This window comes from Salvia miltiorrhiza, chromosome 7, assembly GCF_028751815.1.
Source record: "Salvia miltiorrhiza cultivar Shanhuang (shh) chromosome 7, IMPLAD_Smil_shh, whole genome shotgun sequence".
NCBI classification, from domain to species: Eukaryota; Viridiplantae; Streptophyta; class Magnoliopsida; order Lamiales; family Lamiaceae; genus Salvia; species Salvia miltiorrhiza.
In genome coordinates, this window is record NC_080393.1 from 22,594,019 (window position 1) to 22,664,858 (window position 70,840).

The window sequence follows — 70,840 nt, forward strand, 5'->3', positions numbered from 1 at the left end:
GCCGCCGCTGCCGCTCGCCTCCCCCTCATCCCTCTCTCGCGTTTCCGGCAACGGATCTGTCATCCCACTCTCTCTCGCATCTCTGACAGCCGACGACCAAGGATGGAGCGCCGCCGCCGCTCGCCTCCCCCTCATCTCTTTCTCGCGTTTCCGGCAACGGATCTGTCCTCCCTTTCTCTCTCGCATCTCCGACAGCGCCGGACGGCCAAGGATGGAGTGTCGCCGCCATCGCTCGCCTGCCCCTCATCCCTCTCTCGTGTTTTTGGCAACAAATCTATTTTCTCTCTCTCTTTCTCTCTCGTATCTCCGACAATGGACTACCAAGGATGGAGCGCCGCCGCCGCCGCTCACCTCCCCTTCATCCCTCTCTCGCGTTTTCGGCAGCGGACGACCAAGGAGGAGCCGGCGCTGCAAATCTGCTCCGATTGCGCCTCGCATTTGGTTGGGGTGGGGCGCTCGTCGAAGAAGAAATGGCACCGACAAGATTTCTCCTTTCGACAGATGAATGTTGCCGGAAAATTGAAGGAATCTAGCCGGAGAAGATGACCAAATTTTTTTTAAAAAAATGTTTAACGGCGTTAAACCGCCGTTAAACTCGTGGGTTTAGTTGCACCTTTTTCTCTGGAGTGTCGCCGCCATCGCTCGCCTGCCCCTCATCCCTCTCTCGTGTTTTCGGCAACAAATCTATTTTCTCTCTCTCTTTCTCTCTCGCATCTCCGACAATGGACTACCAAGGATGGAGCGCCGCCGCCGCCGCTCACCTCCCCTTCATCCCTCTCTCGCATTTTCGGCAGCGGACGACCAAGGAGGAGCCGGCGCTGCAAATCTGCTCCGATTGCGCCTCGCATTTGGTTGGGGTGGGGCGCTCGTCGAAGAAGAAATGGCGCCGACAAGATTTCTCCTTTCGACAGATGAATGTTGCCGAAAAATTGAAGGAATCTAGCCGGAGAAGATGACCAATTTTTTTTTAAAAAAATGTTTAACGGCGTTAAACTGCCGTTAAACTCGTGGGTTTAGTTGCACCTTTTTCTCGGGAGTTCAGGGAGGTCAACGCGCCTTGATCGAGTATGGGGGGCTCAACGCTCTAGGGGGGTCGAGTTCAGGGACCAATCTGTACCTTTGCTTTTTTTTTTTTACTTGGGGGAGTTGGGGAGGCGGAGCAGTGAGGTTTGAACTCGAGACCTCACTGATTACAGACAGGAGGTCGCACAACTTGGTGTCCCCTTGGGGACATTGCGCCACCGTTTTCTACAAAGAAAAAGTAACGAAAACCTTAATTAACAAACTTAATAGCCCACAAAACTAAATAACACAGCCTACTAAAAGACAAAAAGCTTCAGCCCACAATTTCTCCACGTCAACTTCACATTCGGACATCCCAGATGGTATGGGCATACCGTCCAGCCTTCACGCTCATAAGCTTTTCTTCACAAACTTTCATTACTTCAAACATCTTCCAAATTTGAGCTTCCTTCTCCAGAAAATATCAAAACCATTAAAAGGGCTCATCAGTTCCATTCCATAATTAACTCTAAAAGATAATAATCAGGAACTATGCATTAATCCATTAAAAACTCTCAAAATATGCTCATAAATATGCCCAGTCAATGATATTGTTGTTTATAGTAGGCACAAAATATACAGTGATTGAATCAAAAGACAAATAAACACATGTTCTTAGTTGTTACTCTCATGTATATCATTATGAATTAGATAGACAATCATCATAAATCTGGCAAGAAACACCAAACATACAGTTCAGTTTCTTTTTCCATTGACCTAAACATCGTTAGTCTTTCAGATAACTTGTATGAGAGCAAACATATTAGACATTTCCAAACTATGAAAGCCAAATAATAAAGTAAAAAAACAAATAATAAAGCAAAACGAAACTATATAGTTCATTCCAATGTATATGAATCATAAATTTCACTTGATAACTGTTGGATTACAAAGTGAAAAATTCTTAGGTAAATATTAGGATAAAAGCCTTTGTAAACATTCAAAACGGAAAATTCTTGAGCAAACATTAGGAGAAGAGTTGATTTAACCATTCAAAATGGATAGCATTAAACAGCAGAAGAAAAACAGAGGACACAACAAAACCATTGCTCACTTCTAACAACACAAAAAATCATTGTCGACTTCAAGAAAATTCACGAAAACAGAAGTTCTTCAGTGTATTGCAATTCATTAAACACCACAAAACCATTGTTCACTTTTACAAACATTCAAAAGCATTGTTGACTTTAATAAAATAAAATAAAAAACAAAACACAAATCCATAGTTTGATCCTTAAAACAAGGCAAACAAACTCCAAATCCATACGGCTAAGAATGATTACATTGAAACGACTACACAAGATAGCACGTTCATCAATAACAAGAATTTCTACCATGGAAACATATATAGACTGACAAATAAGCATAAAAACTACAATATAAACATATATAGATTAACAAATAAGCTTAAAAAAGGGTTGCATACCATAACTCCCCCGATCTTTGACCGTGCCACAACCCTCAAGTCTAGATCTCGAAGGCAGATATCCCAAACGCGTGGACCTAAATTCCTCATCACTAAGATCGACAAATATAGTGAGTGAGAATTCCTCAACAAACTTATAGTTGTGTTCAAACTGTTTGAGCCTTTGTTGTTTCTCTTCTTTGGAAGCGTATGTCTTTCCATATTTCTTGCACTAATAGTCAAACAGATCAGAAATAGATGAACAAGATGAAGAAAACTTATAGTTGTGTTCAAACTCTTTGAGCCTTAGTTGTTTCTCTTCTTCGGATGCGAATGTCTTTCCATATTTCTTGCACCAATCGTCAAACAGATCAGAAATAGATGAAGAAGATGAAGAATTGCATATGGGTCTGAATTTCTTGACTTCCTTTTGTAACCCTAATAAACGATTCTGTAACCCTAACAACCGACTCATTGGTCTAAATTTCATGGCTTCCTTCTGTGAATTTTCGGTTGCAGTTGGACTTTGTTATTTCCTTAAAAGAGTGCTGAGCCAAATAGTTTGAGAAACATAAGGATCTTCGATTGGAAGAGGCAGATTTTGTTGAAAGAACAATGCAGAACGTATAAGAATAAGAGTAGTCAAATTGGATTGGATGTCTACGCGTTCTTGAATATTATCCCTTGAATCTCGGGATTTTACGGTTAGGGTTTGCTTTTATTATTACTAGTTTTACCCACAGTTTATAAATGTGTAAAATTTTATACACACGAATAATCTATAAATATAAAAGGAAAAAAATAAATATCAAAAAATCGTTTATAAATGTGTAAAATTTTATATACACAAATAATCAATATAAAATATAAGTGGAAGAAAATAAACGTAAAAAAATGGTAATGATATAAGAAGATAATAATAATAATAATAATAATAATAATAATAATAATAATAATAATAATAATAATAATAATAATAATAATAATAATAATAATAATAATAATAATAATAATAATAATACATTAAAAATATACCTACATCAAATATCCTGGAAAATTTCTTTATAAAGTATGGGTAACATCTTCAGATGGTCTTCATATATCAAAATTTTCATACCTCAACCATTAGTAACACTTAATACAAATTGACCTGACTTTTATTAATCGACATCACATAAGATACAATTAATGGAAATTATTGAGCTTGAAACTTGAATGGTAATCTTAGTTCCGACGGCGTTAACGAAATTTAAGATATTAAAACTTTATGTTTAACTTTATATCCACTCAACAATACTAATCGATCTAGTTTCATTATGAGATCCATTTCAATTATCAATGTTTCACATGAGCATAATTAAATTCTAACTTTAAAAAATAATTGATGATTAAGTATAACCGAACACCTAATTTCATTTTAAAACTCATCCAACAAATTGCTACTTAAGTCAAATTTACATGCACTATTTGAACTCAAATAATTAATTTACATGCGCTATTTGAACTCAAATAATTCTGACCATTGGATTTATCGAGATTGATCATATATTTATTTATCATATCAACCACATCCAACGTAAGAACAAACTCTATTATGTAAATAAAAACCATCAATATTATTATCAGTATACAATGAATAAGTGCTTGACTATATCTCATGTAACAAATCTCCATAGTTCTAAAAGAAAATATTGCTTGATGTTTTCAGAACATTGTGACATATTTTAAATCTCCTTACCAACAGTTTTATCTAACACTTACTCATTCAGACATTCACTAATGAAATCCATATAATTTTTATACACGTATTATATTATAATGTTATAGCTTAATCCAAAAAAAAAAACAATATCAAGAAATTTTGCTTATAAAAGTATTAATCATATAAGAAATAAGTACATTATCTAAATATACTTTCATCATATGCAGTTTCGCTTAATGGAATTAAAAATGTCAAATTGAAATTACAATCAGGTTAAGATTGAGAGACTGCATTACTCAACGTATTTGCACTGAAAATGCATAACCTTTTATATAAAGTTATGGAAGGAAGATTGTTGAGTGGAGATAAAGTTGAACATAAGGTTTTAATACCTGATCAATTGTTATTAACGCTGTTGGATTCAAGATTACAATTCAAGTTTCAACCTCAGTAATTTAATTTTCATTAGTTGTGTCTTATGTGATGACGATCGTGCATGCCTTCCTCCTAAACAAACAAAAAAAAAGAAGGGTTAAGGTGCAGATAGACCCTTTTAGGATAGGTCCTTATAGCGTATATTGCTCCCCATACTCACTATATGTGCAAATTAGCCCCTAAAGTTCAAAAAATCGTACACTTAAACCCCTCTGACCAAACGCCGTTAGTCAACGTTAGTGAATTTTTTTTATTTTTTTTAAAATTCGAATTGGGTTTCAATTGGGCGGTGATCGCCGGCGGAGGAAAAGGAGGTCTCGTAGAAGATCTCCTGCATTTCCTTGGACACGACGGGAGTAATCTCGGCGCCGCCGGAGAGCTTCCCCGGCTGGCTGCCTTTACCCTTGTCGCTACTGCGGCGGCGCGAGGCGGTGATGCAGAGAGGTCTTCTTCGACATCTCCATGTTCACAAATGTCGCATCGTACACCGACATTTTTCTCCGCGAATCGAGCACTGTGCCTTTTTCAGTTTGTGTAGTGTGAGAGTAGTGAGAGAAGTGGCATTCCTTACATCAACACTTTTGATGGAATGACCATTCGCTACCCAGACCCTCTTATCAAGGCTAATGACACTATCAAGCTAGATCTTGATAGCAACAAAATTGTTGATTTCATCAAATACGATGTGGGCAATGTTGTCATGGTGATTGGTGGTAGGAACAGGGGACGTGTTGGTGTGATCAAGAACCGTGAGAAACATAAGGGAAGCTTCGAGACTCTTCACATTGAGGATGCTTCTGGCCATGAGTTTGCCACCAGATCGGGGAATGTGTTTACAATTGGTAAGGGTACTAAGCCCTGGATATCTCTTCCAAAGGGCAAAGGCATTAAGTTGACCATCATTGAGGAGGCGAGGAAGAGGATCCAGCTCAGTCTGTTGCTATAGCTTAGTAGATAAATGAAATTCTCGTTCTAAATTATTTGGAAGTAGTACAATGAGATGCCATCATTGTGCTATTATATGATGTTTTGTGGCAAATTTATGTGTTTTCCAACCTAAGTTTGACCTTGATATTCTATTTCATCTTATCTTGGATTTTTGCTTACAATTATGATGAGTAGTGAGAGAAGTGGAGAAATTGACATGCAAATCGAAATTGAAGCGGGAGTGCGAAAATCTCGACCTGCTGGGTTTAAGCGCATATGAGTGTTCATATACGCCTGTGTGTATCTGTTGAGAATGATTTTGAATTGAATTCTTCTCTCGTGTAGAGATTTGGCGGAAATGATAATGAATTGAACCTGGAAAACCTCCCACTGGTGAAAATTATTCACCGGCGAGCTTCTCTCTATTTGTGTGTGTGTGAGTGTGTGAGAGAGGGAGAGAGAATCTAGAGCTCTACTGTACGTGAAGAATCTGAAGCCCAAGTACTCCTTGGCCATCTCGGTTTTGCCCACGCCGGTGTCACCATTTCTTTGCCGAGGATCTGCTGAGGAAGATGACCGCTAAGGAAGAAGAAGAAGAAAAAAAAGTTGCAGGTGGGCCCCACAATTAGAATTTCAAAAATTAAAATAAAAACCACTAACACTGACTGACGGCGTTTGGTCAGAGGGGTTTAAGTGTACGATTTTTTGAACTTTAGGGGTTAATTTGCACACATAGTGAGTATGGGGAGCAATACGCTATAGGGGCCTATACTACAGGGGTCTATCTGCACCTTAACCCAAAAAAGAATGAAGAAGAACGTGCATTATTTTTCCCTTTCACTCTTGAATGTCATACAAAAATCCTATATATCGTTGTACTATATTTAGTAGAACTCTTGAAATCTTGAATTTCATAGAAAAATAATGCATCCCTTATAAATTTATGAATTATTGTTCTCAAATTCATATATAATGAGTGAAAGTACAATTAAATCGGACTGTGAGAGGGAAGAGGAACAGTCGCAACAACAACCAATTCGTCAGAATACTTCGAAGAGGAATGAACAATAGCTGGCGATGCATTCGGTGAGAAACACACTTTTTAGCGATGATATTTAATTTTAAAAGTTGAATTTTGAACCAACCATTAGTTCGTCGGTGCACGGTTTCACATGACCTCATTTTTTAGGTACACGATTATATATATTTGTATGCTTCATGTGATGTTTTATATGCACAATTGTATAACCTAAACAAAATCAACCTAACAGAGATGCATGACTTATCTAATCAAGCCATACATAAGTAGAATAAATTGATATAGAAATACATGAGTTATATATGTACGTATTTGAGAATTTGGTCAAAAACTCATGCAAATTGCAACATAGCACACAAATCACATTTTGCACCAAACAAATGAAGCCCATATAGCAAGCTATAAGAAGCTAGCAATATGGCCCCGTTTCTATTTCAATCCAATCCAATCCAATAAAGAAAAGAAAAAGATGGTGATTATGCAATTGAGGGCGTTTGCAGTGGTGATAGTGTTATGGGCATTCCCGGCGGGTTCGTCGATGGAGTGCAGCACGGTGACGGCATTGGTGTCGTCGTGCTCGAGTTTCGTGACACACGGGTCACCGGATCCGATGCCGGGATCCCCCTGCTGCACGGCCATGACAACCCTCAACAACGTCGCTGACTCAGGCGACAACCGCCGCAGAGTCTGCCGCTGCTTGATGGACTTGATTACCTCTTACAACCCTAACGCCACCGCAATCGCCACCTTGCCTGGCTTCTGCGGAGTTTCTCTTGGATTCACCATTGATCCTAACACCGACTGCGAATAGTACCCTCTCTCTCTCTCTCTCTACATTTCGATTACATATATGATTGAGTAATAATTTATTTGGTGCAGCGTCGACCAATTTTCTGAGCTTGGAGGACGAAGGTGATGGCCATGCAGATGCGGTACCACAAAGTTCTCTCATTTTCTTCCTTGCAAAAATGGTCTGAATTTGAAGATCGATCGATCGAGTTTTTCAATTTTTAGTGAATTTAATGTGAGTACCAATTCAAGTGTTTGCAATAAAATAATGGGCTACAAGTAAGCTGAATATTTGGGCCATCTTTCACCACATGAAATTCAACGCTTCAAACCAAGCCACACAAAATCATGTACATATTAGTATATTTCAATCTCTTCAATCCTCTAGGACTTATAATTTCAACAATCATGGCTTCTATTTGAATTCATAAATATGTAGTTTAAGTTTTTAATAACAATTTTTTTGAGCTTCTTATGATAGGCATGATTTCATTTATATATATATATCAAAATATGTATATATATCATTCTCCGAATTTTGATATGTGAGATCATCTTAACATTAGATTTTATAAATAATATTTTCTTCGTTCCAATATTGATAGCATATAGTATTTCTTATTGAGTTATACCAAATATAATGGCTTGTTTCATTTTCAGGCTATAATTAAAAACTTATTTAAGTTACATATTTAAACCTAAATCTTACCCTATCTCTCATTCATCAACTTCCCCCTTTCTCTTTATTTTCTTTTGCCGCATTCACCCCTCTTATCCACTATTTATCGCCACCTTCCCCTCTTCTGCATCACTCCCACTGCCGCATCAGTAGTCAAGTGCCGCCCTACAGCTCGCACCACCTTATCCGTTGTTTGTCGCGACTCTACTCAGTCGTTTAAGGACCACCTCCTCTGCCGCTTCTTTTACTTTAAATCCTCATTTTGCTATGTCGTCTACCCCCTCGAAACCATCGAAAATCAGCTTTGGCGAGCGACACGACTCTTTCCTCGCTATTGCTAGATCCAGGAATGAGAATTGGGTGAGGGCGGCGATGATCTTCTGATGCAGCGGTGTGACAGACATATAGTACCAATAAATTACTTAAGATGGCTTTTCAAAACATACAATACTTTTTTCTTTTTCTTATTGACACAAAATAATTTACCTTTGAAACAAATCTATTAAACCTATATATTGAAAGTACTACAATAATCCATAATCCTATGTGACATTCTTCTACCTTTATTTTGTGGGCAAAGGTGCAAATTAGTCCCTGAACTAGACCCCTAGAGCGTTTAGCCCCCCATACTCGGTACTTAACGGCCAATAAACGCCGTTTCTTCATTTTTTTTCAATCTTCAAGGCTTTGAAATAAACTTGTTTGGGCCGGCAGCAGCTCCGCCCTTCCCTCGGCCCCTTCTGCCGTCGTGATCTCCGACGAGGAGCGGCATCACCTTCTCAAAAAATAACATCGCCGGTTCAGTCTGTCTCGACCGGAAACAACAGCAGCAGCAACTTATAATCTGATCATCATCTCTAGCCTTACTCGCCAGAGCTACGCTCGCTTTCAAGGTCAACGCTGCCATGTCCTTGTCGAATTCCATCTCGTCGGAGCTGAATACACAGTCAAATATTTTCCATTAAAATACTTGAAATTGGAAAATGTGATAAATATCAGTCGTGGGGTTTCACACGTTGCTTTTGCTATTCATCTCATTTTTATAATTTGTGTGGTTTTGGATAGCTATATACATAATATTCATAAATCATATGGGTTGAGTTTCTCTTTTTATTAAATTAATATAAATCAAGATAAACTTCACATATAAATTAAAATCTTCACATATCTTACCTGAATGGCGCCACTGTTGTGGGTGGCTGGAGGAGGTTGCCAGCAAGGCAGAGCGATTCAGCAACAGCAACGGCTTCAGCCTTGAGCTACTATTGCGCTGCGGCGGACGACGGCACGCTGCTCCGGTGCGGCTCAAGGGAGTCAGAGTGCGTAAACGTGTTATGTTGTGTGCAGCATGAATTAGGGATAGAACTAGAATCGAAAATTAGAAATTACAATTAAAATAAAAAATAAAAAATGAAGAAACAACGTTTATCGGTCGTTAAGTGTGTGGTTTAGTTGCACCTTTTCTAAGGAGTTCAGGGAGGTCAACGCGTCTTGACCGAGTATGGGGGCTAAACGCTCTAGGGGGGTCGAGTTTAGGGACTAATCTGCACCTTTGCCCTATTTTTATCTATCTCAATTCTCATTCACACATCTAATTCATATTAAATTTCAACTTAAATAAAAGGGTCAATCCTTATTTCCACATCTAACCAATTACTACTTAAATAAAAGAGTCAACATTGTATATATTTCATAAATTTCAAGCTAATACTCTGAAATATAGTTTGAAAAGATACGGTTCAGAACCGTGAACCGGCAGTTCAGAGTTGCCTATTTCGATTCAGAATCATGAACCATGTAACCTATCATCCGGGCTGATTTCAGTTCCATAAGTTTGGAACCATAAACTAGCAAGTTTGGGCCGGTTCAAACCGGAACAAGAACCGTAAACACCTCAATATTTTTTTTTGAAACAGAAGTTGTATTGACGCTCAAATCATGTCGTCAATTACAAAAGACCCTATCCATCTAGGGAGACTCTCCGTCCAACAGCACGGACCATCAACAGTTCTTACAAACTGAGCAAGACAATGTGCGGCTCTATATTACTCCCTCCGTCCCATGAAGCAAGACCTAGTTCTTTTCGTCACGTGAATTAGGAAATTGGTACTTTTTGTGTTAAGTGTGGTAGATGAAAATGTGAAAAAGTGAATAAAGAGTAAATTTTTTACTATTTTTAGAAACTGGTCTTGCTTTGTGGGACAGATCAAAAAGGAAACTTGGTCTTGCTTCATGGGACGGAGGAAGTAATATACTGGGTAATAATTCAATGAAAGTTTGCGTGCACATGGGAAACAGACATACTAGTAATTAAGCTTCACCATACCGTTTAGATTGCTGGCACAGTAACACAATAAGTCAATCATTAGCTTACGGCTTGTTTGGCTATCAATCATTTCGAATTGGTGGTCTCATATTTCATTTCATTCATATTCAACATCTGAGACTTAATTTGACAAGAGGTCATAAATATCATCTTACACCTGTGGGCTAGGAATGCAGCTCTTTTATTTTAATATTTGTTGGTTATATTTTCTGCAAAATGTTCACACAATTGTTCTTTTGGCCAAAAAGTAAATTAACCAATTTTATTTAAGAATGCAAATTAGTAAATCAATATGCTTATGCTCTATCATTTTCACTGTTTCATTCTTTAAGGATTAAAATTGAAGAAAATAATTTACTTTGAAGAATTACATGCAATACTAATTGTTTCATTCATATTTATAGAAGGGCAAATAGTGTCAAAATCCCTGAAGTTTGGTGCGATTTTCGTTTTTCCCCTGATCGACCTAAAAATCTCGCGTTAAAATCCATTATCGTTGTTCCGATTCTTGTTTTTCCCTTAGTGACGTTTTTCGACAATTAATTAGATGACGTGTCACCAACGTGGCACACTTATGCTAAGTACATTAATTAGAAGCTAAACAGCGTCGTTTTGCGTCTGAATTAAATAACCTAATAGCATCAAAATACCTAATGTTTGGCGCGATTCTCATTTTTCCCTTGACCTTAAAATCTCGCGTGAAGGAACTACAGAGCAACACCAACATATTCTTCGACGCCGGACTGGACGTCCGTTGGGTTGGAAACGAGAACAAATTCGCCGAAAACTCTGCAACAATTTAGAGCAGCGATGAACACTATCTTATACGTCTTCCATATTGTATAAAAACCCTAGTATAAAAAATAGAGAGAGAAAGACTAGTGATGGGTCAATTGTCCTCAACACGCTGCCCTCTCTTTCCACTCATCTCTCAGCCGTCGGACTTGCACCGCTCCTCTTAACCCTACGATATGCTCATCTTCCGCCCCTCCGATTCCATTGCCAACGAACCTTCGGCTGTTCTCAGCTTCGAGGCAGAGTGTTTTAGCAATTTTTCGTATGCAAATTTGAGAGTGTTTTGAGTATCTTTTTTTGGTGAGGAACCCTAATTTGAAGAGGGATTTCAGTTCAATTTCATTTAATCCCCAAATAATATATAAAACGATGACGTTTAATGTTATGACTTAAACACAATAGTTCAATTCGCCGGAAAATTAAGCCTTCGTGGATTGCGATTGCCATGTCAGCATAAGTTTGGGGGAAAAATAATTTTATGAGAAAATTGATAATCGACATCAAGTTTATGGATTTTAAGTTTTTAACGCGAAATTTTTAGATCAAGGGAAAAATGAAAATCGCATCAAATGTTGACGCTATTTGCCTTTTTATAAAATTTGACTGCTGGGCGTTGGTATGTGCTAGTTAAGTTTATAATTCTGAAATCTTCATTTGACAGGATTAGAGAAATTAATAAACTTGTTTGGTAAGCATTCGATGATGGAAGTTTGTTATTATGCGATACAATGTGTCATGTGTGTGTGTGTGTGTGAGGGGGAGAGAGAGAGAGTAAATCGTAACACAGACTAAATAGGATGCCCACTTTTGGTATTTCTCCTTTTGACAGAATAAAAACAACCCGTGAGCTCATAATTCAAAACCTTTCACTTTCAAGGAATGACAAATCTCATCCCTTGAAAAAAAAGTAAAAGACAAAGGAATGAACGTCTTGTCTTATTGAAATTTGCCTCTATGTTATTGTTGTTTAATGAAAGGAAAATCGAAGTTTACGGCATAAACGATACTGCACTCTTCTTATTCTATATAATAAATTTTTCCAACCAAGCCTTAAAAAGCACCGGTAAATTTCTCAATTTAGGAAGTTCAAGAAAAACTCGTAAGTCGTAATACCCAAAAACTAATTGGTGGAATTTTGAATTCAAACTATTCAATTATCATTTTTTTTTTTTTATCAATTACCATTGTGACTGATATCATCATTAATTGTCGCTGGATTTCCTTGAGTGAAAAGTGAAATATTGCGTGATTGAAGTAAGTAGTAATCAAAGTGGCCTCAGCCTTTGTCTTACTCCATTTTATACCAATAAATAATCAAGTTTTAAATCCTTTTCAAACTTTTACTAGTTTTTAGTGTCTGCCAATTTAGCTTTCGAATTTAGTTTTTCTCTCCCTTTTACCAGAGATATAGAGAGAGAGAACATTCATCGGATATAATTAATAGCTCCAGCAAAGAAAGCAAATTATCAATCTTCTACAATGTTATAAACCACAGCAGAAAATACAAATCAAATATGTGCATGTGCAATATTGATTATTATGGTTGGAATTTGGAAATATCTCTAACACAAGAGCTCAATCTATCCTCACAAACAATTGCTAATCACACTTACAAAGCCAACTTGAAGAAACAAGAAAATCTTGGGCTCTTTTTCCTCCAAACTACTACTCCTTTTTTGTGCTTACCATAAGCTCTAGCAATAATCTCATGTACTGCAATATGAGAATCTTCTTCACACACCAACTTTTATGATGTAGCCCAGACAGTAGCCATGGCAAAGAAATTCATCTGAAGGCCCTACGGCTGTAGCCGCCATCGTTTCTTGGAGTCCCTTGCCTCTTTACAAGACCAGAGTATATATATGTGTTGCTCAATGCAGAACCCTTTTCTGAGATAGTGTCCATATTCCAAGGATCACAGCCATGCTTAGCGCTTGAGGCGAGCTCCTCGTACTGCGTTGTTCTCTGCTTTGGGGCGCTATGAGACCGGGCTTTAGCCCGGGACGATTCAGTATTCGCCATGTAACTGGGGTGACTCAGATAATCACCAAAAACACTTCTAGAGCACTCGCTCCTAGTAGGAGTGAACGGGCCCCTTAGGTTGCTGGTCGGTCTAGACGAAGCTGAGTGTACTCTTGGGCTGTTGTCAGCTGTCCTTGCTTCTTCGGATGAGATACTAGGATTCGGTTTTTGAAGCTTTGAGAAGACTCTCTTCGAATGGTCCTGTCCTAAGTCATTATTCTTCCATGCTGAGAAATAGTGGGAGTTAGGAATTGCTCGGTCGTCTCCACTGGTCTTCTGGCGAGGCTTCCATGTATCTATCTCCAATATCTTGTCGTTTCTATCATCATCAGCATGCCCACTCTCTAGGGAGGCCTCGTGGAGGTTGTTCCATGCGCTTTGTTCCATCCAGTGATTTAACCATCTGGAAGCTATATGTGACTTCTCCTTGATGGCATTGTTTCCAATGTGTGATCTTGAATGATGTTGCTGCATTTTCAGGAAGCCATGAGGCACGTTAAATGAATGGTACGTTGATACTAGGTGTTGGAGCAATAGATTCGGGATTATCATCAGTAAACTACCTTAAGAAGAGATCCACCATGTTTCAAAGTATTTGACCTCTCTGTGTTTTTACCGAGAGTTGCCATGCCCTGCAAGTAAATTGCACACACGAAGAGAATGTTAATGAACACACGTACACTCCAGTCGGTCTTCTGCAACTCACCATTTCTTGAACTGAAACAAAACACATTCATACTTAATTATGTCAAGGAAAAGTAGACTTACTGTATGATTGGAATTAGAGAAGAAGTTAATTCTGGCATCAGAAGACTCTGATGTGTAAGATCGATGTGCAGAAGCTCGAGCCTGGATCTTGGCCATTGTTTGCATGCGGTAGAGCATATCTGCACTTTGCTTTCTCACAATGTGGCCTCTCACCAGGGCTTGAAGCTTCACTAATCCCTTAAGAGCTCTCAAAGCTCTCTTAGCCTACAAACACGCATTACACATCATACCTTCTTCGCAACACATATGAAGCACATTTTTAGAATTGGTCTTAGACATGTTAATCAGAGAGTAATCAAAAGAAATACCAAAACGCAACAGAGTTAAGCCAAGTGCTTATGAATCGAGAATCAAGCATGATTACCAGATCAGTACAAGCAAGTCTTAAGCTTTTTAATATAAGATTCTTGAGATGTAAGCACTCATAGTCAATTCAATAAACAGCAGCAACTGCTTAGAACAAGTGATAGTCCATTATTCAATTACCAAGCACAAAGGTAATCAAACTTGTGATTCAAAAAAGTCAGCCGTTGATTGGTAGAATGCACAGGCAGAGAGAATGCTACCAAAACTGAAAAGTTGTTTCGGATGGGCAGAAAAACAGTTCAACTTCACATGTGATGATGCATCACATGGTACTTATCCTATAAACTGTGCTTCCATGTCTCACACTGTCCAAATAAAAAGACATTTACAAACTTTACCATCAAAGTAAAGCACATCAGCTCCTTTCACATTATAAAAGGATAAAATACAGATAATAGACAGGCATCTAAAACTCCCAAAAGTAAAAGGAAATATCCTTTACAACTTAGAGCACAGAACAAATTGCTGCAACATCTGTGTTAGAAGACAAAGGAACTAATACTAATTGATTGTGAGATATCACAGCCACTAGTTTTTCCCACTTCCCCTCTACCACTCCCTTCTTCATGACCTTTAACATCAACCAGTACTTCCCCAAAAATCTTATACAGTATCTTTTATATTAGAGGTGAAATTTGCAGAGCATCTAATAATATGGGCATCTTGTCTGAATGTGTGAATCAAACTAGTGATATATGATTTGCTGTCATTCATTCCCCACATAGTAGATATGTATGACAATTGACAAAGACTTCATCATATTCATATAATCCAAGAAAGGGAACTCATCCCAAACTTTCCGGCGACGAATTTAAGTCCAAAACTCATTAATGCTTCAAGACTTTTCGAAATCATTTTCATAATTATACAAACTACACATGTATTAACTAAAAGAAGAATACGAAAAACAGATATTGAGTTAAAGATGCAACTTTTATGGTTAGTGAAAAAAAAAATTACTTTTGCAAACTCAAACCAAAATTACCAACCAAATAAGCTCGGAAAGCCGACTGAATCTTGACGGCGGCCAATACAGACCTCCGATCAGCAAGGTAGGGCGCAGTTCTCCCACTCCCACCGCCGCTAGTCAATCGGACCACCTGCGCGGCGGCTTGGGCGGCAGCCAGCGCGGCCTCGGCGACAGCCGCGGTGGCGGCGGCGACCGCTATTGCATGCTTGTTGGCGTCGAGTCCCTCAATGTAGGGACTGGCCATGGGGTCTTGGACATAATTCTTGAACTTGAGCGAAGCATCGACGGAATCGGAGAGGGCCCACTTATTCTTCTTGTTGTCTTTCGCCGGCGAAGATGCCGGCGGCTTTTTGGAGCTGAAAAGCGAACGGAACCACTTGGCCGCCTTACCCATGGCGCATTATAGCAATTAGAGTTAAAGAGATGGATTGAAGTTGAGGCGGATTGAGCATTTTGATGGAGAGAGCATCTGATTATGACGAAAAGATCAGTCTCTGGTATTTATTGGAGTGGGGGAGCTTTAATTTTAAACTTTTTCACAGTGGGAGGGAGAGAGTGACCACCACGCGCGCTCCTGCCAAACTTGGGACATAATTTACAGGTAAAAGTTAAGGGATAACTCATTTTAAATTTGACACTCTCCTTTTTTTGCTGCTCTTTTTAGTTTTAACTATGAGAAATGGAGTAGTACATTTTCTTAGTTTTAATTTTTAACTCTTGTAATTGAAATTTATAACACTAACTTCTCCAGCTGCTACATGCATTAATTTTCTTTCGTTCTTGGTTTGGAGATCAACGGTTTTCTACATACGGACCAAGTTTTAGTGCAAGGGTTTAATAAATAGATATGAAAGTACTACCATTTTGGTGTAAAGTCAAAGTGAGAGTTAATGTCTATAAATAAAAGTTAGGGACAGAATTTAAAAGAACTTGAAATTGTGGAGATTCAGAGCTGCATTTTACGACAAATTAAAATACTTTACTTTAGCCCAGTGAATTTGAATTCTATTCGCATTTTTTTTTCAAGAAAACTAGAATATGTAAATAAATAGTATTTTAATAGTTTGACATGATTACCATAAACCTTTTATGAAAATGAAGTTCGTTTTGAGCTCTTGATCAAAGTTCAAATTTTTAGAATAAATAAATATTCTCTTAAACAAAAGCACCCAAACTATTGCTTTCTATATCCAAAAAGTAAACTTTACAGAAGTAATATCGTGGTTCTTAAAAAGATAAGTACTACTCCCTCCATCCCGGCTTTTGGTATCCAGTTGAAAACGGCACGAGTTTTAATAAAGTGATTGATGTGTTGTGAGTGGAATAAGGGTCTCACATTTTATGTGAGAGTTAAAATAATTAAAGTGAAGTAAGGGCTCCATCTACTTTTACTAAAAATAGAAATAGATACCAAAATGTGAGACGGTCAAAAAAGGAAAGTTAGATACTAAAAGCTGGGACGGAGAAAGTATTTTTATAGAGTTTAGTAACTTAGTTTCTTGCTCGAGTCTTTATGATAAATCCAATTAGCCGGCGTGAGGTTTTAGTTTCTATTTATTTATTTTAGTTTATTTGAGAGAGAGGTTTTAGTTGCTTCATTCTTTTTAAAGAAAAAATTGGAACTTGCAAAAGGGCTTGAATTGTCGATTTAAAAAAAGAAAAGTTGGGTTTACCAAAACAATCGGTGAAGTAAACTCATAATCAGATTGGTTGGCGAAAATCTTGCATTTGAAGAAGTACCAAGAGTGATGATTGGAAGAAATAAGAGGGATGATTATTTGGAATCAAGAAAACAATTTCACACGTTAAGAATTAGGTAATATTTTTGGTGCTCAAAATGATTCACACTCATATACAGTTATAAAAGGTAATGCACACAAAACAGGAGACGTGATCCAAGATGGGTAAAGCTAACAAGAGCCACAAGTCCTAGTAATCCATGGGCCCCACCTCCAGCCCCTTATGAAAGTGAAATAGCACACAATGAAACATTACTGCACCACCAAACCAAATCTTCCCCACTTCTATCTCCTCTAATATCAAATCCTTCAACACACAACAAAACAAAACAAGCATCTTCCATGTTATAAAAGGAGAGAGGTAACTACAAATTCAGAATCCATAGATTGAAGTGGTGAGACTTGATATTCCAAAAATCTACACCCATTCTCTAAGCTCGGGTGCTTATTTAGTATATACACTTACTTGCTGCTGTCATCAATTGCACAACTGTAAATTGCATATCATTTTTAATCCTTTCATAGTGATGTAGTACAATCTGGACCGCAGGAAAACTCCATCAGATAAACTAATCAGTATCGACTCCGGTTCCTTCATCATATTTGCTTAGTCAACCTACTCTGTATCATCAGAAACAGAGAAACTCAGGCTTTCAAATACAAAAGAAGGAAGAAAACTATATAGGGAGAAAATTAACCTTTAGTTCCACCCAGGAGTAGTAGAGGCGAGCTCCTCGATAAGGCATTTCCTTCTCTGATTCCTCTTAGCAGTATATCATCTTATGCCCCCTACCTCACTAGGGGAAGATTGACTTGATCTCAAGTATCAGTATGGAGTACTGAACTATGTATATAACAATACATTGAATCCTGCTACAGCATACAGATAATTTTATTTTTCGGGCAGCACCAAGGTGATGCCTCCCAATTTATATCCTAAACACCAGCAGCTCTGTATCTGTGATTATAATGCATGAACGAAGACGGATGTAGGTGCTGGCTGTCATCCATTACCTACGCATGCATCATGAGAAGCGAATCTTGTCAACAAAGCATCATTCCCATCATATACAAAAGTTCCATATCGTCAAAGCAACTATACCTACCTGCTTCAATTGATTACCATTTGACACAGGATCCTGAAACTGGCTATGAATCAATGACTCCTGAATGAAACAAGTACAAAGCAGATTACACAAACCATTTATGAAGAGTATGCAATAGATTTTCAAAGGCAGGCGTAAATGTACTTACCTGAAGGAATTGAGCATGGCTGGGAGAATGATGTTGGTTAGAGTAAAAACTTGAAGGTTCATACATGTTAGGATTAGCTTGCTGGTTAATGGTTAAATTAGATGCTTGATACATACTCTGCACCATATGACTGGATTCAATGGTGTATAAGCCCTTCAATAGAAATAAAAAACATAGTAAAACATTTGGGTTTTAAATAGGAAGGACATAGAAAAACAGCCAATCAGGAAGCTTTTCAAAATGTAACCAATCTACCTGTGTAAGTGGACTCAATGAAGGCGCAGGACTTGGAGAAGAAATATATGTGGGAGGAGCACATGCAACAGATAGAACTGTCTCAGGTGGAGACGGGCGAATATTTAGATTGCCACCCACACCAGGGATTTGCTCACCACAGTGATTCAGTTGATCTTTATCAGGTACTATACTACCTGCTTCAGTGGTTCCTTTCATCACATCAACATCCTGATCCTCAAAGTCATTTCTATCAATACCAACATCAGCTAGTTCATTATCTGAAGCACAAGGACCTTTAGCTTCCTCAAAAGTTTTAAAATTCAGGATTCTTTCAATTCCTCGTGTGACTTCATCAAGTTGCCTTGAAGCATATTCAAAAGCTGGGTCAGATTCAGCAGCCCTGGCAGATATTTTCATTACATTACGACAGAGGTCTTTGTAACGAGTGGCAATAATCTTTCTGTTGTCATCATCTGCACAACTATGACTTTCTCCAATTGGCAAAATCCTTGCATCTTTTGCCCATCTCTTCAAGATATAATAATGTGGAACAACCTTTATATTTTGATGATCAAGGACTTTTAGAGCATGGCCGCACAAAAACCCAACATGCTCAAACTTCATGCAGTTGCAAGAAACAGTGCCATCAAAAGAATTATATGCGACCAAGAAGTCTCTGGACTTTCCATATGTTTTGGCTTTGTAATCGGTTCTTGTATCACGCTCACCACACTTATCAATGATGACATTTAAACATTTCTCGTATTCTCTCTGAAATACTTCAAAAGCCTTAGGTGTATAAGTCTCACTAGGATGCTTAAGTAAGATTGCATTAGCCATTAAAACTGGAGCATGTCTTCCCATATCAAGGGTTGATTCTAATTCTCTGTACCTTTGTTCATTGACCACATTCTCAAAATGTTTAAAAAACTGAAGAACGTCAATATCCAGCCCTAAGCAGCTTCTGAGTTTATCAGACAAAAGCTCCACCAGATGTGTGCCATTTCTCTCAATGAAAAAAGTATTTCTACCATATGCTACAGCCCACTTCTCTTTCTCTCTATACATCCATCTCAACCATGCATTATTACACAAGCCATGTCTCTCCAACATAGAGTCCCATGCTTGGATGAAATCTTCCTCCTGCTCATGACCAAAGATGCAACTTCTAAGATCGATCACAAAAGAATCATATTCTTTAACCACATGGCGAAGATGTTTAAGGGCAATCAGATACATCTGCCAGGCACATATACAGTGGCTTGTTTCTGGTAATACTGCATGAATAGCTTGAACAACCGTTGCATCCTGATCTGACAGAATGAACTTAGGTTTCTTACCAGACATCGCTTCAACAAAAGTTCGAACTAGCCATTTGAAGGAATTAACACTGTCATCATATAAGAAGGCAGCACCAAAAATGACGACTTGCCTATGATTATTTAGTCCAACAAACTGAACAAGAGGACGGAAACTTTTGTTTCTTGTACACGACGTATCTAGACAGACAACATCCCCAAAATGGCCATATTCCATGATCATATTGTCATCAGCCCAAAATATATTGCTAACCTTATCATCGATGTCAAGCTGTAGTGAGTAAAAGAATGAAGGGTTTACAAAATGCTGTCTCTGGAAGTAATACATCAGGCGTGCAGCATCTCCTTCCTTCATATCTCTTGTTCGTCTGGAGCTCAAGAAAATCTCATCATCTATTTGAAGGTCATCGAAATTTTCTGGAGGGCAAAACCGTATACCTAACATCTGAAAGGACAGCTTTGACTGAATCTCTGAGTTCTTCAATGAGTCGGTTTCAGAAACTTCAGTAGAGTCCCCTTTACCTGATGGGGATTCCAGTAACCTCTCAGCTTTAGTCAGATTCACATCCTCATGATTGTGCTCTGCCTCAAATTGAGTAACAAGGTATTTTCCATCGGTTTGACGAGTTACTACCATGTAAGCCAAACAACCTGTTCTTGTTTCCTTGCGATGTTTCTTCACATTAACATCTCTCTTGTCTTTCTTCCTGTGACCTTGTCTGGAGCAGGTAAACTTTCTTGACATCACCCGTCCATGGACCTTGCTCCTATTGACCCAGTCCTTTCTTACACTGAACCCAACCAACTCAGCATACTTATGGTAAAATCTATATGCTTGCTCATCAGAATCAAACTCAGTTCCCAGTTTGAGTACCTCATGTTTCAAAGAACGACGAGAACGAACCCCATTGACATTGGATGATTTTGGACTACGACAGTCATGCTCCACATTCAAGTCCAAATTATTTGACATTCTGACATCTACATCATTCTCATGGTTCATAACTTCCTCGCCCTCATTTACATCCATGGCCCTCCTTCCAACTGCAAAGGCATACATGAGCAATCAAATTTTGTAAGTTTTTTTTTTTTAATCAAAAAGCTCCCTAGTAGTAATTCCTATTTATTTCTAAAAAGAAAAGGATAAAATCAATTAAATCAAAGTAAACCCAAAAAGCATACTAGTAAATAATAGGTGAGACAATGATAATGAGTACAAACACTATTTATCCCCGAAAAGAAGTTAAAGATCTCGTATTTTTTCCCTAGACCCCGACTTGTCTACAAACACGATATCTTAGGAGACTGACCAGAAATATGAAAGAAGACATGGAAACTTATGACCATAATTTATTTATATATGCAGTACATACTGGGACAGCCTTAGTTGTTAGGATTTTATCAACATGACACCGTGAGACAATGCAATATATAATGCCACCAACTGCGTGCATTCTTAATTGGAAAGAAACCACGATGAAGTGAACATATTATGACTGAACAGAAACTCAAGGATTTTTGTGAAGGGCTTTGGAAGAGATTGAAATAAGATGTTTCCAGCTGTGAGAAAAGGGTACATAATTCTTCTATAGTTTTATTCTACTATGTGCTTGTTAATATGTTAATTCTACACGAAATTATACCTCAGCAAGATTTACATTATGTAACCATATACCATGAGAACACAAATCTTGACACAACCAAATAAGTATGGGTTCTCTAACTTAGCACTTATGGAGTAGTTTAAATCTGAATATATTGCATAATATTTGGAAAAGATCAACACAAGACCATTCGAAGGTGAAGTTCTTATTTGGGGAAGTAATAACATACTAATAAGATCATATATATATACATACTATATGTATACCTTAAACTGGGAAAATTAGTTGAAGTGGTAGTTGAAGCAATACACAGAGATGAGAAACTGACAAATGGAGTCGAGCTCGGAAACTTCACTTAATGCATAAGGAATAAACAATCAAGCAGAGAAGCACCGATGGATCGCAAGTCGCTCGCCGATAGAGAAGCCGCGAGAATTATGCTAACCGTCGGCGACGTCTGGAAGTTTAATCTGAACTGTCGGCGGAGAATTACGGAGAAAGGCGAGGATCGAGACGGCGGCGGCGGATGGATGATTTGGGCGGGCGGGCGGTGGCGGAGATGGTCACCGGAAAAGGAGTGAGAAATAAATTAATTAGTGGAATTTCTTCGGGGATAGGGGGATGGGGTAAATCAGATTCGGATAATTTAAGTCCGTTCGATCTGAAAAAATCCAACCGTCCATAATTTTAGTGTTTGTTTGGATCCGACCCTGATAGCCCATTGGGCCATTTCATTCTATTTTGATATGCTTGCCCAAAATAAACATCAGTGAATTCACATTCAGGTCACTGCTAATTTGGTAGAGTACTTGATAGGTGTAAATTTTCGATTATTTTACTCCTCAATTCGATCGATTTTTTTATTTTTTATTTTTTATTTTTAAATTCGAATTGATTAATAGTCTCTCAAACGTAGATTAATATAACTCGCAGGATACATTGTTTCGCATGGAAGTAGGCATTATAATTAGAATTTTTTTATTTTTAAATTCGAATTGGTAAATAGTCTCTCAAACGTAGATTAATATAACTCGCATGATACATTGTTTCGAATGGAAGTAGGCATTATAATTAGAGTTTTTTTATTTTTTATTTTTAAATTCGAATTGGTAAATAGTCTCTCAAACGTAGATTAATATAACTCGCAGGATACATTGTTTCGCATGGAAGTAGGCATTATAATTAGAGTTTTTTTATTTTTTATTTTTAAATTCGAATTGGTAAATAGTCTCTCAAACATAGATTAATATAACTCGCAGGATACATTGTTTCGCATGGAAGTATGCATTATAATTAGAGTTAAGGGTTAATGGCATATAATATCACGAACTTTGCTCGAAATTCATTTTGTTCACGATCTTTAAAAATTTCATTCTTTATCAAATACTTTTACATTTGTTTAATTTTCCCACAATTTTTTTTTCGATGACCGGGAAAATGACATAGCGGTGACGTGGATTTAATTTTACACGTAACACTGACGTGGAATATATATGAATTTTAAATTATACATATAATATTAAATAATAAAAATATTCTTAATTTCTTTTAATTTCTCATTTTTTTCATACAAAAGGAAATCAAAGATTGTTTTTGGCGCTAGAAAAAAAATGATTGTTTTCCTTTCCACCACCTCTGTCGAAGGGTTCATCTCTAGACCAAAGTCCGATTGCTGGCGCTGATTGTTGGCGCTGGTGGTTCTCCCATTGGTGGGGCAATTTGTTGGTTGGTGCTTCGTCGGGCAATACGCCGGTTGCTGGCCGGTGCTTCACCGAAAAATACGTCGATTGCTGGTGGTGTGACAGAATCGCATATTTGGAGTTTCAACCTTTGCTACTTGTTTACACATACAAACAAAGAAATTAGAGGGAGAACCAAAAGAGAAGGAAGAAAAAGGCATCTTGTAGATTGAAGAAGAAGGAAACGAGAAAGAAGAAGAAGAGGAAAAGGAAAAATGGAAGAAGAGGGACACTGCTTTTTCTTTTTTCTGATATGGACGATGTTTTTAATTTAGGAACTAGAGTTTTAATATTTACACTGAACGCATCGTTTCATTTACTGGAATGGCGTGTGTCAGCGAGCCACATCAGTGTCACATTCCGATTTGAGGGGAATAAAAATCGTGCGGAAAATTGAACAAATGTCAAAATATTTGATAAAAACTGGAATTTTTAAAGATCATGGGGAAAATGAATTTCGGTCAAAGTTCGTGATATTATATGCTGAAATAAAAATTTATTGAGAAAGAAAAATGAAAAACAAAAACAATAAAAACGTCAGTAAAAACCTTGTTGAATGCACTTTAGCGCAAACAACGGGCTACGAAAAACATAACAGAAACTCAACAGTCAAGAGCATCATCTTCACAAAGATCAGTATCCATGATGTCTCCCCAACGTTGAGAAGAGACCGCCGTCATCGCAAGACCGGCAGCATCCCCGGGAGCAAAGATTGTAAAAGCGTTGAGAAGAAGACCTTTGGCTACGGCGTCTTGGATCTTACTCTGAAAAATCGATATATCCGAAGGCAAACTAACAGCGGAGCTCTGAATAGCTGGATGTCGTAGCCGGTGCTTTATAGAAGTATAAAAAACCCCCCTCTTCCCATATTTTTTGGTAGTGCCCTTAGGACGCCCTCGGCCGCGCTTGACATCAATCGAATGAACTGGCGTATCAAGCACAGTAGATGCCGAGTCCAAAGTTGGGCGAGCCTGATCAATCTCCGAAGTAGGAGGCGTCCCATCCGATGACTCACGTTGCTCATGTGTGTCAATCCCGGAGTCGAGAATGACCGCCCCATCAACCGGCGACAGACGGAAAGAGACTCGCAGACTGTCAACCTCTTTCCTGGCGCCAACAGTCTGGTTCTGGTCAGAGCCAGCAGGCATAAAAGCATCCTTAATAACCTGCGGAGGTCAGCGGTTGATCCGTATGAATGCCCAAGGAAGAGTCCGAAGGCAGGTGAGTCTTGATAAGATTAGGTGAAATATTCTCCATATTCTCAACTTCCCTTCCGATCACACCCTTCACATTCTCCTCAGCCGCAAGAACAGAGAAGAAATTAGCAGTCGTGGTGCCGACTTCTTGAACCGAAGGTGAGCCAGTGCTGGACCGGGACTCTCTCCCATTCAAGTTCTCCTCAAGAATACCATGAACAGACGGTGATTGAGCCTTATCCCGGGGGAGGGGGCACGAACCTCTGCAGCCATGGGAGGGATCGAACGCCAAAAATCAGCAGTACGACCTCTGTGTTTCTTGCTGGTAAGATTCTGATCTTGGTTCCCGAGATTTTTGGGCGGAGAAAGGGGCTCCGCTTCAGAACGATTCTTTCTGCATTCGTCAATAGCATGGCCAACAACAAAGCAAATACTGCAGAAATATGGCAGATTTTCATAACCAAAGTCAATCTCAAAAATTTCACCACCACATTTCACATCCAAAAACTCAGGAATCGCCAAAGCAACATTCATTTCCACAAGCACTCTCGCAAAATAACCAACAGATGCTCTAGCAGAACTACCATCAACAATAATAGGGGTACCTACTTGTCTTGCAATGCCAGTGAGGACCTCAGGATGTCAATACTCATGCGGGAGGTTATAGATACGAAGCCAAACCTGAGCTATAGAAGACGTTGCCTTACCGGGTGTGAAATTGGGGACCCAAGCCTGGAGGTGGAGAATTCCAGTACGCAAGCGCCAAGAAGCCTTATAAAAGGCAATCGCATAATCTTCTTGAGATGAGAACTTCAATGTGAAGTAACTTTTGCCAAGTGGAATAGCCTCCCAGGGGAGTGAAGGTTTCCATAAGCCAGTGAGCAAAGAATAAAGATTGGCAGCAAATCTCGGCGCATCTCCTTTACGAAGAAAGAGACGTCCATGCACGACATATTGAAATGAATGAACCTGTCTCTGGTGAAAGGCTGTAGAGAGAGTAATTATATGTAATTAACTCTTAGAGTTATTAGCACTTAAACACAAATATTTTGTGTTCATTTTAGTTTTCCTTACAAACTTTGAAAATTATATATATAAAAAATATATACAAACTCTATAATCGTACTCATTTTACCATAATTTAAATTTTCAACCAAGTTTACATTTGTTTTAGCCTCATGAGTGGCAAAAATTAAAGATAAATGCAAACTCTATAATCGTACTCATTTTACCATAATTTAAATTTTCGACCAAGTTTACATTGACATGGCATTATAAGTGGCAAAAATTAAATGAGTTGCTAGCGGCATGAAAAAAGATAAAATTAAATAATAAAATTATATGTTGTTCTTCTTTGGAACAATTAGAGGGTGTTTGACTAAGTTTATTTCAAATAAGATGTTTCAAAAGCTTATAAGTTATCAAATTATTTGGATAATTGATCTTATAAGCTAGAGAGAGGATTTTTTTTTGTCAAAGAGAGAAAATTGGAAATAGAAGAACTTGAAAGAGTAGTATTGGAAATCAAGAAGTTGGTTTTCAAGGTTAATAATTGAGTTTTGAAAATTCAAGTGTCGTGGACTATAAATTAGTAGCCTTACTTTGCTTTGAACTAAGGTTAATGTTACAAACCTTATTAAGATTAGATTATCTTGTAGGTCTTGTTGAACAAAAAGATTAGAGTTGTTTTTCTGAGACAAGTACCACGTTTGATTCTTCAGGCTTTGTCCTATTGAGGTGGACTTTCAATGTATAAAATAAAATATTATTGTAGAACTATTAAGGTTTTTCTTACTTCAAAAATGTTATTGGAATTATTTTAAATGATTGTCAATGCCTAAATATATATGTTTTGTTATTAATGCATATTTGATGCTAATAGAATTCGGATCTTGAGAGGATATCTATCATGCTGACAAACATGATTTTTGTATCTCATTTTCGTATGAATTGGTTGTCAATCCATTTGTATTTTACTTATGAATTGCGTGTTTGTGTCATATTATTGTGATTTATGATGATACAGTATTGGGTGGTAGTTTCTATAAGTTTAAGGGAAGATCAAGTGATAATTGGAGAGAGATAGATCAATGTGGCCGGAGTACAGCTCGATAGGAGTCCGTAAGCTCAAACGGTGATTGAACCGGAGCTCAGACAAGGGAGAATAGAGATGAACAGTACGACTGCACAAGATACCCACGATCGTTGTGGGGGTTACTCGCGACCGCTACCCTTGCCGAAGCAATTTAGGAGGTACCCGCGGTCACCCCCACGACCGCGAGTCTTACACATCCCCCAATTTCAAAAGTCGCGGTCATGAATTTTTAGTGACTTGTGGCCTTTTTTTTGGGGGGGGGAGGGGGTAGGGGAAATCATTAGTCATCAAACCCTAGCTTCCATAATTGCACTCACCCACCAAAAATTGAAGAGTATTGAAGAGAGAGAGAGAAAGAAGAAGAGAAGTATTGAAGAAAGCAAGATTGAAGATTATATGATTTGTCGCTTCAATTCTTTCCTCTTGATTATGGTTTCTTTTAATTTAGTTATTTATGTTTTTCATTATGATTGGCTAAATCCTTTGTTCTAGGGATTAAACTAGATGGTTATGTAATTGATTGAGATTTAGGGCTCACTGACATTCACCTTTTTGAATGTTTCCAATATAGAAATTTGTGTAGCAACCTGCCCCTACTTTGGCCAGTCGTTGAGGGAAATGGATCTTGGGGACATTTACTCTAGGAGGAGAAAGAATCTTATAAGGTTCATCAAACACTAAGGTGTGCTCCTTGTTTTTTTTTTTTTTTTCCTCCTCTTTCGAAATCATCATGCTTGCATCAATAGGTTCGCTCATGAATACCGCATTGCATTGGTTATCTGAGTTGGTCTCCGTGTTGCTAGGAAATTGTTCGTGCTTGTGTTGTGCAGCTGCGTGGTTTGCCATCTAACCCCCTTACGCTTCCAACATCTTCATCTGCTTAGAAAGAGCATATATATTAGACTCCAAACTAGTCATCCAGTTATTCTATTGCACAATGAAGCTAATCTATTGTGCAAGCACTTGCTGGAGCATTTCCTCGACTGACACCTTCTTGGGCTCATTGATAACTTCTCCACTAGAAATGGACTAATCAAGCGAAGGCAGCAAAACATTGTTTGGGTTGTCATAGAAGAAATTTAGATGATTTCAATTAATCTTATGATTAGGCGAATTTCCTCCTTGATTCTCCTGATATCCCTGCTGGTTGAACTGATATCCCTGATTAGGCGAATTTCCTCCTTGATTCTCCTTATATCCCTGCCGATTGAACTGATAATTCCTTTGGTTGACATAGTTGGCATCCTTAAACTGTGGTGCCTCTGACGGACCCGACTGATGTATAATCTGAGCAGTTATCTATGTTTTTCTTTCTATATATATCTCACACTGCCTTTGGAGAAGTGTGTACTTTTCCAAAAGATCATCTTAGCTCTCATCTTTGACAGATGTTACTCTCTTCATCAAGCTCCGATCATTTGGCCATTTGTAGCTATTAGAGGTCATCTCCTCAATCAGCCTTTAAGTCTCCTTGGTGTCCCGATGTTGGAGACATCCACTAGCAGTAGTGCCCACCATACTCTTTATTAGTGTCCACCATACTCTTTATGAGACCAGTCAAACCATTGGAGAAGTGGATGATTACCTGCTCCTCTTTGAAACTATGTTGGGGACAACGTCTGAGCAATTCCTGAGATCTTTCTCAAGTATCATGTATCGTCTCATCCCCCAGTTGAGCAAAATGTGAAATCTCTGCAATATCTTCTGAGCTTTGGCATGAGAAAAATATTTAGCTAGAAATTCAATGCATAAATCATCCCAATTTGCGATAGCTAGAAATTCCATGCATAAATTTCATGTATCGTCTTTAGCGTGATCTCTAAGTGAAAAATCAAACATCTGCATCCTGATAGCATCCATAGGTACTCCGCTCTGCTTGATCGTATATATATATCAAGAACTGAGTCAGATGTGCATGTAGGTTTTCTTTCGCGGCTTCACTAAACTGTTCGGTCTGCACCATGTTGATCGGTCCAAGCTTCAGCTCAAAAGTGTTGGCTTGAATAGTTGAGCCTCATCCGCCTCCTTGAAATTGACCAACTTGAAGTTGGTGCAAATAATTGAGAGGTAGAGGTGGTGGAGGAGGTTGTGCACGTCTGTTGGCCTTTATTAGTGATCAAATTCATTAGTCATATCTTGCTTCATTTTCTCATGGTTTGCCTATCTTGTGATGCTTTTCAATTTTTAAATTTAAAGGCAGTAGATGCTCATTTCCTTTGGATCTTGTGCTTGAAAAATTGAGTGGAGAAAAAATTGGCTAATTTTTAAATTTTTATTGTTAGGCATAATTTTGTACTTTTACATAAAAAATGGGCAATTTTTAAAAAATTTATTCCCTCCGTCCCACTCCAAATGTCCCATTTTCTATTTTGGGTTGTCTCACTTCAAATGTCTCATTTCTTTTTTTGGCAATACACTCTCTCTTTATACTTAATATTTAAACAATTTTCACCAACTCACTTTATCTATTTTATACACATTTCTCAATCTCCGTGCCCAAAAGAAAGGCACTACAACAAAATTAGCTTATTGGGATGCTTATGTGAGGACTCTCTAGAGACAAAAGTCCTATTATAGGTTTAATGGGACTCTTGTTCAGAATTGTCGTATAAATTTATTTTAAGACTACAGTACATTGAAACTGTAGTGTATGTTCGTCTATTTCAAAATCTTGAGACTAGCGTATAAAAACTTAAATTAAAAAGCATTCAAAATAATTTTTTTTTGAAGGAGAAAACATTCAAAATATTAACTTTTTCCCACTAATTTCAAAATCCCCAAATCACTTCTATTTTTTCAACTCCTCAAACCAGCTAAAAAACCCTAGCCCCTGCACGCCCCACCTTGCGCTACGACACTCGACTCCGCATCTCGCCCCGCTCTGCTTCGAATCCAAACCGAAACCCCCTGCTGCCTAACATCCATGTCGCTCCACGATGATGAGTGAACCGCAAGCGAATGCCACGACCGCATCCCCAAATCTCCGCTGCCACTGCCTCCGCCAATTTTCTAATGGAAAAAATTAAATTTATAGCTGAATGCATTACCGCGCACTATACCAGGTGTAATCTGTGAACTTCTTTTTGTTTTTTCGGTTTAATTTGTTTGATCGGGTTCTAAAAGATGCAATTGGTGTGAAGGTATGACCAGAAACCACCAGGTGTAATCTGTAAACTTCTTTTTGTTTTTTCGGTTAATTGGTTTGATCAGGTTTTAAAAGATGCAATTGGTGTGAAGGTATGACCAGAGACCACTAGGAAGGAAAATCGGTAATAGAATTAACTAAATACAATTTTAGAACTGTAATTGCTCCATTTTCTTTAACCTATATGCTATTGATTGTTGCTGCTAATTAGATCAATTGGAAGTGTATATCAATCTTCCTTAATCGTTTTTCTTTTGGTGGACCGTGGATGAACCTTATTTGATTGCTGTTAATGGTAGAAAAAGTTTGTTAACTTCATGTGGCTCAGCGCAAGAAATTTCTGCACTAGGGTTGAATTGAAAGTTTGTAACTATCTAATTCATTGCTTCAGTGATCAAAGTGTAACATTAAATGGTTTGATAAGCGAAAGATATACGCTGGCGTCTGCCACTAGTTTCAAGCTTGAGTATGTTTTTGTTTGAAGTTTAACTATATAATTGCTTGCTTCAGCCAAAGGTCTCTATTCTGTTAGTGAATCAATTATCAATTATATTCTTGAAAATAATGTACTTCTTAGACAAACTATGTAATGATGTTTCATGTAATATTGGTCATCCCAGGTATCTTTGTTCACTCCACCAACTATATCTTAAACTTGTAGTTTCATGTGTTTATGGTTACATAAATTCTCTAAATCTAAGTTTGTGAAATTTCTAATATTTTTATGCGAACAATCTCAATACTACTAGCAAATGGTTCTTCTTCATTGGCTCAAACTGGTGATCTTTGTTCCATCTCCCTTCATTAATGGTGAATATTAGGCTTTGTTGATACATTCCTAGCCCTATTGCAGATTATACCCAATTATATCAAATGAATAGAATGAGTTCCTAGATAGATTATGATATGTTGTCTTCATCTTCTTCTTTCCTATGCCCCCCTTCCTGTTTATGACTACCTAATTAACTCATTATTATATTCTGAGGCCATTCAAAAACCAACCAGAGATTTGATGAACTTCACATGAAAACTCGTTGATGAGAAAGAGTTGGGCGATGAGCGATTGTAAGAAAAAGAGTTGGGAGGCATCAACTGCTGCAGTTTGGTATGATTCTCCATCTTCTTCTTTTTATTTTTTAGTGTTTTTTTTAATTCCATTTTTATTTCAGTTGAATTGTTTTTGTATTGACAATGAGCTCTTCTTAGATCATGTGAGATATACTCATTATTTGAAAGTGAAAATGTATTATGTCTTGCAAAATTCTGTTTTCCCTTGTTAGATAATGTATTATGTCTTGAAAAATTCTGATTTCCCTATAAACAATAATCTCCAAAATTTCTGATTGTTTATACTAATCTCATTGAGAAAGTTGAAATCCAATAGATGCTTTCAAATCATGCACATATATAAATGATCTATTATGTTGTAGCTCAGAATTAAACTAGTTTCATTCACCTAATACGTGTTCTTGAATGATCAGGGGCTGCAGTATGTCTGCACAACTTTCTGGACGTTCGTCTGCACAAACTGCAGTGGAGTACAGTAAGTTTCTTTGAGTTTTTGTTGAGCAAGAATCGAGCAACCGTTTCTAATGACTCATCTCTCTGCAATTTCAGCCGGAAAGTCACTCATCCCATGAAATCAGTGTCAATGGCAAGTTCAGTGATGAAGAGATCATGTCTCTTCAAGCTGGTTCAAATGAGGTAAGAAAATCTCTAGTTTCGCTTCATCATCAAACTGTATCGTCATAAACCAAAACCTCGATTTTCTGTGCATGATTTCTCAGAGGGCCAAGCAAATTTACTTCAAAAGTTGGGATCCACACCACAGTTCCTATCCTAACAGCAGGTATATATACAGATATATATATATATATATCTTGGATTTCAAGTTTTCTGTTATCCCACAGCTGCTGATACGCTGTGTTTTCCTCAGTAATCTTCAAAGGCTTCGTGAGTTTGTGAGTGACCTCTACATTGATAGGAGCTATGCCGGTGAGAACAGCACCAACAAGCAGCCATTGGCCCAACCAGTAAGCCTAATGTTCAAACACAAATGAATTCTTACTGAGAAAAAAGTTATGTATATATGTATCATTTCAAGTTTTCAAGTCACTGCAGGAGTCAAGAAGCAGCTTCTGTGAGTGGCCGTCTGAGATGTCTTGTTGGGGCAGAAGGGACGACTACTTGGGGCGGTCTCCTCCAGTCGAGAGGGGAAGAGACCACAACTTATTCAAGAGGTCTAGTTCGGATAGAGAGTTGAATTTGAAAGACTTCTTGGACGAAAGAAGTCCAAGAAACAACCAAGTAGTGATGCCAAGGTCTAGCAGCTACAGGGCTCGTTCCACCCGTTTTGACATATCAATATTTTCGGGGAGTGAAGATAAACTTTGACGAGCTTTTGCCAAACCAACTCTTGATGTATCCAGAGATGTTCTATCATTTATTTAGTTCTATTAGTTTAGACATTAGATTAAATCTACATATTTTGTTCATTTAATTTAGGAGATAGGCTGATGTATCACTTTTAATTTAATTAATTTAATTGTTCTTCAGTTTTATGATGTTTTCATCTTTTGTAGTATATAATAATACTGTAGGTGGTACTTTGATGAGTTATAGGATGCACATCAACTAAAAATTTGTGTATTTTCACACAAAACTGTAATAGGACACTCCTGTCTGACTGTCCTAAAATGTGTTTTCTAGCTTCCTATAATAGGACACTCGTGAGTGTCCTATCATTCTGAGTGTCCTATTATATATATTGTGACTAGCGCAAATAGGACTCTCCTTAAGAAAGTCCTATAGTAGTGAAAGTCCCATTATGCCATAAAATAGGACACTCATGAAAGTCCTATTAGGTGAATTTTGTTGTAGTGAGGAGACATTTGAAGCGGGACGGATGGAGTATTTGATAGGCTATTTTTTAAATTTACTATATGAAATAGGCTAGTTTGATATATTACCTCTTTTATTTATATACTATAATCTAAATAACAATATCTCAATTTTGATTCTGTAATGTCATTATTTATTGTCAGTCAATATGTATCAAATAAGTTTCGAATAATTTTAATTAATTTATACTAAAAGAAAATATATCATTGCAAAAAATATACATTATCTGAGGAAAATATCATCGTACTTGATATATCATTAAATGTGTTCATTGGATATAGATTTGCAATAACTAATGTGTCGATCTATTTTATTAATAGAGTATATATGTTCATAAGAACCTTTTATTACATTATTAATGTGTTTACACTCAATTACTTTTAAATATAATGTACTAATATTATAGTTATTGATAGACAATATATACTAATCATCAAACTTGTTATTTGTGTATATGGGTAGTGTGGGTATATATTTAATTAGTTAAAATTTATATGACGTAATAATAATAATAATAATAATAATAATAATAATAATAATAATAATAATAATAATAATAATAATAAAAGGCTGTGTTAGTATTTTATTTTTCTTTGTCATATACAACCAAAAAATATAAAACATCTCAACTTTTTTGAAATAATTATTGTATATTTTTTCATATTATATATTTATTTATATTATTATTTATATTTAGTTAGTTTGATATTCGTTATTTAATAAATAATATAATTTGTATTGTAATTTTATTTTTTTGAGGGGGAAATGTATTGTAATTTTTTAAATGGTCATTATTTGTTCGTTTAAAATCTATTGACATATCATATACTCCCTCTATCTCCCATATTTATGCATATCTTTCATTTTTGGTACGTCCCCCAAATTTATGCATACTCTATTTTTGGACACTACCCCATACATAATTTTTACAATTTTACCCTTTTAACTTACACTATTTACTCACAATCTATTTAACAATACCATCAATGTGGGACCCTTTCTCCACTATCAATACTTCAAATTTTTTTATTAAAACCCGTGCCATGATCAACCATGCATATTTATAGGGAACAAATGGAGTATCAAATTAAAGTTCTTGATATGACAATTAATTTGAGATGCATATTGCATAAATTTTCACACATAAATTCTGAGAAAAAAATGAAATGAGAAAGAGAGAAAGAAAATAGAAAAAATTAGGAGATAAAAAGGTGAATACTATGGAAATTAATAAGGATATGTTTATTTTGATGGACAAATTTATCATGGAAAAAGGAGGAAAAATAAAAATTTATGTCTTTAAATGCCTTATTTCTTTTCCCGTATTTTATATAAAAAAGAAGTTCATCATTTTTCCTTCCATATTTTTATTTTAAGGAGGGATAATATCCCTCCAGCGGCCATAGAGGGTAGAGAAATTAATTAGAAAATGGATGGGAAAATAGTTTGGGTCATGATTCGCCTTATATATAGACGTGGCTTGGCTATTGATTAGTGGAACAACAGTCTCTAAAATCAGAAAGGAAAGGATAGCAACATCAGCAAAGAATGGAGTAACAAAACAAAACAACACTTTCGATTTTGAAGCCCCATAAACAGACTCTTCTACTCGTAGTGCATACCAGGTACAAAAATAAAAGGTGGATTTGCACTCAATAATTCTTTTTTAGTTTTGATTTTAATTAATAAATATTAATTAAGATTGATTATTCAAATACCCCTCCGTCCATGAAATCGAGTCCCATTCGAAGGGGGACATGAATTTTGATAAAGTAGTTAAAGTTATTTTAAGTAGAATAAATGTATAATTTGTAGAGATATTGTTAGTACAAAATAGTAGAATAAAAGTACATTATTAGTTGAAAATGAAATAAAAGTATAGTTTATAATTAAATATAGGAGAAAATGTATGATGTGATGATTTAAAAAGTTAAATGAAACTCTTTTTCATGGATAAAGAAAATGAGTAAGTAGGATTCTTTTTTATGGACAAAAAAATATATTTTATTAATATAATAAGTATTTTTTATATAGGGTAGGTGAACAATAATGGTTTCCTTCTCATTTCACCCTTTTGGTGATTCGAAATCCCGACTTATTAATTGGAAAAAAAACATTTTACCAAGTGTGTGCTTCGTTGTCTAGGTGAAGAGTTTGAATTTTGAACTTTACTCTTAGCTAGTCTTAACGTAAGAAGTTTTCGCAATTTGAATGTCCCCAAAGGAATTAATAAATATTAGGACTGGTATTAGACGCCACAAAGTGGAAAATATTATCTCATCCCCAGCCTCCATGGTACCTTACCTTTGATAAATCTTGCTTGTTGAATAATTATTCCAACTTTACGTTGTCAATCACTATAATCATAATTTCGATTTTTAACCATAATTGCGTACGTACTTACAAAAATCATTATAAATATAAAAGAAAAGGACAGAAAATGAGAAATAATAATGAACATTGCATAGACAATAGATGGTCCATTTATGGGAGAGCTAGACAATTATGAACAGTAGCGGCAAAAAAACAAAAGAAATAAAACTAAAAAAGAGCGAAAAACTATATAGATAATTTTTCGAATAAAAGATGCTTCTTTTCCGTAATTATAAAAGAGCAAAGGGCATATGGAAGTAAGATATGTCAACATTCTTTATTAGTAATTTGCAACAAGAAAGATTAGATGCCATTAGCAGAGCAGCTGAATGCAGTCGGCCGCAATTCTTTTATCAAGACAATGTCAAGTGGGACCCAAATTTTTCTTACTTTCCCACCAGCTTCCACATATAAAAACGTCTCCTTTTTTTATATTTGTTCGGTTATGCATTTTACTTCACTGTTTTTACTTCAGTGTGTGAGTTGGAGGAATGGGGACTTTGGAGTGAGGAAATAAAGTGAGAGAAGGGGAAAATCAAGAACCCATTTTTGGTCAGTTACAGTCAATCCTGAGAGGTGGCTCCTTTTTTGCTGTAACATTTCTGCAACTTCAAGAACCCATCTTTTTTGGGCTACTTGTTTTAGTGTTGCTATGTATTTTATTTTTTCATGCCAATTTCTTGTTATTGATTGGGAAACGTCGTTATGAATTCTGATCTGCGCAATATGTGAGCAAGATCTTGTCTTTTCGTTTTCTATGCTTTTTAATGGTGAAAATAAATCTTATAAAGCCCTTTCTCATCTATTGCGATGGAAATGATTAATTAATTGTAGTGAATAAACTACATTGTATTTGTTGTAAGTATATTATTTATTTTTGTGAGAAGGAAGATTTTGAATTTGTGCCTTTTCTGTATTGAGATATTGCTTGTTTGATTGTTTCTTTGATCATATCGCTGGCCAATTGTTACATTCTTCAATCCAAGTAAAACATATTTTTCTCTGTGAAATCCAGTTGGTATAACTTTATAATTTTTTACTTTATTTCTTTTAGCTTTGAACAAAGATCTTTGGGTCAACTACATGTCTTTAAATAATAATTTGGACAACTTGACCCATTCTTCTGTGTTTCTTTATCTCAAGATTGATTTCTCGTAAGTATTTAACAATGAGATAACAAGCTCGTTTTTGTTGCTTTTAATTGCAGCAGAAGATATTGTTACCTAATGGCCCCTGGCTGGCTATGATTAATCACTGAGATATTGTGCTTGAGGTTAGTCCATTGTCTTTTACACTTGAGATTATTTTTTCATATCTAATGGTAATATGTGGTTCCAGCTTTGGTTTTATCTTGAGTTCTTTAAAATTTTCTTAGCAGAGTTTCTATTTCCTCCATTTTTGTGAAACACTTTTATTGATATTAACTTCTAATTAACTCAAAGAGCTTTGATTGCACTAGGCCAGAGTTGTATGAAATGAAACAGATTTGGTGTATTATTTTCATCCTCTGTTTTCGGACTGCCTTCCTTGTGAATTCTTGGACTGATTTTGTTGTCAAATTTATTGTCCTTTTCAGAAATGCCATATTGTTTATCTGAACTAATTCTTGAAGAGAGAATAAATTTAGGGGACCTAAAAAATCGATTTCGAAAGACATCATTCCATGATGGCTGAAGCACCGGTAATGGACAATGAGGTCTTTAATCATTATTTGACTAGTATGACGCCAGCTGAAATTGCTGAACATCTCAAGGACAGTTGCCCAGAATTTGGTGATCTAAATGTTGAAGAACTTCTCTTAGTGCAGGTAGATTGAATTCGAGAAGGCTGCTTTCTTGATTGCTGAGGATAAGCTTTGTCTCTAAGAATTCACTAACATTTACATTTCCCAAACAACAGGAAAGTGCCTTTCAATTCATTCAGAACAAAAATCAGAACAAGGATACAGCCTCCAGCTATGGTGAAACTACTGACGACAGTTTGGTTCTGGAGCATGAGAATGAACTATCGCATGGAGGAAGTATCGAGCACCAATTAGCTCTAGATGAAGCCTTAGCAAGAGCCCTAGAACTGGGGGACGACTTCAACTGTCTATCTGTTAATGAGGATGCTGTTAGTGCAGTTGGTAAAATATTATCTCGTAAAATGTTTCATTTCATTTCATATAATTTTCTCTTGCAATTGTCAATATGAAATCTAAGGACTTTCTTGCCAGATGTGAATCTGTTGCTTGAGTTGTTTTCCTTGTTTTGTACGGTGCTTATGTTACATGGGCTTGAACTAGGTCTCTATGACTCTATGTGCTCTTTTAAGCTCATGATAGTTGATAGACTAGCAACTATTTCTTCTTGCTATTGGTTCTTTAATTTTATTTTTTTTACACCTTTATCTCTTCTACATTCACTTCCCCTTTACTTCTCAGTTATCTATATTCTATCTAATTTATATGATTCTATGATGCCTACTGCTAGCCAAAGAGACACGTTGGGCCATGCATGCTAACTTCTAAAAGAATGACTAAATCTGCATTTTTTACAATGATGCAAACAGCAGTAACTTTGAGAATCCCCTATATAAATAAATAAAAAACAAATCCATAAAAACCTAATTAACATCCTGTGCGTCTTAAAGAAGGAATTATTTATGTTTACCGCATTTAATTTATTCTACATTCTCCGGTATTATTCCTTGTTTGAGTTCTTATGTTTTGCTAGTGCTAAGAATAATCAAACATAAATTACAGATAACACAAGATCAACTGTGAGGGCCACGCCTAGCAGGGTACTTTTCCTATTCTCCACCACCTGGTCATTATTGTGTATTATCAAAATTAGTGTAAATTTACCGTGTCTCACTCTATGCAGGTCGGAAGTCAAAACACGAGGCAAGATGACATTGATCCTGATACGATGACTTACGAGGTTAGTCGTGGACTTGTGTCAATTTTTTTTATTAATTTCTTCCTCCACCTGTAAAGTTTTTTGCTTCAGAATTGTACCCATAGATCTATTTCTTAAACCCGTTTGTATCTTTAGGAGTTGCAATCACTGGGAGAATCTGTTGGAAGTGAGAGCAGAGGACTTACAGAGGATTTCATCTCACGGTTACCAACATTCAGATACAAATCTAACAAATCTGGCTTGTTCTCAAAGAAAAAGAAGGAAACAGAAGAGTATGGTTTCTGTAACTCGAAATTTTGTAGATTATGTGTTAATCAAAAGATATGTTCCATCATAATTCCCGGTCTCGTATGTTTGTGTAACTGTGTTTCTGTGCACTCGTGTTTCCTTTCATTCTGCGGTTGGATGGCTGAGAAGTTCTAAGAGAATAGGATAAATGCATATCATCAACATAGAATTTATTCTAGATATATCAATCAACTACCCCTGTTCTTACTCTTTTAGAATCTATGCATTCCCATCTTGTACCTGAGACTCACAATTCCAACAATGCACGGGTGTGCATGAAACTTTGAGCAGCTATTCTATTGTAATTTAGCACCAAGTAATGAGACATAGCATTTCATTTGTGAAGGAAAGAACAACCTCAGTGTGCAACAACTTTTGTCGCGTTCACGCCTAACTTGAGGTTGAATATGTCTTAATCTTTCAGGTGTGTGATATGCTGTGACGGATACAAGCATGGAGCTAAAGTCATCACCTTGCCTTGTGCACACCATTATCATTCAAACTGTATCACCACTTGGTTGCAGCAAAATAAGGTAAAAGGATTAGAAATGAAGTATTATCTAATGGTAATTGAAAAATAGAGGCACAGGTAACCAGTTTTTGGTGGTTGGTTGGTTACAGCAATGCCCCATTTGCCAAAAGGAGGTGCAAGACAACTAGTTCGCGTTGCTGCACAGAAAGACGCGGAATATATCAACGTCACTTCAAGCTTGCAACTTGTATTTCGACTTTCATTATATCATCATCTATGTTTATAAACACCTTCTCCAGTTTCTGCAATGTCAGATGCAGATGCTGATGATACGCTGCCTAAGCCTTATATAAATATATAAATATAATTGCTGTCACAATTCAGACCATCTTACCACATTGTGGAGCTAAGTCCATTGCTTTAGCTCGCATTTGTGCGAGATGGAGATTCTCATCTTCTTTCTTGAACTTATCTTGTCGTCTTCATTCATCTTTTAAGTTAGTTGTAAAAAAATCGCTACTGCGATCTGGTTATACATTTTAAATTTTAGGATCAATCCGTAGATCTATGTAAGTTACATTTTTGAAGTCAAATAGAAAAGCATGCTAAATGATGAAAACATTAAAAAGACAAGAAAAATAATTCCTCTCTCCACGCAGATGCAGACGCAGGTGGAGATTCTTAAACCAACATTAAAATGATACCGATTGGTATCAACGGTGCCAGAGGCGTTGTCAGAAAATCATAAGCTAAATAAACACCTCGGATTGAGGAACATTCAAAACAAAAAAGTAAAAACGAAAAGGAACGACACAACCTAAGTAAAACCAGCCTATACAAACACATTCTTAATGTTTCACTCTCTCAGAATGTAAATATATATGAAATTAACACAAATTAGTTACCCCTTCCAGCTGAAGTTCATGCTTTCATCGAGATCATTGTTAAAGAACCCATTTTCGATGAATTGGTGGGCAATGTCCGGAACCATCTCATCAGAAGTATGAAGGGTCTCCGGATAATATGATGATTTCTGGCCATATCCCATATGACCAACAGATGCCGGAGATTCAGTCTTGAACGAAGCAGCTTTAAAACTATTGCTTCTGCTTGGTGGCTGCGCTTGAGCATTCCCAGCTGCGGATGTTGGTGGAGAATTTCTGATGCCATTGCCAAGCCCACCTGCAGATATACAATTGCCTGGATTTTGAATGGAGTATGTCTGCTGCATGACTGCTCCCCCATTATTCTTTTTGCTCATGTCATGTAGAAACTGCTGAATCATCTGATGTTGTAATGTTTGGTTGTTTTGTGAGAGCAGAGGTTGACTTTGCTTTATTAGGCCATTTTGCTGTTGCTGTGGTGCTTGGCTACCAGAAAAGCTGCTCATCTGCGGATTCTGAAACATTCCTGGCAAAGCACCTGAAGACCCTGGAGTTGTGGGCAGAGGCTGGCTGCAAGTATTGAAAGGAGAAGATCCATCATGCTGATTTACGCTGTTATTTGAGTTCATTGAGTTCTGTCTCATCAGAAAATTTTGGTAGTTATTCATTGCAAAACCACTATGTGCTGATCCAGTCAAACCTCCTCCTCGACTCCCTGCATGTTGGCTATTGAGCCCAGGATGCAAAGCCATGAGCTTGTTGAGTGCGTTGCGATCAGTTGGAAGGCCCTGAAGTCCTCCCATCTGATCCGTTTCTTGCATCTGGACCCGGGGCACAGCAGAACATCTGGGAAAACTGTTCAAGCCCTCTGCAAACAGAATTGCATTGATGATCACCAAATGGCTATTCAATCTAACATGGGTTTAAACTACGTAAATCTGGTATTAGACAACATATAATACAGCACGGCACAGAGAATGGCATGCACATAAACATGACTATTAAGAAATTTATTTACTAGAATTACATATACATACATAAATATATATGTCCTTACCTATAGGACCTTTCTTTTGATCTCTGCAGAAATCCATCAAATCTTTCATGCTATTAACAACATCAGCTATCTGCTAACAGTAGACAAATATGAAAAACCGAATGAAATAGATTGCGACTTGTGAGCATTAAAAGGTAAGTAATGGTTAAGACTTGCCTGTAGGCACCGGACATATCTCTTGGAGAAGCCGAGATCATTTAGTGACTGTAACTCCAAACTCCTAGCAAGTTGGCGTCCAGCTGTTAAGACCCTGCAATAAAGGAGCATTAAATTAATACTTAATAGCCAAGCATAATCCCGTTTGCTGTGGAAGTCGTACACCACCACATGGATATATACACCAATCAAAGTTCTTATTCTTGACTCACATGGCACTGTTTGCCTGTAAATCTGGCTGAGAAACACCGTCAGCACCACTCTCAGATATCGTGCTCTGACATTTCTGGGCGACTTGTAGCAATTGATTAACCTGCAGCAGAAATTTGTTCTATAAGCCCCATGACCTAAATGTGACGGTGTACTTAAGTTACATGTATCCTGTTTCCCTCTATGCTAATCCCTATATCAACTTTCCAGACTTCTACACAAGGAAAATAACGTGATATCAAATTCTCAAGACTGCACAAACACGTTAACAACGTCAAACAACCAACTGAGACATTAGATGGCATGAAAATTCAAGATGAAGGTAGTTGCTGCTATAGCATAGCAAATACACAATTGAGTACTGTGGAAGTGTGTGGGAGATAAACCTAATTGTCATTCTGGTATTGCGACGCTACATTCCTTTACCCAGGGCTAATAATTTTAAAACATGTTTTTAGGTCAATGAACAAATAATTTTAAAGACCGTGTGACGGTGGACTCGAACAGTCCAACCTGAGACGTTTAGCCTCGGGCATTAACCACTCTACCACTAAACCAACACACGCACACAATTTTAAAACATTTCTAATAATTAAAAGATCACAACTATAACACATAATTTATGTAAAAGATTGTGCACAACTCATAACCAACATAGATGTGTCATATCGAAAAGAGTAACAAACCCAATTACCACTGTTACTGGAATGGAGTATTCATCTTATATTCCAAGAGTAAAAAGGAGAAACCTATTACAAGGTCAGGTATTATATAGCTAGCCAAGCTCAAATAGAGAATATGATTATGCAAAAGTATAAACCACATTCCTTAGCTATCAAAGGATTCAAAGCTGCCTATCACAGGCAACATAGAACTTATTATTTATTAAATAAAGATTAGAATAGTATAGCAATATGGAATATATATGATGTCTCATGCTGGCAACACGATTGTAGGGCTCAGCTCATGTAAACTCAATCAAAAGATGTCTACCTGGGGCGCAACAAATCGACGAGGAAGAAGTTCTTCATGATGCCGGGCACAAAACTCCCAAGACAGAATCTGAAAAGGTTGTGGTGGGAGGTAAGTGTTAATCAAATTGAAAGCATGAATAGGAGATCCCAGAACTTTCATGTCAACTAATATTGCAGTTTACCTTCAAATCAGGAGTGAAAAAGATGCGAAGATGACCCTCACGAACCACGCGAAGTTGCTCGTATACACTTTCTTGAACTGCCTTCGCATACTCCAGCATCATTATTCCTGAAGGGAATCTACTCTCACGAGGCAAGTCCAGAAACAGAAGCTCGTCGATTACACCACTGGCAAATTTGATCTCATTGAGTCTAGGGAGCACTTCAAAAGTTGCCTCTGTTAAAATCACAAAAGAAGGCCAAAATTTCAGAGCAATAAAAACTAGCTGACTCACAAGTTACTTAGCCAACTACGCATGCTTTAAGTTTTTCAGAGTTTCTGATTAAGAAAACCGTATTTATTGTTTATTACAAGGAAGGAAAAACTACAAGTTATCATTTTTAGTGTCAAGACTTAGATAATAACGACTGGACTTATCCCGTGCTCTCTGAAATTTGTTTTCGGCTAACTCGCCTTTGTTTCCAAAAACTTGAAGTTCTGAATAACACCAGCATAAAAAACATGTTTCGGGAAGCATACAACAGTGATCTATGTTTGGTGGCATGATGGTTATAGTTGAAAGCACAACTATAAAATAAAAAGCGCCTAACAACATGCAAACATGCAGAAATTCTTTTGTTTCTTAGGGTAATTTCACTTTCATGGTAAAAAGGAACAAACTGCAATAATTTTGCTGTAATATTATCTCAGTAGAGTAACTTTCTCAAAGCATGAGTTGAGATTTTTAGCTGAATTCTAATCAAAAGAGATATATCATTCCAATCTGGGCAGACAACACCAAGGATATGCAACTAAAAGTCTTACACCCCTCTGCAAATCATGCTCTCTTAGATCAATCGGTAAAACAACATAAACTAAATAGTTTAGTGCCTTACAATATGAGTAGAATATTACTTTAACAAATAAACTAACTTAGGCAACATCTATAGGTTAAGATTAAACGCACCAAACCCCCTTCCAGATTTTGAGCCACAAATGTCACACTGCCATGCATCCTGTTGAACAAAAGCAAACCAATTACACATTCAGCTTTGAAGGACACCAAAGGACAAAAAAGAAAAAGCGGAAGGGGGAACAGGAACAGGTCAAAGTCAGAGAAAGTACATGAATTTCACAGGGATGGTATGTTTCTTTGTAAGTCAATAAGTAAATAGTCAATAGAATAAGGAAACAATACCATTGCCGCCTGAGGAAACACCCCGAGTGAATGGTGCCCAACATTATTATACAGGGATAGGCACCATCTCTTCTTCGCACGTGGAGAGTAATACTCAGCCACAAATTTTCTCCAATAGGCAATAGTATTGTCCTAAAAGGAAGCAAGTATGTCAAACCATCATAACAAGATACTTACAAGATTTCTAACACAGGTCAAAATCTAAGAACATGTTTAAATCAATTATCAATGACATGAGAGCTGTATATCAACATGAAACAGAGTACAGTGCCCAACCAAAATACATGGTCTGCTAGATAAATCAAATGGGAGTAAAGCACTCACTGCAGGACGTTGTCTCTGGTGATACAAATATTGCATTAAACGACGCGAGCATACACCACCATCGTAAGGCCGTTTAACTGCAATTGCAGATGGCATTCCTTGCATTTGAAGCTGCTGTCTTAATTGCAACTGCTGCTGTTGCTGTAATAGCTGAACCCGCTGCAGTGGCGGCATAGCCTGGAGAATCTGTTGCTCTTGCTGCCTTAGTCTCTGTTGCTGGATCAAAGCTTGCAATTGAGGATTAGAGTTCTGTAAATGCATGGAATCTTGTCTCTGCAATAGCTGTTGCAAAACCTGCTGTTGTACAACATCCTCCTGCTTGATATCCAAACGGGGTTTTTTCTGTAGCTGAGACATTGTAGTTTGGTCCTGGGCTAAAGAATTGTGCACTCTTGCACCCCCATGAAATTGAACTTGCCCCATGCGTGGCAAAGACGTGGCACTGGAAACTCCATGATGCTGCTGATTCTGCTGGGTGTGCTGTGAACCAGGATCTTGATTGGAGCTTTGCTGTACAACTGAGGATCCATCCATGACAGAAGAGCCTGAAATGCTAATATTATTAGATGAGAATGACATAGGCGAGGCAGGCAAGCGCATGTATGATTCTGTATTAACACTAGCACTTCTTTGAAGGTGGGGGCCTCCTGAAAGTCCTGAGTTCGCATCAGTAACCAAAGAACTTGCCCCAACACTGGGGCCAGAGCTTGCCAAACTATTTAAGACTGTATTGCTGACATCCCCAGAAAAGGGACCTGTTTGAGCCTGTGCATGTCCAGGTAATGAAGTTGACGAGTTCCTAAAATTTGAACTGAACTGGGAATTTCCCGGAACCTGGCCTTGTCCATCCTCTTGAAAGAAAATTCCCGAGCTTGAAGAAGATTGTGCTGTTCCTCCAGCCACCCTTGAAGGCACCATCCGCAACAGGGATCCAAGTAGTAATCAGTTCCAGTACTTAGAAATTAGAGGCTAACACAATGATTACAACAGTTCAATCCAGCTAAACAGATATCCCCAAATTGGGCCGTCATATATGTCAGTTTTTTCACCGGCAGTTGTTTGCAATACCCAGCAGTGACCCACTCAACCAAGGAATCTCAAATTGATTTGTTTTGCAACTGTCAGCAAGCAGAGTATCAGTAGGCAACAAATACAGCTTAGAAACTCGCATGAATATAGCACAGACCACAAGTAAAAAGCAATCTACACAGCAAACTGAAACTTCACGCGGTCAAGCAACCAGGAAACCTCGACTACAGACCCATACCCCCCCAAAATTATTTTCAACAAACCCTAATTTCCACCACCCACTGAAATTTAACAGAAATTCCTAAAGTACATGTCTTTAGCAATTAAAAAGTAAAAGTAAAGCAGAAGCACCAACTTATTGCGCACTCAACTGAGCTACTAGCCAACTAGCAAGAAATACCCAGCTCTGTAGCCAGGAAATTCCAATCAGAAAAACAAAAAGAGTGATCAAAACCAAATTCGAGTTCATTAATTCGGGCTTCCTCACGCAACTACATTTATCAGTTAAAATTTCTCATATTAAGCTTCTAAGTAGTTCATCTCGGACGCCACAGATTATAACAAGAGATCGACAATTCACAATCAACCCAGATTCGGGAAGGCAATAAAAAAACAGAGGTCTGCCCTTGAAATGCTGAGTTTAGAGAAGGAAAATTTCTATAACTTACTTGCGATAAGAGATGAGTAACATGAATGGAAGAAAATAGTAGTAGTAATATATGGAGAGAGAGAATTTTACATAAAAGAAAAAGGGAAAGGCACGCAAGCTCGGCTGGTGATCGGTGCTCAGTTACCTAGCGGGAAACAAAAGGGAGTGTTATCGGCTACAGCCAGTCAAAATATTGGATCACCGGTTGCAGGCGGTGAGATACACGTGGCGAATGATTAGTAGGCAGAAGAAAAATCAAGAGATCTCGTCCGTCGAAGCTATACGTGGCGATATACCATTGGATGTTAGAATCGCTCTGGCTCGACGTTCTCTGATATTTTGATGTTTAGGAGCCTAACAGTTCACACTAACTACAAACCAAACTTTGGATTCGTTCACAAATCACAACCATCCATATAACATAAATGTTGTGTATAATAAGTAGACCTACAATTTTTAAATTTAGCTATAATAGCACTCATAGCACGGCTCGCGCAAGCCGCATACAGATGCTGAGAGGCTGAGGCGGGGCGCGGCGCGGAAGAACACGCTCGTTGCAGAGGAGTAGAAAGGATGTGCGTAAGCACGGGCCAATAGCAAATTTATTAAATTGAGATTTTATATAAATAAAAAATAAAAAAGTAACCAAAAGCCCTTGAAAGCACAAGAGAGCAAACGAAGAGGGTGTTTGACTGAGCTTATAAGCTCTTTAAAACAACTTATAAGTTTTTTAAAAGCTTATAAGCTCCTTGGAAGTGTTTGGCAAATTAAGCTCCTAAAAAGCTTATAAATTGTAAATTTAAGCTCTAAGTTCTTATAAGCTCCTCAAAAAATAAGTTCTTCCACCCTAACTTATTTTTTCATTTCCTTATAAGCAACACTCATTTTACAAAAATAACTCAACTTTAATTTTTTATTTTCATTATATATCATTCTAATTTCATCTCTTTTCGATTTTCTCTCTCTAATAAAATTTTTCTCTCTCTAACTAAAAGTTCTCTTTCTAACTTATAAGCTCAATTATCCAAATACTTTGATAATTTATAAGATCTTAAGAAACTACATCTCATAAGCTCCAAGAGCTTATAAACTCTTTAAAATAAGTTTTTAGCCAAACCCTAAAAAAAAGAGCTCGTAAAGCAAGAAGCAACAAAGATGTCTGGCACCGCCAAGAGTACCACAAGGCATACTCTAAAAAATGAGAAAAACATAGCACGCCAAAAAACGTGAAAAGAGATCCCTATCCACAACACGGGCCAATAGGAAAAAGGAAAAAGAAAAATCAAAAACTGGGAGCAACGGTCTTCTTGGCCCAAGATCAATTTTTTTTTTTTATTGTAAAAGAATCGTTTAGCTCCACAGTCTTCTTCTTTTTTATTTTCTTTATTCCTAATTTTCTTCTATAAATACCACATTACTCTTCTTTCATATTCACATCATTCTCTTGCTCATCTTATTCTTCATCTTCAATTCATATTTTCCCTCTCCGCTTCATTTTCCTCTCCGCTTCATTTTAAAAAATGAAGCGTGATTGGGGAAATTCATGGAACAACAACCTACAAAATCTTGCGTTGTCACTGGAAAACCCAAAATTTTCTCTCAAGAATCAAACGATTTCACTCCCGTGGGTCGTAAGGAAATCAACTTGAACAAAAATTTTGTTTAAAACGATGACGTCGTCTAGATACCTGCCATGCTAACGAAGACCAAGCAACGCGGCGGCTACACTCCGACGAAGACGGAGCTCATATGCACCTTATGGGCCAAAGCGACACTAAACGCTCGTCTATTGGAGCAAATCTAAACGAAGCACAGCGAGCAACGACCTCTCAACACCATTCCACTCAATGTGAAGCAAATCAAGTCGCACTTCCAACAAGTCCAGAATGACGTAAAAGTTTGAGAGACAGTATACCAAAAATATCGTTCAAATTCATGGAGCAACATGAGTGAGACGACCAAATCACTACGGTGGCGCAACAAATGTATCAAATCGAGCAGGGGTCTTTGTTTAAATATCCACACGCCTGATGTATTCTATGCAAGTCTAAAAGATTCGCATCATCTGACAACGATGTTCACTCCGCCAAGCGTTTGAAGGGATTCGATGGGGCCTACATGACGACTTCATCCGAGCCGAGCATCATAATAAGGCATATATGCCAAAAGGCCGTGAAAAGAGACAATGGGAAGAAGAAGGCCGAGTCGTCGGTCCAAGGGGAGAAACATGTAAGAGTTGTCGTGGCATGGAAAAACATTATTAAAGTCATGGATATTTTTAGCCATACGCAACAAGACCTCGCCAACTACGTCCTGATGGGCAAGGATACGTCGACAATGACTCCAAAAGAGTTGGAGTTTCACTAAAAGATGGTTGCGGTAATTCATTGTTGCCGAGGGTGGTGATTTTTTTATTATTTTAATTTTATTTTTAATTAATGTAATTTTATTTTTAATTAATGTAATGTTGAATTTTAATAATATAAAAAAATAGCAATTTAGCCCCTATCATAGACACCTCTATGGCGCCTGGCGCCATATACCCAAGATTCGATCAATCGGACCCCTCATGTTCTAATTTGGGTGCAATTAAGCCCTTCGGCTAACGGCGACATGTCGCTCCGTTAGACAGAGAAGCTTAATTGCACCCAAATTGGAACATGGGGAGGGGGTGTCTAATGACGCCATTTGTAATTTTTTTTTTTCTGTTGCACTTCACCTCCACTCTCTCTGCGTCGCCAAAATTTAAGATAAACCACTCATACACACACACACACACAAGACAAACCACTCATACACACGCACACAAGCAAAATCAGCAAATCTAGAATCTTATCAACACAAAGATACAAAAAAGTGGTGCAAGATATTCAACCTGGCTAAATTTGGTCTGGAGTTGCGCATGATTCTGCTTAAGAAACTACGACAATAGCGAGCCAGCGCGTTGATGATAAAAAGCGAACCGCGACATATTTGTTATAATAATGAATTCAATTAATCTGAGTTAATGTTTGGCGAGATTTCTAAAGTTAATTAGTAGAGTTTTGAGTTTGCGAGTAAATAAATTAGACCCAAAATTTCCACTGAATATAACAGTTTTTCACTTAATCATTTCAATCACTAAGGGACTGTTTGGTTTGAGAAAGTGAAATTAAAGGTTTTTTCTATAAATGGGTTTTTTTTAGTGTTAACTTCATCGAAGGAACAACGAAGGATAGCTAACTCGCAGCGCGCCTCGTTGGAGACCAGTAGCTTCGCCATACCTTCCCAGTCGATAGTCTTTCCCAGTCAATCAGAAGTTGGCTTCGTTGCTGCTTAAAGTCGCACATGGGTCTGCCGTTGCCGCCAATCTCCTCACTTTCCTCCTAAATTCTGGCGACGCAGAGAGAGTGGAGGCGTAGTGCAATAAGAATAAAAATAAAATTACAAATGGGGTCATTAGGTCCTCCATGTTCCAATTTGAGTGCAATTAAGCCCCTCATTCTAACGGCGTCATGTCGCCGTTAGACGGAGGGGCTTAATTGCACACAAATTGAAACATGGGGGATCTGATTAATCAAATCTTGAGTTTAGGGTGTCAGACGTCGTAGGGGATATCTACGATAGGGGCTAAATTGTTACTTTTTCCTTTTAATTTTAATAAAATTTATATTATTAAATTCAATGTTTAATTTATTTAGAAATGTATTTAAAATAAAAATAAAATAAAAAAATAAAATTAGAGAACCGTTAATGTGGGGAAGTGGCTTTTAAGTAGCGGGTACCACCTAAGAGCCCCCGGGGGCTGAGGCTCTTTGGTGTGGATGTTTTAAGTCTTTTTTTTTTAAGAACAATAATATTGAGATCCGCTACAGTTTTAAAAAAAAGTAAGTGGATACATATAAGCAAACAAAAACATATGTGGATTATATGGTTAATTACATTAAAATCAACTCATAAACTTTGCACTGATTTACAATCTTTCCATGAACTTTAAATTGTATCTGAATTTTCATGAATATAATAGGTCGTTCAATTTTGCTACAACTTTTGTCTCTGGCTAGCCCGAGCTAACATGGCGCCTACATGGCATTTAACTAAACGAAGTCGTTTTATTTATCTAATTGAAACAATGTCATTTTATTGTCAAATAATAGAAAACAAAATCGTTTCAGGATTAAAATCGATTACCCTAACCCTAACTCGGAAATTACCCTCATGACGTCGTCCTTCACTGCAATCACGGCTGTTGTGCTACATTGTTCTGTCGGAACTCACTCCAACAATAGGTTGAGCAAAGTTTGTCTCCGAGTTCGCAAGGTGGCTCTCACGATAAGGGTAGTGAGTAGTCGCGAAGTCAGAGCGGCACTAGGTTTCTTCGCTCTGGGAGTGGTTGCGGTGGTGACGCAAGGAGCGGTGCACATAGATTCTGTGGCCACGATTTCGAGCGACGCTGTGGGCAAGAGAAGCGAAGCCGCGAAAATGAGTTTCCCGCCTGCGTTTCTGTGCGGCGGTGGTTTTTGCCAACGGTAGGCGCGATGGTCTCTTTGTCTCTTCCCTTCAATGACAGAGGCTTGCTAGCTGGAGGTTTTTTGGTTGGTGCAATGACGGTGTGCGATGGTAGCTAGGTCGGCGGCTGAGCGAGCAGATGGTGTGCGGCGCCGCTGCGTGGCAAGAAACTCTAGGCGACTTGAATTTTGGCAGAGAAACCATAATTGCAGACAGGGTTTGTGGGTCGGATTGATGGTGGTGTGGGTTCTAAACAATGTCATATTACACTAACTAACGACATCGTTTTATTAATCGTCCGATAATTTCATGTCATATTTCACTAACTAAACAATGTCATATCAACTTCTCATTTGGAGATTTATGAAAATTGTGGCAAAATTAAACGACCTATTAAATTCATTAAAATTTAGACAAAATTTAAAGTTCATGGAAAGATTGAAAATCGGTGTAAAGTTCATGAATTTTAATGTAATCAACCCTTAAATATATTAGGCATATTATTCATTCTACAATATGTGCATCGCTTCAAATCATATAAGATTAATTAAAAATATTTTTTAATTTTTTTAGGCTATATTAATTATGTGTATTAAGAGAGATTTGTTATACATTTGCAATCTTTTTAAAGTTTTTCTCATTGGGTTTTCTTTAAGAGGATTTTAACGAGGCTCGGCCCTTAGTTTACTTCTCGTGTGCTTTTATGGGATTTTTTTAAGCTTTTTCTTTTTTTTTTCCTTTCTTTAATAAAATTGCAATTTAATAATGTTATACATTTGCATATCAAATTACAGTTCTACTAGACTATGTGTATGTGGTATATTAATTGTTTCTTTGAATACCCCCCTCATTGCCATAGATAAATTCAACTAGGGTAATTATATTCATAGTCCCCGCTTTACTCAGTATAGTCATCATTAAAAATAATAGTAATAAATAATTATGAATTTATTATTTTATCCTATAGCCTATCGTGCTTTAAGCTTCCTCCAAATTGCAACTGTTGTGACGCAATCTTAATTAAATGCATTAGTCTTCTAATTAGATAAAGGCAAGTGATTCAACATGATAAGATGTTGGTACCAGTGTGGGTGCTTTCTGGTTGCTGCGAAAGCCTTCTCTAAGGAAGGAGGTTCAATTATCATTTGACAAAGCTTTGAATGATGAAAGAAAGTCGAGGTAAGGAATTCATGCACATTAGTACCGCCTAAACCAACAAATAAACATGACCTAGTATGATTGGTCATAATTGTCGTAAATCTTGACATCTCAAAGTTTCAATTAAACAAAGAATCTCAAAGTTTTAAATCAAAGCTATGCTAATTTTCAATAAATTCCGAAAACCAATATTGCAAATGTTACTAAATTATTGGGATATGGTCTACTATCTCAAGTTCTATGCTCTATGGAATCCATCTTTGCGCTTAGAAACCAAAACATATCCTCAGAAAATCAAAGTTAAGGAATCTAAACATCCAACAATATATTCCTTCTCGAAGAGAAATAATTATAGTTAGGGCATCCACTGTAGTGCTACTCCATCGTGGTGCCACATCATCAATTATCTCATTTTTCAAGTATCTAATATTTTTTCCACTATAACACTACCTCACTTTTACTATTCATGGACCCACTATTATTATTACTTTTACCATAATATACAATTATATATATATATATATAAATACATATAGGAAAATGAAAAAAAGGACAAAAAGGAAAAAAGGAGGAGAGAGGAAATTGATTGGGGCCCCACCGCATACACAAGCACCGGGATCCTCTGCTGGTACCCATTTCCTTCATTGGTACCCCAAGTTTGATGTCCACTATGGTAGGAGCGGGTCCCTTCGATGCCACGTAGATTAAGGAACCTCCCATAGTGGATGGCCTTAATCACATTAAGCAATCGCGATGGCTGCTCAGAGGACCTCGATAAAATTAACCTCATTTCTCAGAGTAGGCTTCCGATCGTCCACCGTATCTGTTATTTGGGGTTTATATGGTACTATTAATTTGGGGCTATAGAATATAGGGTAAAATAATAGTAAATTCCTAATTATATATTATTATTATTTTACTTGAGGGGCTATATCGACTAAAATGGAAGCTATGAATAGAATTACCCACTCAACTATTGTGTCACTACCTTAGCCCACAAAAAAATTCATATGTAGGCGGCCCATATGTTTTCGTTGGTCCCAGCTTAAACAAATGGTTTAAGGCCCATCTATGGGGTACATCAGTATTCAGGCTTCCCCAAGTTTGGGTGGGTGGGCAAATCTTGTGCTAAATAACCCCCAAAAGACGTTCAGATTTTGTGGGGTGGATTCTACGTCATTATATAACTATTTATTGTTTAAAATAATTATTAGATAATAAAATTGGTCAACAATTACATTTAATTGGCAAATTATTTCAGTAACTTTAATAGAGAGCACAATCAAACAATTAAATTAGGTAATGCATAAATTAAAGCCACATCATAATCTACCACAAATCACTAAATATATCTGAAAAACCTAATAATAAAAAAGCATATTATTTTTTTAATCAATATAACACAAAATGGGAATATTCTAGAAATGTTCTTTCTTTTGTAAATGGTTGGACTTGAAAAATGGTTGAGATTGCACCATTTTGGTGCCAAACCCAAACCAAAATATATAGAGTCAATGCAAATACAAAAGCGCTTCAATTACTATAATTATGAGTCTTATGACTATACGTAGAATTGATCTTTTGTAACTTTTTAAATAATGGAGGACTTCAACTTTTTCTTGACAAATTTCTAGAAACAAATAGTTTTCCTCTACTAATTATTTAATCGTAATCTTTACTTATATTTAAAACGTGAACGCCAAAGCAATAGCTGTTATTTTTACTTTTTCCTTATTAGTGAAACTTTGTTATCTATTCCATTGAAATCTCACTCAAAATAGGCTGGTTAAACATGTTTGAAGGTAGAAATGAAATCGACAAAGTTGATAAAACGTCAAGAGTCAACTCCTATTTACAATTCTTTTTTTTTTTTCATTTAATCACCAAATTAATGAGTTTATATCACATCTAAATGTATAAATATTTCCAATTGTTCATAAAATGTTGTAGTTTTAGAGTCTAAAAAAATGTCACTCTAGCTAGTGCTCAGACAATTGATGCTAATAGGTTATTTATTTTTTTGAGAAAAAAATATTAACTTTTTTATGGAATAATTAGCATAATTAATTTTGTCAGAAATTAATATAGCAATTTTTTTAAACAACCCTTTGAACGTTAATTCAATTACGTATTTATTTTTCTCATGTACTACTATCTCGGTAGACATTAAAAGTAGTTAACATTTTCACTATCAATAAGATATATCGGAGTATAATTATTACTTTTTCTGTCCTTCAAATAACATTTTATATATTTTCTTATTTTATTTTTTTGATTCATCCCAAAAAATACTTCTCTTTTCATTTTTTGACTATACCCCACCTCTAATAATACTTTTAATTTTCAAATTTTCATCATTTTTAATACACTCAATAATTTTTTCTTAAAATCTGTGCTCCTCCCTCCCGGAAATTATTTGAAGGACCGAATGAGTATTTAGTAAAAGAATAAAAATAAGTGACCAAAATAAAAGCAAATGCAAAGTAATTCAATCATTTATGTCAATATTTATACACTTGAGTTCAGCTGCAACTTGCAAGCATCTCAAAGGCAAGTTCGTTTACCTTTTGGTCAGAATGCAGGTGTTAATTTTCTTTTCCATTTTAAGGCTTTTCTTTTTCATGTGAAAAAGTGAAGGCGGTAAAATAGTAAATAGTCTTTCCAGCGTTGGCAGGTAAATTTTGTCTGCAACCGACGGTAGTGTCGGTGTGGATGGGATGGTGTTAGAATTCAACTTTTCAACTTCAATTATTATCGTCTAAAGTTATATACTATACTATCATAAAATTTTTCCTTTATTCGTGTGACATACCGCTCACCACTTTGAATAATTCTGCTCTCTCCTAAACTATAAATCTTACTGTTATTCATCGACCTCCTTTATGTACATAGTAATTCTAATTATATATTTTGGCATCATTTCTATTAGTTTCACGACATATTTCAACCTAATCCACAAACATTAGTAAATCATTAAATAAGTACTAGTTAATTAAGAATTATTTAGAATTTTAGTTAGAATTATAGCATCTATAGTTATAATATCATTGAACTGTGTGCACCCATAAAGTAGACCACAATTGCACTACAATAATTTGAGTTTTCAGCCACACACGTAAATGTGGTTAAAAGTAAGATTATGTGTGGGTATAGATATTTACCCACACATAATGCAAATGTCAACATGTGTCACAATAAAAGTGTAGAGAAAAGTTTTTACCCACACATATATTTATGTGTGGATAAATCTAATAATATTACCGACATATATATATGTCGCTAAAAGTGTTTCTTATGTGTAGGTAAATATGTTTTTGTCATAATATAATGTTGATGTGGAAATTACGTGGATGCTGATGTGGCATTTACACGTGGCAATAAATAAGTGTGTATAACTTATGTGTGGCTAAAACTATTTGGAATTTTTTCAATTTAATTTTTATTTATATTATATACGTATATTATATTATATTATATTATAGTTAATCTAGTTTTAGAGGGATAAAACCTTAAAGTTTATTTTTACAGCTTATAAATTCTTTAAGAGCTTATTTTATCAAATAATTTAAATAAACTTATAAATTACTAGTAGTAAATAATTTATAAGTTATTTTAAAAAAATATTTAGTATTATAAGCTCAGTAAAACACCCTCTAAGTCATTACAATACTCGGAATGCTTGTGCTATATGGTTAGCTTCCTAAAATTGAGATCCATACACGAATGTAATTACTTGTGGGACGATATTTTAAATTCTAACATATGCATTATCAATTAATTATTATTGATTGGGAGTGATGCTATGCAGTTATATTATAACTAGTCATAAATTAATTACTTAAAATAAAATTCGATTCTTTTTTTTATATATAAATAACTACTTTATTATATTGTCACATTGTAACTATTTTTTGTATTTTTTATTTAAAAATAAAATAAAAATAAAAACTACAAAAAATAAAAGAAAAGGAGCTACAATTTAGTTAATATAATAAAATAACTACATATTTTCTCATTTAAAAAAAATTAAATAAATCAAAATTTTCCTATGCGATTCCAGCATCATGTTACCTCTTTCATGTCTCAAATATATCTACCAATTCAAGTCCTTATGGTAATTTAACAAGTAATTATTTTTCGAACTCATCTTTCGTTAGTCATTTTCGTTCTTTCTTTCCACAATTTCAACCTTTCCTCATCCTCCGATCCAATCTCTAACAAAATGATCTCCAGCGGGGTGGTTCAGTAATGGTTAGAGATAATTTACGACAATTTTGATAAATTTAATAATAATATATAGCAAAAAAAAAAATGGTTCGGTTGTGTCTGCGGTCTTGTGTGTTTGGACATATATAATATTCCATCTAACAAAATAATTAATATTTTATTTGGCCTCATTCTCCCATATATTCCTTGTTTTAGAAAAATATTTTGTTTATAAATAATTCAGTTGAACAGTATGAACTAGTAGGTCAAATGTGTTTATAGTTATGCATTCCAACAAAATAATTAAGATTTTATTTGGCGTCATTCTCCCATATATTCCTTGTTTTAGAAAAATATTTTGTTTATAAATAATTCAATTGAACAGTATGAACTAGTAGGTCAAATGTGTTTAAAGTTATGCATTCCACAGTAATGATCGAGGTCCCATTCTATTTTATAAAGGGTTAAAGTGCAGATCCATCTCCAAAGTAGAGATCCCTAGAACGTTTACATTCTCATTTTCGATCTTGGCGCAAATACCTCCCATAGAAAATGGCGCAATTAAACTCAGGTCTCTAACGGCCGTTCAACGTCTGTTAGCTTAAATTTTTTTTTCCCGTCGCCCAACGAACCCCCCCTCCGCTCTTCTCCTATTCCGACCACCGCACACCACAACTCCGACCACCACCGAGTAGCCTCTCACTATGTACAAGCTCTCTCTCTAACCTTTCTCTCAAGGGCTCTATCTCCCCCCTTCCTCTCCAACTGCACCAATCTGCAAGCCCTCGACCTCTCCTCCAATCAGCTCTCCGGCCCCATCCCGACCGACCTCCAGTATCTGGTCAATCTCGCCTTCCTCAATCTCTTCGCCAGCCACCTCTCCGGCGGCATCCCACAACAATTGGCCCTCTGCGCTTACCTCAATGTCATCGATCTCCACGATAACCAGCTCTCCGGCCTAATTCCACAGTAGCTAGGGCTTTTGGCATGAGGCTCTCCGTCTTCAATGTCTCCAACAAACTCTCCGGCCCCATTCCCTCCTCCATCGGGAACCAAAGCAGTAACTTGCCCGCTTCAATGCGAACTACTGTGCAGGGAATAAGGGCCTCTATGGCTACCCCTTGTCATCGATGAAGAGCATCAGCCTCTCCGTTCTGGCCATCGTCAGGATCGGGCTCGGCAGCGACTTCTCAGCTTGGTCCTCAGCTTGCGGTGGTCGGGAAAAAAAAATTAAAAGCAAATGGACGCTTAACGGCCGTTAGAGGCCTAGGTTTAATTAACCTTTTCTTTGGACTACAGGGGGTGTTTGCGCCAAAATCGAGAATGAAGGGTAAACGCTCTAGGGGTCTCTACTTCATGGGTGGATCTGCATTTTAACCCTTTTATGAATATGGTGACATAATAACATATTAGTATTTCATAAGTCTAATTAGTGTGCGTGTGTGTGTATGTGTATATATATGTGTGTGTGTGTGTGTATATATATATATATATATATATATATATAGATATAAGGGAGCGCTCCAATGAGACCCCCTATTTTTAGTGAGACCTGAGACACGATCTCGTACGTTTATTTCATCAATCTTATGACTGATATTGTATCTAGAGGGAGATTTTTTTTCTCAGGGTTCGAATCCTGGAGGGAGCGAAATATTTTAAATTTCGTTATTCATAAGTATATACTGCATTGTTCATCGGTATATAGTGCCTTGTTCATCAGTTTATATGTCTTATTCGTTACCAATTTTTTAAATTTCGTTATTCATCAGTATATACTGCCTTGTGGCCCTTGTTCATCAGTATATATGTCTTATTCATTGTCCTCAGTGTCTCACGAAAAATAGGGAGTCTCACTGGAGCGCGCTCCGATATATATATATATATATATATATACATATACATATATATATATGTGTGTGTGTGTGTGTGTGTGTGTGTGTGTGTGGTGAATTAGATAAAATATACTCCCTCCGTCCGCGATATCGTTTCCGCATTTGTCATTTCGGTCTGTCCGCGATATTGTTTCCATTTTCATTTATAGAAGTAGGGTCCACATACTTTCACTCACAATAATAGTGGGACTCAAACTCCACTCACTACAATATCTACTACTATCCACCACTTTTGTTAAAACTCGCGCTGTCCACAATGTGGAAACGATATCGCGGACGAATGGAGTAATAATTTTAGAGAATATTATTTGATTTAGTTTAATTAGTAGTCAAAATAGAATCCATTAATTTTTAATTACTTTTTGCACATATATATACAACCAAATTGTTTAGTATCAACTCAATTTTAGTGATATCAAGAAACGTGTCACAAAATTTGTTATGCATCTTTAGGTGTAATAAAGCTTAGCTGCTTAGCACACCCACACGTGTTGTTATACCTAAAATGTAAGTAAAATTTGTATACTTAAAAATATTATGAATTTGTTTTAAACAAAAATTTCATTTTTTCCCAAAATAAACATGTTCTAAATACACACATTTTCATACTTTTCGGAATTTCTTACGAAAGTCAACTCAGATGAAATTGAATCTGATGTGACACCGAATTTTGCTGACGTAGAATATCTTAAACGTTTAATTTGATACAATTTATTCCTGATGTGGAATATCTTACAGGTTTAATTTGGTACAATTTATTTCACAATTATTAAACTATCCAAGTTTTAGAGAATTTAACATCATATATATATTCCACGTCAGCAGAATTCGACGCCACGCTAGATTCAATTTTATCTAAGTTGATTTTCAAGGGAAATTTTGGAAAGTGTGAAAGTTCGTGTATTTAATACAAATTTTAATTTATTTTGAAAAATTGGAAATTATGTAAAGTTTGTAGATTTAAAACAAATTTACCCTTTAAAATAAACCAAATTTTGTGATATTTATCCAGTAATTAAATTTACTACATCTAAAGATATCTATATTACAAAATATTTTTGTTACACATAGGTATCACAATATACAAAGAAACAATGAAACAAACAATCAGCATATCTTTTAATATATCGAATATTTATGTATTTAATCCCTATTGTTATTATGATTTTGTATAATATATCTATTTTTAGTGAATATATTTAATGATAAAAAATAGTATAAAAATAATGGAGCCCCTACTAATATATTTTTTTTTCCTCCATCCCTCCAAACACATATAGAAACGCATACTTTACTACTTTAGGTAAACAATATAGTATGTATATAGCCGTATAAGGTTGGTATTTGATAGAACCTCTTCCTAGGGTAATATTCTCACTGTCCCACTCCAATAGGTTCATTTTTCTTTTTGGAATGTCTCACTCTAATAGGGCTCATTTTTCATTTTGAGTTAAAAAGTGTACTTAATTGGTGTGGACCACAACACTTTACTACTACTTTCCTAAGTTTTCTTAATCTCTGTGCCCAAAAGAAGTGAGCCTATTGGAATGGGACGGATGGAGTATATACATTTAAATTTGAATTACATATTTTATTTATGTATGTGTTACACTAAAAACGCAACAAATGGCATAGACTTTAGTACCAAAAATGCGGCACAAATACTCTTATGCAACTGGTTGCACCGTGCAACTGATTTCCAAAATGACACTACTTCATTCGGGAAATGACACTTGAACATTTTCGAATGACGCTACTTCAACATATAAATGACACTTGAAGATCTTCAAGTGTCATTTGTATGTTGAAGTAGTGTCATTCAGAAACCAGCTGCACGGTGCAACCGGTTGCACGAGAGAGTACCTCAAAATGCGGAGGCATAAAATATGAAAATCTCTCTCTCACACACACACACACGCGAGCACACAAATTTTGTTATATTAGTTTAATTATTAACAAAATTATTATTATTAAAATAGGATTATATTAAAAAGAGAAGAGAAAAAACCTAAACCCTTGAAAGCACAGAGAGCAGACTAAGGGCCGAGCCTCGTTAAAACCTCAGCAAGAGGAAAAAGAGTACTCGTCTAAAAAGAAAAAGACAAAAGTGTTTAGAAGCGGAGTTGGGAGAATCTCAGAAGCTCCGGCCGTACCATCGCTCCTAGAAAATCCCGGCTTCATAACACAAACGAGAACAAAACTAAACAAAGAGCTAAACAAAGAGAACTCAAGTGAAAACAGAACCGAACTAACAATATCGACGTTTGTCATAGAAGGGTCTTCGGCCGGTGATACGCCGTCGCCAAGACCCTCCTCCAGCCGTCGATCAAACAAAGGAAAAATGCCAAACGCACAATCAGTCATGGAAAGAGCCCCGGTCGGTGAGACGTCGTCGCCGAGACCCTTCTCCACCCAACTAAAACCAACAGATAAAATGTCGTCGCCGAGGCCCTTCTCTAGCCAACTAGCACGCATAGCCAAGGAAGGAGCCCCGGCCGGTGAGACGCCGTCGCCGAGGCCCTTCTCCAGCCAACTGACAGGCCCCCTTCTCTTCAGCGTCCAGCCGTCACCGCAAGCCTCTACCATACCAGCGCAACCCAACCAACATGATGAAGTCCTCATCCCGCTCAACATAGCAGCATCCAAGACGCCCACCATGTGTTCGACGAAAGTCAGGAGTCAAAACCGCAGCCAGCCAACAACAGCCAACCACCTGAGAAGCCCTCCACCAAGCCAGCTTACTCAACACAGCCCAGCCCTTATCCGAAAGACGAGCTGTGATGTTCCTCAAATCGACGAAAAGATCACGCATAATCCGAAGAACAGCTGAGAGAGGCAGCTGCGCCAACCTCCGGCAGTACCGCAATAAAGTAGGAAAATGCTCATCAAAGAGCAGAGACCAGCGCTTCAACGACCAATGCATGCTGTCCCAAATTCTCGAGGTCGATAAGATAAGATTCTTACCGCCGAGCAGCCAAAGGAGCCCGACCGTTTGAGCCCCAGTTTTGAGCGCACCCAAAGACTATAAAAAGGTTAAAACGACGCTCCAAACCCCAAGCGTTTCGTCCTTCCTATCGAGACAAACCGGCTGTCCCAGGGAACTCCAACACCTACTTTCGTATGGTTCGCACATGGCTATGTGAAGACATATCACGGGCAGCCGCGATTTTAATATTATCAAGGGCAAAGGGCCACCAACCTTCAACCCGGTCATTGCTAGCCATAATATCCGCCGGTTGATTGCCCTCTCTATAGATGTGAGAAACGATAAGCTTGAAATTTTGAAGAAGTCTCAAAGCATTTTTCCAAGAAGCAAAAAAACGCCAAGGGACATCCATGGATCTGGAATCAAGAAGATGTACCACATATATGGAATCAGCCTCGATCCACAAATTGAGCCAATTCCTGTCATGGGCAATATTGATAGCGGTGATGACCGCAAGAAGCTCGGCCTCAAAAGCAAAATCAGTGCCACCTTTAATGTGAAAACAACCCCAACAACCGCGTGGTGATCCCTGAAAACACCACCCGCAGCAATGATCCCAGGAGCACCTAAAGCTGAGCCGTCCGTGTTAACTTTGATCCAGGGGGAAGTAGGCGGCCATCAATGAACCTCAACCATACATGGCGGAGGAGTCGGGCGACTGCCAACACCAATGGCACGCGTAATCAGATACTCAGACCAAGTGTTATTAATAGTGTCGATATTCTTCGTATTAAGATCCAATTCTTTAAAGAAAGACTTGACGAAGGCCAAAATCCGGCGATGGTCGAAAGAAACATTATCAAAGATCACTGAGTTTCTCGAGTCCCAAATCTTCCATATCGTAACAAAATTATATATTTTCATATATAATTTTCTAAAAAATAATTATAAATATATTTTCATATAAAATAATTGCACACACATATTACAAAAATAATTATATATTTACATGTCACAAAATTAGCTTTATTATTAAACATTACTTAACTTTGCAAAATGCTTTTATTTCTGTGAACCATAATAATTGCTCGTCTAAAAAAATGTCATAATATTTAATGATGGCCTCAATTCTATTAGATATACATTAATTTAATTTATTTAAATGGTTTTTTATCATACTATTAGGTCCGTAGGGTCTCGAATAGGTGTATGGGGGGGAATACATCTATAGGCTATTTTGACTTTCACAGGAGTCAAGACGAAACGTCAAACACAAACTCACACAACCTGTTTTACTGAAAAGAGTTTTGACCAAAACTGGTTGACGACTGATACTGAATACTCTTCAGTAAGGAGTTATCAGTTAAGTCAAAGACCTTAACTGATACACATAAGGCTTCAGTCGAGTTTGATAAACAGAGATGTTATGTATCTTGCTGACTATCAGAAGATAGATCAGTTAGACTGATAACACACGCAGTGAAAAACTTTTGTTTCGCAATAGCCTGTGAGTTAAGCACGTTGTCAGTCTTTAGGTTTCTCTTTGCTATTAATCAATTTTCGATTTACGAAGGGAAGAACACAAGTAAGAAAATAAATACTGAAAGTTGTAAATAACACGGAGATTTTTACGTGGTTCGGAAAACACTTCCTACATCCACGGTCGGTTGATCAGACCAACAACTTCACTGGCAAGTGCTTACGGGTGCACTGCAAATCGATGCTCGTGTTTACTGGTGCATAGCAAACCTGAACGTGTGCTTGCGGGTGCACACAACCGAAACAACTAAAGATCCAATCTTTAGTACCAACACACCTTGTTGGATTTCTCACTCCTAGTACTCACACTGGGTACTAGGACCTCATGGAGACAGAACACATGTCTGAACTCCTTTTTCACACAAACACTCAATTCGGTCGGTTGAAGAGAGGTTTGAAAACTTGCCAACTAAACTTCAAAGAACAAGTTCATTGTAGTTAGTTTGACCTAGGCTTTAGGTAAATAAGGTTTGCCTAAGGTCTAAGAGAATATGTGTAATCAGCAGTGACTGATTTTTGGCTTTGGGATTCTCTTATTCGATTTAAAATTGGAGAGATTAGGCTCTGAGTTGAGTAATGATTTTGACAGCGTTTCAGCTTATGTTGTTGAATCGGTGAAGATTGAAGTGATCCTCGAGAGCTATTTATAGGAGAAGTCTTGAATAGATCCGTTGGCGGAGAAGGACTTCAAGATTTCTTCCGTTAGAGAGTAATTCGAACTTGGGCTGAGGTTTCAATCTTCGAGGTTCTTTGTTTGGTGAGAACGGCCACTTTGAAGAGCAGGAGATGCGACATCTCTGAAAAGGTAATCACCAAAAAGGAATGGCCTCTGCAGAGAAATGACGATCCTGAGATCTTTGCATTTAATGCGGCTGTACTTCTGGAGTGCGTGGCTTCCTTTGAACGTTGGAGGTTCAGTCCGAGGAAGAATATTTAACTGATACTTCACTTTAGCATCAGTCCGCTGATTCTACGTGGCTCGCATTAAGTAATCAGTCAAAACTGATTCTTCAACTGATGCTTCAGTCGGCAACTTCAGTCTTCAGTCCTTCGTTCTTCAGTCTTCAGAACCGCAACTAAACTAGAAAAAGAACTCTAACACTTGAGTTCAAGCAGTTCTAGTCTATTACAAAAGAAACCTATTGATTTTGGTATCATCAAAACAATGATTAGGATACTTCACTAAGTTCCCAACACATACTCTTTTTGTTCACAATTTTTTTTTCATATTGTGAACAACATGAATTTTAATAAAATATAAATAAATCATAAGTAGATTTATGTGAATTTTATTATTATAATTAATTAAATTGAGGTTTATTATAAAAGAAAAAGAAGAAAAAACTACCCTTGAGAGCACAAAGATGCAGACTAAGGGCACAAAACTCGAAAAGAGATGGAAAGACTAAGGAACAAAAAACAACTTAATACCGAAAATCAGGATAATCATCCATTTCATCCGACCAACATCCATGGACGACAGTATTCATTGCATTCATACCAGGGCCTATTGGTAAGGTCAACCACAAACTCCCTTGGCTTGTAACTCATTTCCTCCGCATTCCTAAGTCTACTTTTAATGCAGCCTTCCGGAATTGCATGTACAGGCTCTCTTCCATTTCCTGATCCCTTTGGACGGCCACGTCCGCGCTTCTGCAGTGAGAGTAACTGCATTCCCTGATTAACCTATTCCTCTAACAGATTTACACGATTTGCAATATCCTCGGGAGTAGGATTGGACTGCTTATCACCATTAACCTCCTTAATCGGAGAATTAACCTGCTGGCTCGAGAGACCTTCTGCCCCAACTATCGATTGCTGCTCTGCTACAGATCCTCCAATCTCGCCCGGAGCTGAGGAAGGAGTCCCCCAGATATCATCATGCATCACCACTCTCATTCTAGCATCACCCACAACATCCGCAATAATCATTTTCTCCTCCTCAGAGCTATACTCACTGAGAGGTTTGTCATAAACCGAATTCTGGACCGGCTTCGTGATAGCCTCCAATAAATCTGGTCCTGTCATCGTAGCCACATCCGTCCCATGCAATAAAATTGATTCCTCTATAGCAAGAACATAGAATCTATTACCTTTAGCAGTAGAATTCCCCCTCAAAGTCGGAGAACCCACAACCGGAGCTTTCACCACCGATCCCCTCGGAGTAAACTGCTGCTACTCCGTCAGTGGAGTAGCCTGCTGCTGCTCAATCTCTGGCTGCAATTGTTGGCCGTTTGCAGCCTCCTCAATCGAATCAATCGCCTGCCATTGGCGACCATTTACAACAGGAATCTGTTGTTTAACTCCACACGTGTCCATAGCCAAAGTCCCAGCGGGCTTCCTTTCAACTAAAGATGACTTATCTTCCTCAATTTGCCCATTCTGTTAAAGCTTACGACACATAGCTGGCGCATGTCCCGTGATTCGGCAACGAGAACAATAGAGAGGTAAATTTTCAAAAACAAATTCCACGTGAAAAGAAACTGTCTCTCCGTCAATGAGAAGAGTTTTCGGAAGAGGTTGCGACATGTCGATTTCAACCAATATCCGCACGTATTGTCCGAAGTCCCGGGCAGCCGAAGCACCATCAATCGCTAACGAATGCCCTAAAAATCTACCGATACCAGTAATTAATTTTGGATTCCAGAAATCTATCGGGAGATAATGGATACGAACCCAAACGTTAGCTAATGGAGAATTTACTTTAAACAGATCAAAGCATTTCATCCATTCGCGAATACGTAGTTGACCTTTAGCCAATTCCCATAAGAGTTGTCCTTTGGCTAAAGCTTTGTCCTCAGCATTAGAAAAACACAAAGTAAAATACCCCTTCCCAAGCGGTATTAATTGGTAGTCATCAGAGATATTCCACATATGCTGCAATTCAGTTTTCAGCTCCAACGTAGACCTAGGCTTATCTCCTTTGTGTGACAAAAGACAACCGATAAGAGCAAATTTGAAGTTCTCAACCTCTTTAAGATACATCTCTTGAGGGATTTTCAAAGAAAACTGATTACCTTCCTTCGTGGGGCGTAAAACATGAAATTTGTGAGCTGGAAGATGTGGTCGTTTAACCGGTCTGTTGAGGGCAACATCTGCATAGGATTTCGCAGGAGGCTTCTCTGCCGCAGAGAATGAAGAGTTCCCAGCTGGAATCACAGCAGTTCCCCTAAAACCTTGTGGCGGTTGCTCAAGGCTCACCGCCGCCCTACTATGGTTTGCTGAAGATGATGGAAGATCCGCTGCAGGAGGATGTGGAGCGGAGAGTAGGCGGCCCCCTATGGCCAGAACTCGGCTGCTGCTGTCCTCAATGGTCGGACGTCCAGCAGCATCACTCGATGGCGAGTTAGGGTTACGAGATGGAGTAGTAGAATGTGGAGCAGGATGGAAGTTTGTGGAGATAGGGGGAAGATTCAGGTCCCCCATTTCCCGAGGACCGGACGGCGAGAGAGAGGCCATCGTCCGGCGGCTAGGGTTATGTCGCTAGGTTTTTTCGTCTGCATCGTTAAGGTTTGAATTCATGCAATTTTCTTTATTATTATAATAAAAGTATTTTTTTTTGGTGATTGAACTGAAAAGAAAATTGCGACAATTTTTTTATGGAAAGAATCTATACTATATTAAAAAGACAACTTTCAATTGAAAATCAATTTCAAAATTAAGTGGCAATTTTGTAGTTATAATAAAATTGAAGGTTTATTTATAAACTATACTTTTTCTTTTTTATTTCCTTTTTCTTTACATTTTTTTTGTTTTATTTCTTTCTAAAATTATGAAATTTGACTTAATTATAAAATATTTAATATGTATATCAAATTAAAGATCATGATAAGAGCTTTAGTTTGATATATTTTATGTAAATATTTGATTTAAAATGTAAAAGTAATATTTATTTAAAGATTAAAATTTTAAAACATGCTTTCTCCTCTCTCATCTTCTTTTTGAATAAATCCATTTTTTTTCTATTTTTCTTTTTATTTTCATTTTCAAATTTTTAACTTATAGTAGCTTTTTTGCCTTTTCATAATATCAATTTTTGTTATTATGATTTTTTTAAATATTCAACTCAAATATATTTAGTTAAAATTATTTTTTATTATATTTACAAATATAATAATTGAGTTGATATTAATTTATATAAATATAAAATATAAAAATATTTTTGGGTAAATATCAGTTTTTGGCCCATCGTTTGGGCGTTTTCTCAAAAATATCCCACCATAAGCATAATTACAAAACAATATCCATCGTTTCATTTTTTTTCTTATTTATGGCCTGCAAAAAGTGTGTTTTGATTTCTCGAAGTGCAAGTTTTTGGAGGGACATATTTCAATATCACTGAAATTATCTAAACTTCGTGGACTATGCACTTTTTCATTTTTACAGCGCAAGTTTGCCCAAATATTCACTTATCCCATTTGGTTATTTTCGCCTCTAGCTCGTCTTTCAATTCTTCAATTTTTTCGACAACTTTTTTTTTTCATTGTTCACTAATCTATGGCTTCTTCGTATGGAATCAATGAGCGCTGCCTTCGCACTTCCCTCAAAGAGCGCTGCCTTCGCACTTCCCTTAAAGGCAACATCTGCCAACCGGAAATAGCCACAACCATTTGGCTAATCACACGTGAATTTGTTAACAATTGAAAGGCAGAATTCAAATTGAGGAAGAAATACCGAAAAATAAAAAACATACACTAAAATACAAACCTTATCTCCAAGAGGGCATTTCCAAAACCTCCAAAATTGGCAGTGGAAGAGCTCTAAGCTGGGTTAGGGTTCAATTAGAGGTTTCAGGGGTTTGAATCGCAATTTTGAGAAATCAAAACACAATTTTCACTTCTTACGTGTAATTAGTGTTTATTTTTCTATTTTTTTTAATTCCGACGTGTAATATGTACATGGTGTTGGGTCCCGGAAGGTCTCGAATAGGTGTATGGTGGGGGAGGGAGGAATACATCTATAGGCTATTTTAATCGAAAACACTTGAAAACAAACCAACACAGCCTTTAACAATTGAAAGAGTTTTAGAGAAACTTCGGTTGCTGACTGATACTGAATATATCTTTAGTAAGGAGTTATCAGTTAAGTCTGAGACTTTAACTGATATGCGTTAGGCTTCAGTCAGGTTTGTAAAATAGAGGAGTGTTATGAATCTTGCTGACTATCCGATGATTTATCAGTTAGACTAATAACAATGGCAGCGAAAAACTTTACTTTGAAATAGCCTTAGTGATTAATCACGTTGTCAAGATCTATTGTTCACTTTGCAGTTAATCAATTTCAATTAACGAAAGGTTTGTGCACAGATAAGAAAGTAAATACTGAAAGTGATAAACGACAAAGAGATTTTTACGTGGTTCAAAATCCAATTCCTACATCCACGGTCAGTTGATCGCACTGTCAAACTTCACTGGGCTTGTGCTTACGGGTGCACAACAAACCTAAACAACCAAAGACCCAATTTTCGGTACCAACACACTGGTTGGATTTCTCACTCTTAGCTACACCGAGACAAAACTATGCCTTTCCGCAAAGACTAAGATCTCAAGGAGTCAGAGCACTGGTCTAACTCCTCTCGGCTCAAACACTCGTTTCGGTCAGTTGAAATGAGGTTCGAAAACTTGCCAATTGAATTACAAAGAGCATGCTCTCTATAATCAGTTATACCTAGGCTTTGGATATACAATATTTGCCTAAGTTTTAAGAGAACGTGTGTAATCAGTAGAGACTGATTTTTAGCTTTGAGATTATCTTCTTCGATTCAAACTTTGGATGGCTTTGAATTGCTGAGTAACGAATTCGGCAGCGTTTCAGCTTATGTATTAGAATTGGTGTAGATTGAAGTGATTCTCGAGCTCTATTTATAGGAGAGGTCTTGAATAGATCCGTTGGCGGAGAGGGTCTTCAAGAATTCATCCGTTGGAGATAGATTTGAACTTTGCTGAGGCTTCAATCTTCGAGGTTCTTTGTTTGGTGAGAACGGCTACTAAGGAGCAGGAGATAGGACATCTCTAAAAAAGTAACCACCAAAAGGAATGCTCTGCAGGGACAGAACGATCCTCTAAATCTCTGCATTTAATGCGGCTGAACTTGGGAGTGCGTATCTTATTTTTAACTTTGGAGGTTCAGTCGGAGGAAGAATGTTAACTGATACTTGACTTTAGTATCAGTCCGCTGAATCCACGTGGCCTGCATTAAGTAATCAGTTCGTGACTGATTATTGAATTGTTCAGTCAAATATCAGTATTTGACTCTGCCTTAAATCGTTACATCAGTCGGCATCTTCAGCCTTCAGTCTCCAGTCCTCCGGTCTTCAGTCTTCAGTCATCAGAACACTATCTAAACTAGAAAAAGAACTCTAACACCTGAGTTCGAACAGTTCTAGGCTATTACAAGGAAAACCCAAGGATTCTGGTATCATCAAAACTATGATTATGATATTTCATTAAGTTCCCAACACATGGCACTTGGCCAGAATACGTCAAATACCAGGTCGCAGGATTATTTTTGCGGGCCACAAATAAGAAATAAGAAAAAAGTGAAACGATGGGTATTGTTTTGTAAATGTGTTTTGGGTAAGATACATTTGAGAAAACGCCCAAACGATGGGCCAAAAACTGATATTTATCATTTTTTTTTAATTCCACGTGTACTACTAACATAGCACTTGGCCGGAAAACGTCATTTACCGATAACCGAAAAATTTTTGCGGGCCATAAATAAGAAAAAAATGAAACGATGAATATTATTTTGTAATTATCCTTAAGATAGAATAATTTTGAAAAAACGCTCAAACGATGGGCCAAAACTTGATATTTACCCAATATTCTTTATGTATTACATATGATGCAAATACCTTTTTTTTTTATAGAAAAGATGCAAATAATAATTATATTTATATACATGACATGATCAAAATTAACTGCCCATAATAATGAAGTAGCGAGTCAGCGACGATAGAACTTATTGAAATGGTCATGGGGTCCATTTAATGCAATCCGCAGTCAAATAATCATTAATAACTTTTAATTGATTTTTATTGTCATGGTTGGCCTATTAATTGAATATCAGCCGACAATGTCGATGTAATTTTTGCTTTTTTGACGTCTGTTTTGTGACTTTTCGTTCTTTAATTATCAAACTCAGTGTTACTATTGAACTAAGTTCACCCGGAGTATTCCATTTGTTCTATTATAAATATCCCATTACTTTTAGACATTAAAATTAAAAATATATAAAAATAGATAAAATAAATTGATAAAAATTATTTAAATATTAAGTATAGAAAGAGAATTTATTATCAAAAAAGAATGAGATATTTATAATGGAACAATTCATTATAAAAAATGAGGCATTTGCAATGGAATGTGTGGAGTATTTAAATAACAGTTTAAGTACAAAATATATAAATATTATACATAAATTTTAATGGTAATTAAAATATAAGTTAAAATACATAAATTAAAAACACATTGTATCACACATTTTTGAAGACTTCTCTACAAACAACATTTGTGGTAGTAATAATAGCATCATTTCTTCCATCTTTAGAAATTAAAATTTTAAGTCATGTCAGACTTCGTACTCTTGAGAAATTTGTATTCCTTTTTTTTTTTTTGTGAATATGCACGTTTATATATTGTGATTTGATTCAATTTTTGATAGTGGATAGTTACAATATTAGTGGGTGTGCATATCTAGTAATGGTGTAATATATTTAAATATTATATTAATTATATTTCATTTGTTTTATTATTTCAAATACTAATGTAGTTAATGGGTAACATGTAACTACCCGTGTTTTAATCTTTGACAAATCATATTTCACTTAATATATTATAGGGTTAAGTACTAAATTCCCTCTATCGATGGCGTCCATATCACATACAGGACCTTATAATCAGGGTTATAGTTGTTTACTACCTCAACGTGGCAAAATCGCACCAAATTTCCCCCCGCCGCTTAACGGAGCTTACACCGTTAGAAAAAATATTTTTTTTGTTTTTAATTAAGGTGGGACCCAGCTACTTCCACCTCTGACTCCCATCAGTCCCTGCAGAAGCCTCAGGCTTTCCGCCAAGACCGATGATGGCTCCGCCGATCAGTTTCTGCAGAACAACTCTATCGCCAATTTCATGAGGTTCAAGAAGGATGACCACGCCCAATTGCAGACGGTTGTTCTCTGCTTCCCCCTCACTTATTCTCTTCTTCCCTTCCCCCAAATCAAAATAGATCTAGGGTTTCTTATTTTCAAAATTTTGATTTTTTGTTCTCCGGCGTTATTTGTCGCCGCTGTTGTTACTACCTAGCCGTCTCGTCGTTGTCCTCTTCGCCTCTGGTAATTCCTCATCCTTTCTCTCACGTCTATCTCACTTTCTTCTCTCGCTCAACCTCACTTTCTCTCTCTCTCTCTCTCTGCTGTCAGTAGCCACCGCAGCCGTTGTGGCGCGGGCAGTTGTTAGATTTTTGTTCTGGATTTCTCGTTTTAATTTTGGTGCAGCAAAATTAATTTTTTTGGATTTTTTTATGATTTAGGGGTTCCTACAGAGATGATGAAAAAATAACTGTTGGTCTTCTACTTCTCGACATCGGCAGCTCCATCGTCGCCTCCGTGATTTTGCGACTGGCGTTAGGGTGCGTGAAGGCGGTGATGGTGGATTTGGGGTTTTTAGTGGATGGGCAGATGGAGGAGGAGCTGCCGGAGAAGCTATTTGGCGCGGTGAGGATCTGCCGGAGATTCAATGTGTTAAGCACCGAAAAAAAAAAAGAATTGTAACGGTGTTAAGCTCCGTAAGTGGCGGGGGGAGGGGGAAATTAGTGCGATTTTGCCACGTTGAGGTAGTAAACAGCTCTAACCCTGACTATAGGGTCCTGTACGTGATAGGGATGTCATCGATAGGGGGGAAATTTGGTATTTAACCCTACATTATATTAAATAGGATTTCAATTAGTGGGACTATAATAATTTTGAATTTTCCTATTTTGTGAGAATCGTTGAGTTGCGCCTACATTATAAATATATAGTATATACCTTGGATTGTTGCTTTAATTGCTATTTTGCCACAAAATTGGCCATCAAATTTTTTCCAATCAACTGCGTTTTCATATAATAAATAGATTATAAGTGCATGCTGGTATGAAGAAATGGAATAAAATCACGAGGTTTGTGTCCAGTCTCCGACCATCTACCATTCACAACATTGTCCATGGCTCGAATACTGTCCTTATGACCACTCTCCACAACAAAATCACGAGGTTTGTGTCCAGTCTCCACCAATTTACATAGGCGACTTTTAATACCATCATCATAATTCTGATGCTGCGGCTATTCTAAAGGCCTATTGGACTGATCTTTAGGTGGTCTGCCACGACCACACTTAACCACCACAGCGGCAGCCTCCGAAGTCATAGGTGCCTTAGCAATGGCCAAAATTTGCTCT

General features: G+C 37.1%; 6 protein-coding genes across 35 annotated transcripts; 3 read left to right on the forward strand and 3 right to left on the reverse strand.

Annotated features, from left to right (window-relative positions):
• The first annotated feature begins 722 nt into the window (after positions 1-722).
• LOC130993973 (40S ribosomal protein S4-like) lies at positions 723-5,550 on the forward strand. The gene is made up of 2 exons (XM_057919012.1): positions 723-851; positions 5,143-5,550. Exons 1-2 carry the CDS (start codon positions 723-725, stop codon positions 5,548-5,550), a joined length of 537 nt encoding a protein of 178 aa, XP_057774995.1.
• Positions 5,551-6,948: 1,398 nt separating this feature from the next.
• Positions 6,949-7,648, forward strand: LOC130993508 (putative non-specific lipid-transfer protein 14). The gene is made up of 2 exons (XM_057918415.1): positions 6,949-7,380; positions 7,450-7,648. Exons 1-2 carry the CDS (start codon positions 7,040-7,042, stop codon positions 7,484-7,486), a joined length of 378 nt encoding a protein of 125 aa, XP_057774398.1. The 5' UTR covers positions 6,949-7,039; the 3' UTR covers positions 7,487-7,648.
• A 5,013-nt stretch (positions 7,649-12,661) lies between these two features.
• On the reverse strand, positions 12,662-15,846 carry LOC130993511 (protein IQ-DOMAIN 23). Its single transcript, XM_057918417.1, has 4 exons — positions 15,305-15,846; positions 13,950-14,153; positions 13,745-13,813; positions 12,662-13,649 (listed from the first exon to the last, which is right to left on the reverse strand). Exons 1-4 carry the CDS (start codon positions 15,677-15,679, stop codon positions 12,945-12,947), a joined length of 1,353 nt encoding a protein of 450 aa, XP_057774400.1. The 5' UTR covers positions 15,680-15,846; the 3' UTR covers positions 12,662-12,944.
• Positions 15,847-17,097: 1,251 nt separating this feature from the next.
• LOC130993510 (protein FAR1-RELATED SEQUENCE 12-like) lies at positions 17,098-22,319 on the reverse strand. 5 transcript variants are annotated; one of them, XR_009091687.1, is made up of 7 exons: positions 21,705-22,319; positions 18,534-20,878; positions 18,279-18,431; positions 18,131-18,190; positions 17,723-18,038; positions 17,491-17,645; positions 17,098-17,331 (listed from the first exon to the last, which is right to left on the reverse strand). XR_009091687.1 is itself a non-coding variant. In XM_057918416.1 (5 exons), exons 2-5 carry the CDS (start codon positions 20,862-20,864, stop codon positions 17,961-17,963), a joined length of 2,622 nt encoding a protein of 873 aa, XP_057774399.1. In that variant the 5' UTR covers positions 20,865-20,878; positions 21,705-22,319; the 3' UTR covers positions 17,347-17,960. The 5 variants fall into 5 exon arrangements, 1 of the variants encoding a protein (XP_057774399.1); XR_009091684.1 differs by lacking the exon at positions 17,098-17,331 and having other exon boundaries at positions 17,347-17,645; XR_009091686.1 differs by lacking the exon at positions 17,098-17,331 and having other exon boundaries at positions 17,347-17,645; positions 21,832-22,055.
• Positions 22,320-35,153: 12,834 nt separating this feature from the next.
• On the forward strand, positions 35,154-38,926 carry LOC130993513 (E3 ubiquitin ligase BIG BROTHER-related-like). Of its 25 annotated transcripts, none has more exons than XM_057918437.1 (9): positions 35,154-35,439; positions 36,098-36,160; positions 36,464-36,694; positions 36,787-37,012; positions 37,631-37,668; positions 37,752-37,808; positions 37,923-38,059; positions 38,500-38,608; positions 38,697-38,926. In XM_057918437.1, the coding sequence occupies exons 3-9, from the start codon at positions 36,551-36,553 to the stop codon at positions 38,733-38,735; spliced, it is 750 nt and encodes a 249-aa protein (XP_057774420.1). In that variant the 5' UTR covers positions 35,154-35,439; positions 36,098-36,160; positions 36,464-36,550; the 3' UTR covers positions 38,736-38,926. The 25 variants fall into 25 exon arrangements, with proteins under 25 accessions (XP_057774420.1, XP_057774415.1, XP_057774416.1 ...); XM_057918432.1 differs by having other exon boundaries at positions 35,157-35,463; positions 36,095-36,160; XM_057918433.1 differs by having other exon boundaries at positions 35,202-35,463; positions 36,095-36,160; positions 36,515-36,694.
• A 260-nt stretch (positions 38,927-39,186) lies between these two features.
• Positions 39,187-45,357, reverse strand: LOC130993512 (probable transcriptional regulator SLK2). 2 transcript variants are annotated; one of them, XM_057918418.1, is made up of 10 exons: positions 45,208-45,357; positions 43,511-44,628; positions 43,187-43,318; positions 42,956-43,004; positions 42,011-42,225; positions 41,848-41,916; positions 40,857-40,957; positions 40,645-40,738; positions 40,489-40,558; positions 39,187-40,299 (listed from the first exon to the last, which is right to left on the reverse strand). In XM_057918418.1, the coding sequence occupies exons 2-10, from the start codon at positions 44,426-44,428 to the stop codon at positions 39,449-39,451; spliced, it is 2,499 nt and encodes an 832-aa protein (XP_057774401.1). In that variant the 5' UTR covers positions 44,429-44,628; positions 45,208-45,357; the 3' UTR covers positions 39,187-39,448. The 2 variants fall into 2 exon arrangements, with proteins under 2 accessions (XP_057774401.1, XP_057774402.1); XM_057918419.1 differs by having other exon boundaries at positions 45,279-45,340.
• Positions 45,358-70,840: the final 25,483 nt, after the last annotated feature.

Excerpts from the sequence above, each read along its gene's own strand:
- LOC130993973 (XM_057919012.1), top strand. The coding sequence starts at position 723 with ATGGACTACCAAGGATGGAGCGCCGCCGCCGCCGCTCACCTCCCCTTC. Across the intron at positions 852-5,142 it reads CCGATTGCGCCTCGCATTTG|TGTGAGAGTAGTGAGAGAAG; the intron begins GTTGGGGTGGGG and ends CAGTTTGTGTAG.
- LOC130993508 (XM_057918415.1), top strand. The coding sequence starts at position 7,040 with ATGGTGATTATGCAATTGAGGGCGTTTGCAGTGGTGATAGTGTTATGG. Across the intron at positions 7,381-7,449 it reads CCTAACACCGACTGCGAATA|CGTCGACCAATTTTCTGAGC; the intron begins GTACCCTCTCTC and ends TATTTGGTGCAG.
- LOC130993511 (XM_057918417.1), bottom strand. The coding sequence starts at position 15,679 with ATGGGTAAGGCGGCCAAGTGGTTCCGTTCGCTTTTCAGCTCCAAAAAG. Across the intron at positions 14,154-15,304 it reads CGGCTTTCCGAGCTTATTTG|GCTAAGAGAGCTTTGAGAGC; the intron begins GTTGGTAATTTT and ends GCGTGTTTGTAG. Across the intron at positions 13,650-13,744 it reads ATGGTGGATCTCTTCTTAAG|CAACATCATTCAAGATCACA; the intron begins GTAGTTTACTGA and ends CTGAAAATGCAG.
- LOC130993510 (XM_057918416.1), bottom strand. The coding sequence starts at position 20,864 with ATGGATGTAAATGAGGGCGAGGAAGTTATGAACCATGAGAATGATGTA. Across the intron at positions 18,191-18,278 it reads GCCATGCTCAATTCCTTCAG|GAGTCATTGATTCATAGCCA; the intron begins GTAAGTACATTT and ends TGTTTCATTCAG. Across the intron at positions 18,039-18,130 it reads ATGGTAATCAATTGAAGCAG|GTAATGGATGACAGCCAGCA; the intron begins GTAGGTATAGTT and ends ATGCATGCGTAG.
- LOC130993513 (XM_057918420.1), top strand. The coding sequence starts at position 36,551 with ATGATGGCTGAAGCACCGGTAATGGACAATGAGGTCTTTAATCATTAT. Across the intron at positions 36,695-36,786 it reads AAGAACTTCTCTTAGTGCAG|GAAAGTGCCTTTCAATTCAT; the intron begins GTAGATTGAATT and ends CCCAAACAACAG. Across the intron at positions 38,060-38,499 it reads AAAAAGAAGGAAACAGAAGA|GTGTGTGATATGCTGTGACG; the intron begins GTATGGTTTCTG and ends TTAATCTTTCAG.
- LOC130993512 (XM_057918418.1), bottom strand. The coding sequence starts at position 44,428 with ATGGTGCCTTCAAGGGTGGCTGGAGGAACAGCACAATCTTCTTCAAGC. Across the intron at positions 43,005-43,186 it reads TGTTTCCTCAGGCGGCAATG|GATGCATGGCAGTGTGACAT; the intron begins GTATTGTTTCCT and ends TTTGTTCAACAG. Across the intron at positions 40,739-40,856 it reads TTACAGGCAAACAGTGCCAT|GGTCTTAACAGCTGGACGCC; the intron begins GTGAGTCAAGAA and ends CCTTTATTGCAG.